The sequence below is a fragment of the Megalobrama amblycephala genome, linkage group LG2 (assembly GCF_018812025.1).
Source record: "Megalobrama amblycephala isolate DHTTF-2021 linkage group LG2, ASM1881202v1, whole genome shotgun sequence".
NCBI lineage: Eukaryota > Metazoa > Chordata > Actinopteri > Cypriniformes > Xenocyprididae > Megalobrama > Megalobrama amblycephala.
The window spans coordinates 820,040-880,987 of NC_063045.1; the positions used below are offsets into that span (position 1 = coordinate 820,040).

At 37.2% G+C, this 60,948-nt stretch overlaps 7 protein-coding genes across 8 annotated transcripts in view; 5 read left to right on the forward strand and 2 right to left on the reverse strand.

Annotated features, from left to right (window-relative positions):
- si:ch73-352p18.4 overlaps window positions 1-424 on the forward strand; it is a 14,031-nt gene extending 13,607 nt beyond the window's left edge. Inside the window, exon 13 of the mRNA XM_048181937.1 lies at window positions 1-424. This exon is cut by the window's left edge and continues 2,412 nt beyond it. The gene's annotated coding sequence lies outside the window, so the exon portion shown is untranslated.
- A 138-nt stretch (window positions 425-562) lies between these two features.
- camk1ga (calcium/calmodulin-dependent protein kinase IGa) lies at window positions 563-12,453 on the forward strand. The gene is made up of 13 exons (XM_048181934.1): window positions 563-792; window positions 1,960-2,072; window positions 5,539-5,664; window positions 7,559-7,633; window positions 7,731-7,869; window positions 7,983-8,106; window positions 8,195-8,270; window positions 8,356-8,468; window positions 8,609-8,687; window positions 9,439-9,526; window positions 9,632-9,966; window positions 11,716-11,819; window positions 11,907-12,453. The coding sequence occupies exons 2-12, from the start codon at window positions 1,987-1,989 to the stop codon at window positions 11,786-11,788; spliced, it is 1,314 nt and encodes a 437-aa protein (XP_048037891.1). The 5' UTR covers window positions 563-792; window positions 1,960-1,986; the 3' UTR covers window positions 11,789-11,819; window positions 11,907-12,453.
- A 193-nt stretch (window positions 12,454-12,646) lies between these two features.
- On the reverse strand, window positions 12,647-27,123 carry lamb3 (laminin subunit beta 3). Its single transcript, XM_048181922.1, has 23 exons — window positions 27,023-27,123; window positions 26,883-26,930; window positions 25,410-25,564; window positions 23,784-23,898; window positions 23,438-23,511; window positions 23,172-23,363; window positions 21,722-21,785; window positions 21,456-21,643; window positions 21,247-21,367; window positions 20,946-21,134; window positions 20,695-20,847; window positions 19,048-19,238; window positions 18,875-18,971; window positions 16,887-17,259; window positions 16,552-16,712; window positions 16,266-16,477; window positions 15,995-16,198; window positions 15,732-15,876; window positions 14,068-14,275; window positions 13,815-13,956; window positions 13,556-13,732; window positions 13,328-13,481; window positions 12,647-12,927 (listed from the first exon to the last, which is right to left on the reverse strand). The coding sequence occupies exons 1-23, from the start codon at window positions 27,075-27,077 to the stop codon at window positions 12,788-12,790; spliced, it is 3,558 nt and encodes a 1,185-aa protein (XP_048037879.1). The 5' UTR covers window positions 27,078-27,123; the 3' UTR covers window positions 12,647-12,787.
- Window positions 27,124-31,294: 4,171 nt separating this feature from the next.
- On the forward strand, window positions 31,295-31,983 carry LOC125263084 (G0/G1 switch protein 2-like). Its single transcript, XM_048181948.1, has 2 exons — window positions 31,295-31,438; window positions 31,514-31,983. The coding sequence occupies exons 1-2, from the start codon at window positions 31,314-31,316 to the stop codon at window positions 31,782-31,784; spliced, it is 396 nt and encodes a 131-aa protein (XP_048037905.1). The 5' UTR covers window positions 31,295-31,313; the 3' UTR covers window positions 31,785-31,983.
- Window positions 31,984-32,614: 631 nt separating this feature from the next.
- wdr77 (WD repeat domain 77) lies at window positions 32,615-37,105 on the forward strand. The gene is made up of 10 exons (XM_048181946.1): window positions 32,615-32,801; window positions 33,141-33,326; window positions 33,786-33,927; window positions 34,000-34,049; window positions 34,202-34,272; window positions 34,348-34,402; window positions 34,566-34,637; window positions 34,721-34,829; window positions 34,909-34,977; window positions 36,793-37,105. The coding sequence occupies exons 1-10, from the start codon at window positions 32,717-32,719 to the stop codon at window positions 36,926-36,928; spliced, it is 975 nt and encodes a 324-aa protein (XP_048037903.1). The 5' UTR covers window positions 32,615-32,716; the 3' UTR covers window positions 36,929-37,105.
- LOC125263080 (proline-rich protein 36) lies at window positions 37,091-47,347 on the reverse strand. Of its 2 annotated transcripts, none has more exons than XM_048181944.1 (5): window positions 46,994-47,347; window positions 45,740-45,828; window positions 43,182-43,269; window positions 40,758-43,017; window positions 37,091-37,952 (listed from the first exon to the last, which is right to left on the reverse strand). In XM_048181944.1, exons 1-5 carry the CDS (start codon window positions 47,070-47,072, stop codon window positions 37,853-37,855), a joined length of 2,616 nt encoding a protein of 871 aa, XP_048037901.1. In that variant the 5' UTR covers window positions 47,073-47,347; the 3' UTR covers window positions 37,091-37,852. The 2 variants fall into 2 exon arrangements, with proteins under 2 accessions (XP_048037901.1, XP_048037902.1); XM_048181945.1 differs by lacking the exon at window positions 46,994-47,347 and adding an exon at window positions 46,798-46,941.
- Window positions 47,348-54,144: 6,797 nt separating this feature from the next.
- Window positions 54,145-58,431, forward strand: LOC125263082 (guanylyl cyclase-activating protein 1-like). The gene is made up of 4 exons (XM_048181947.1): window positions 54,145-54,593; window positions 56,128-56,277; window positions 56,490-56,580; window positions 57,866-58,431. Exons 1-4 carry the CDS (start codon window positions 54,396-54,398, stop codon window positions 58,003-58,005), a joined length of 579 nt encoding a protein of 192 aa, XP_048037904.1. The 5' UTR covers window positions 54,145-54,395; the 3' UTR covers window positions 58,006-58,431.
- The last annotated feature ends 2,517 nt before the right edge of the window (window positions 58,432-60,948 follow it).

The window sequence follows — 60,948 nt, forward strand, 5'->3', positions numbered from 1 at the left end:
ATGAGCTGTCTGTAATCACTGTAACTGTATTATGATGTGATAATGTGAACGACAGACGCTGGAGCTCGTGTGAAATGATGTAATGTGGCGTAACGCTCCTCACAGACTGAACATGTGCAGCTGAGACTCGATCTGATTAAACTGCAGCTCATGGAGATTCATGTGCGTTCAGCTGCATGCTTCACTTTAGAGCACATACAGCTAATCATATTATCAACAGATATCATACATGTGATTATGCACACACACACATGGCGCTGGTAAACAGAATGAACTCGAGCATGATGCAAAACTATATTAGATTATAAAACGCTCAGTGAAATGATTCAGCGCGCACCTGTTCTCCCAGGTGAGTCCGCGCGCGCGCGCGTCACGCGTTAAGCTGCACACATAGCAATCACTTATGTTCTAAACCACAAACATGTAATAAAATCCCCCTGTTTTCATATCGTTTTAATGAAAATATATTGTTTTGTAAAACATATTATTGCTGTATACATCATTTCCCAGTTTTTCGCCACGTTACACAGAAATGAATAATGTTAATGTTAATGCTTTTCTTCATCGTTAATGCACAAGTTAGCATATTTATCTGTAATATTTGTAATGCAGTATTTGCAGGGGAAGGTTATTATGATCTGGCTCTCAGGTGACGGTGAATGACGTCACGCGCCTCGGCCCCGCCCACCGCGCGAGCTTCTGAAGCTGCAGCGAGCGCGTGAGAGTTCAGGTAGATGCTCAACATCTCCTCATCATCATCATCATCAGCATCTCTCCTCCTGTCCGCTCCGGGTAAGACTGACATCTTCATTCATCTGAACTAACATTTAAATACCAAAGATAAATGATAGCCTTTTACAAATGTTATATATAATGCAGAACAGATTTTTAGTTCTTCAGTCTTGAATATCAAAATATATGAATTACAGTTTAATTACTATTCTTAACTATTCAAATGCGTGTAAACCAACTATCTGGGCAACATTATAATGTTTGTTAATGTTATTAAGTGAAGTGCATGACACTTTATGAAGGGATATGAAGCATTATTAGGTGTTTTGAAGCGTTACAAAATGTTGCAAAGCTTTAAGAGGTGATGTAAGCTCCTATGACACTTTCTGAAGGTTCATGAGGTGTTATGAAGCTTTATGAAATGTTATAAACCAGTATGAGACACTATAAGATGTTAGAAAACTTTACTGAACTGTTAAATGAGAATTATAAAGTGGGCGAAAATGCAATGAAGCTTTAAGAGTCGATATACAGTAAGCTCTTTATGAAGAGTTATGAAGTATTATGAGATGTTATTAAGTATTATGAGGCACTATAAGATTTTAGAAAACTTTGTAAAGCTTTACTGAACTATTAAATTAGGCATTGTGACGTGTATTACTCTTAATTATTCGAATGCATGTTCACCAATTATCTGGGCAACATTATAATGTTTGTTAATGTTATTAAGTGAAATGAATGACACTTTACAATAAGATCTCATTTGTTAACATTAGTTAATGCGTTAGCTAAAAGGAATTAACAAACAGCATTTTTAGTCTTTGTTACTGTTAGTAAAATTGTTCAATTGTTGTTAAAATTGTAGTAAATGTTGAAATTAAGATTAGTTAAGATTAATAAACACTGTAGAAGCATTGTTAGTTCATACTGTAGCATTTTTGTATAGAAGTGAACTGGGATGATGATGATGATGATGATGATGATGAAGGTCTTTTGCTGCAGACATCAGTGTGAGAGTTAAATGCAGTAACCTACATAGAGAGAGATCAGAGGTCAGAGGTCAAAACACTTCTCAGAAATGCACTCAGATTCATTAGTGTGAGCGACTGTGAACTTGACGTTTATATAAGAGTGAAGGATTATGAACATGAACAGACACGCCTGTGATGGTTTATGTAAGTGCGATCATGAATTAACACGACAGCTGTGTGTTTATATTTTCTGCAGGAGTCAGTTTCTGAAACTTGAGCCGCGATGGGTCGGAAGGAGATCAACTGCAGCTGGAAGAAAATCACGGACAACATCAAGGATGTTTTTGACTTCAAGGAAGTTCTGGGATCGTAAGTATCAAAAATTCATTGTGATTTTCTGAGGAGACGTTGAACTTGTCTGCCGGTCAGAAATCAGTTCAGCGCTCATGAAGGTGTTTTTGCGATCTTGAGCACTATTACAGGATTAGCAGCTTTATTTCTCAGAGGAGACACATGCGTTAGACAGCAGCGGTAATCTGAGCCTGAGACACAGATTAACGGATTGAGGGCCAGGGGACATTTTTATCAATGAAGCCGTTCATCCTCTTGCTCCTGTTGAGAAACACCTGAAGGAACCGTTTAGCGCTGATACAGAATATTATTCACCGCTGTGAAGTGTTATGAAGCATTCTGTTATAAAGCTTTAAGAGGCACTATTATCTCCTATGGCACTTTATGAAGGGTTATGAAGTATTATGAGGTGCGATGAAGCTTTTTGAAGTGAAATCAGGTCAAGTCGGGTTATGAAGGGTTATGAAGGGTTATGAAGCTTCATGAAATATTATAAATCAGAATTGGACACTATGAGGTGTTAAGAAAATAAGGCTTTACTGAACCATTATGAATCATTGTAAAATGATAAGAAGCTTTATTAATCATCATGAGTTGTTATGAAGGGTTATAGAGTGGGCCAAAATTCTTTGAAGCTTTAAGAGTCAATATACATAAAGGACATAACGAACTATTATGAGGCACTGCAAAGTTTTATGAAGCTTTATGAACTATTACAGATTGTTTCAAAATGTTATAAAGCTTTAAGAGGCTTCACTTAATGAAGGTTTATGAAGCATTATGAGGTGCGATGAAGCTTTTTGAAGTGTTATGAGTTGTTATGAATCATTACAAAGTGTTCTGAAATGTTATGAAGCTTTAAGAGGTGCTTTAAGCTCTTAAAACAGTTTATGAAGGGTTATAAAGCATTATGAGGTGCTATGAAGCTTTATGAAATATTATAAATCAGAATAGGACACTGGAAGTGCCCTTATGAATCATTGTAAAGTGTTATGAAGCTTTACGAATCATCATGAGTTGTTATGAAGGGTTATGAACTGGGCCATGGAATGCTATGAAGCTTTAAGAGTCAATATACAGTATAGTAAGCTCTTACGACACTTTATGAAGGGGTATGAAGCATTATTAGGTGTTATGAAGCATTAAAAAGCATTACAAAATGTTTCAAAGCTTTAAGAGGTGCTATAAGCTCCTATGACACTTAATGAAGGGTCATGAAGCATTATGAGGTGTTATGAAGCTTTATGAAATGTTATAAATTTGATGTAATGTGACGTAACGCTCCTCACAGACTGAACGTGCTGCTGAGACTCGATATGATTAAACTGCAGCTTAATTCTTAATAATTATTCAGAACTTTGTAAAGCTTTACTGAGCTATTAAATCCATGTTATGAAGAATTATAAAGTGGGCAAAAGTGCAATGAAGCTTTAAGAGTCAATATACAGTAAGCTCTTACAACACTTTATGAAGAGTTATGAAGTATTATGAGATGTTATGAAGTAGCATGGGGCACTGCAAAATGTGAGGAAGCTTTGTAAGGCTGTACTGAGCTATTATAAAGCATTGTGAAGTAAAATGTGTTTATGGATGGTTATGAAGCATTATAAGATGTTGTGAGGCTTTATGGGGCACTATAAGGTGTTAGGAAGCTTTGTAAGGCATAACAAACCACTATGAGGCATTGAAACGTTTTATGAAGCTTTATGAACTATTACAAACTGTTCCAAAATGTTATGAGGTGCTATAAGCTCTTATGACACTTTTTGAAGATTCATGAAGCATTATGGGGTATTATAAAGCTTTATGAAATGTTATAAATCAGTATGAGACACTATAAGATGTTATGAAGGATTATAAAGTGGGCAAAAATGCTATGAAGCTTTAAGAGGCAATATGAGCCCCTTATGAAGCATTAACAGGGTTAATTATAATCATGTCGTTTCAGAGCATTCTGAAATGTTATGAAGCTTTCAGAGACACTCTTTAGGTTATGAAGTGTTATGAAGCTTTTTGAAGTGTTATAATGCTTTATGGGCCACTATAATGTGTAAGGATGCTTCATAAGGTATACTGAACCATTATGAGGCAGTGTAAATATCTTTATAAAGTGTTATGAAGCTTTATGAAATTGAATGAAGCAGAATGAAGCACAATGTCGTAAAGCATTCTGATGTGTTATGAAGATTTATGAACATTTGTGAGATGTTATGGAGCATCAGAAAGTGTTCCAAAATGTTATGAAGTTTTAATAGCCACTACAAACGCTCTATGAAGGGTTAGGAAACATTGTGAGGCGTTATGAAGGTTTTTGAAGTGTTGTGAAACATTATGGGAATCTATAAGGTGTTATGTAGCTTTGTGAATTGTACTGAGGTATTATGAAGTGTTATGACGATTTATAAGTTGCTATGAAGCATTTTGTAACACTGTGACACGTTATGACATATTATGAAATGTTGTGAAGCAGTATGAAGTGCTATGAGACGTTTTGTATAAGGTGTTTCAAAGCTTAGCAAGGCATACTGAGGAATAGAGAAGAATTAAGGGGTGAATCGGTGTGAAGTGTTATTCAGCTTTATGAGGTATTATTAGACATTTTTTAATATTTGTAAGTTGATATTCAGAAATGTTTGTCAGGAGTTTTTTGACCGTGTGAGCATTAGTGCGTTTTCTCTCTCTCTCTCTCTCTCTCTCTGAGAGAGAGTTTTGACACATGTCAATCTTCATCTGCAGGTGAATGAGCCACAGACATCAGAGAACATCCTGACACTAGTTAATTAAAGGATTACCGAGGCGGGTTTACTAAGCTATACCACCACCGGGATTTGTATCCAAAAGAGAACTAAATCTAACGAATCTTTGCTAATTGAGCTAAATTTTCTTGTTAATTATGGATGAATTATTCATAGTGTCTAGAACGAGTGTCATAATTGGCTGATGCACACATGTGGATTACAGCACATTTGGAGAATTGGCAAGATCTGATTGACTTCGAGTGATCATTCAATCATCAATGGGCAACAGCCAAACGGTGACTCAGACCGAAGTAACTCCTGGAGTAAAGATTATTATGTTCTCAATCTCAAATCTGCGATAATCAGATGGTTTGAGAACGTGCCAAGCATGGCGAGGACATGTTGCCAGGTGGTTGCAGTGTTGTTCTTGGTGGTGGCCAGGCATTGCTAGGTGATCGCTAGAGTGTTCTGGATTAAAGGCATTGTGGGTAATGAGTCGCAAGGGGCAGCACTGGGTCTGTTATGCAACGCACAGTAATCCTCCTTCTAGGACAGTTATTCATGGGAGAGGTGGACTCAAGATAGACCAGGTGGGTCTTTACTGGAACAAGCTGGACACACAACACGGCCTTGTGCTGATAGATTAGTGCTGATCTCCATGCACTAACTCGAACTCACTCGCTGGGCTTCAACATTCTGATTCTGTTGTGCTAAATTGTTTGTATACTTTTTAACTGTTTCTGCAGGGGCTCATTTTCTGAGGTCTACCTGGTGAGAGAGAGAAAGACAGGGAATTTCTATGCCCTGAAGTGTGTGAAGAAAAAACAGCTGCACCACTCGAACCTTGAGAACGAGATCAAGGTGCTGAAGAGGTACGAGAAAACAATGAGACACAATCACCGCAGATTAATATCACCAACACTGTAGAGCACTAAAACGAGCACGTCTGACTCCACATACAGACCACCAACCCCTAGACCTTAGCCGCAGGAACACATTTTATCAGGGGGGGCTTGATGTATCGGGACGAGGTCGCATGGGGGATTTTAAACAAAATCCTAATATTAAACAGAGCAAACAACACTTATAGATGGACATACAAATTAATGAGGACAGAGTTTTATGAGGACAAATACATATTTGTGCTATACTTTAGTTCAATAACATATTTTCTTTGTTTTTTTTTTTATGTTAAGGGGGATGTTACTAAATATTTACCTCTAAATTATGCACAGTTTATCATCTGCAATACCAGGGTGTAACCACTAGATGGCTGTATAGTCCTATATCTAATGACAGCCAATAATAGAGTGAGAACGTAAGACATAAGTATGAAGCAAAACGCAAGTACATTTACATTACTTGTATTAGGGTGTTCATTTGTAAATATTTTCAGACTACTATTCGTAAAAGTTGACATGTAAATGTTGGTTTGGAGTGTCAGTTATTGTAGGCAAATTTGGACACAGAAAACATTTTGTTACTCACACTAGCTACGTATAGCGTGATCAGACACACGAAAGTCATCAGAATAAATACTGGCTCAGTGTGACCAGGGCGATATTTTAAAATATAGCTGCAAGCAACGATGAGGGGCCCAAGCCCCGGTGCCTCCGCCATCCTGGTGGCTTACGGAAACCTGTAAATGATTTTACACGATATGAGACACTTCCTGTTTCCCATTTTTTGTCTTTACTTAAATCCCTTGCCATGGCAACACTGTTCAAGATATCCTATAATCGTTCGCAATTTAGCATCTTCAGTGTCTTTGTTTCATGTTGACCAAGTTTGGTGGCAATCGATTGCATGAATCTCCTACGAGGAGTACTTAAAAACTGATTATTCAAAAAATCCACATTCAAACCAAAATATCTGACTTCCTGTTGGTTGGAGCTAATGACTGTAAAATAGAAAGTTGTCCAGCTCGATGAGAACAATATATGTTCAGAGTTTGGTGACTATAGGTAAAACTAACCCACAACTTTAGACTGAAGATGGCGCTATAGAGGCCCTCCTCCACCCCAGTTGTCTTCTGGCTGGCAAGTATGATGTGTGTGCAGAGTTTCATGCAATTTGAAGCATGCTAAGTGCCTCAGAAACCCCCATAAAGAATATTAAAGTTTCATACGTTGCCATGACAACAGTATTCAAGATATCAAGAATCCTTTCACAGATGTGCATCTTCAGTGTCTTGACATTATTCTGACGAAGTCTGAAGCAAATTGGTTACAAATTAGAGGGAGCATTTTAAAAGTGACACACTTCCTGCTGCCAGTTGGTGGCGCTGTGACTTTGACTCACAATAGTCACATCCATGTGATTGGCCTCCTACAACGAACACAGCTGAAGTTTCATCCAAATCAGTTAATCTATGCAGTTATAACACACTTCCTGTTTCCCTTTTTTCACCATAAATTTGTTTCAACGCCACAGGCAAACTGTTTGAGAAATCAAAAATCCGCTTGCAATTTAGCATCCTCGATGTCTTGACTTCATGCTGACAGAGTTTTGTGGTCTATAGGAAGCGAATCAATGGCAGTGATTGACAGCGCTTTGATCCAATGACCAAATGCACTCTGATCCAAAAGTCACAAACCACATTCAATTCATTTTTATAGTATTTTTTTTAATATTAATTTTACTAGTAGTTCATTTTAATTTAAGTAATTTTATGAACAAAAGTGGAAAATTAAAAGCAAGTAGAAATTTTTTTATGCCGTGTCATCTTAAATTCCAACACAGTGAATCTCTCTCTCTCTCTTTCAGGATAAAGCATGATAATGTGGTGGGATTGGAAGATTTCTACGAAACGAGAACACACTATTACCTGGTCATGGAGCTGTACGTGTTTGATAATGCCTGAAATATACACTCAAACACAATCCTACACGCATCTTTTAGCATGTGTGTTAATTTGCACGTTTTCGTGTCTGTGAAGGGTGTCGGGCGGAGAGCTGTTTGACCGTATTCTGGATCGAGGTGTTTACACAGAAAAAGACGCCAGCCGTGTGATCAAACAGGTCCTGGAGGCCGTGTCCTACCTGCATCAGAACAGCATCGTCCACAGAGACCTGAAGGTTAGAGAGAGGTTGATCTTCTAATCCATCAAGCAGGAAAACCTGTTCTAGTAGAGCCAAAAAACATCATCAAGGGCATAAAATGTCATTAATGTGGTTCTTTGTGTCTGTAGCCTGAGAACCTGCTGTACTACAGTCCAGAAGAGAACGCCAAGATCATGATCAGTGACTTTGGTCTGTCGAAGATGGCCGATCACGGCGTGATGTCCACCGCCTGTGGAACACCAGGATATGTTGGTACGAACGGTTTTACACAACCAAACATCCGCTTTTGCTGAATGCCTGTGATGGTCATGATTCTCATTACTGTGATGATTCTCATCAGCTCCGGAGGTTCTGGCTCAGAAACCGTACAGTAAAGCTGTGGACTGCTGGTCTATCGGCGTCATAACGTACATCCTGTGAGTATGCCGTCATACAGACACTCTTGAGAGCCGATCAGTTGTGTTTTTCCTCAAACGCTGATCTCTTCGTGTGTTTGTTTAGGTTGAGCGGCTACCCACCGTTTTACGAGGAGAATGAAACGCGCCTTTTCTCCAAGATCATGAAGGCAGAATATGCGTTCCACTCGCCCTACTGGGACGAAATCTCTGAGTCAGGTGGGTTCTGATGAAGTGTCATTACTGCCACCTGTAGGCCATCAGCTGCACTACAACATAGGCATTATTCAATGTGAGCACTGCCCCTATTAAAAAAATATATATTTGTGAATAATTCTGGTTTGTCCTGATTTCTGCAGCGAAGGACTTTATCAGGCACATGCTGGAGAAGAACCCTTCAAAACGCTACACAACTGAACAAGCGCTCGCTCATCCATGGTGAGAAACACCTCTGAGAATCTCAGAAAACCTCTTATATGTGGACTGAAAATATGAATTAACATATTGAATCATGAAAAAACCTGAACCTGCAGAGCTAAAGAGAAATATACTAATTCATGATTAAATAATAAACATAATGATTCAATATATTGACTTATTAATAATCAAACATGCTGATTCATGAATAAACAGACAAATGTTTATGAACTACATGCATAAATAAACTAATGCATAAAAATATACTGATTCATGAATAAACATTAATTTTGAAATAAGCATGTTGATTCATGGATAAACACTGATTCATGAAAAAAAACATGTTTGATGAAGCATGTTTATTCATGAATAAACAAATGTATAAATAAATATGCAGATTCATAAATAAGTATACTGATTTATGAATAAAGTATTGCTGTCAAATCGATGAAACGCATCTAACATAAAAGTTTGTAAATGTATTTGTGTGCACTAGAATAAACATTAGTTTTAAAATAAGCACTGATTGATTGCACTGATGAATCAACATACTTATGCATGAATAAACAAGCTAATGCATAAAACATGCATATTCATAACTAAATATACTGATTCATGAATAAACATGAATTTTGCAACAAGTATGTTGTTTCATGAAAAAACATGATGAATAATCATTCTTATTCATGAAAAGTATAAATAAACATGCAGATAAATGTATGAATAAACATGTTGTTTCATGAATAATTGAGCTGCTGTTCTCTTTGTGCAGGATAATTGGAGACACGGCGCACAATGACAACATTATTAAGTCCGTCTGTGAGCAGATGCAGAAGAACTTTGCCAAATCCAAGTGGAAGGTGAGAGAGAGCGGATGAAGTATACACTCGTTCTGTGTCTCTGTGTAAATGACTCAGCGTCTGTATGACCGCGTGTGTGTGTGTGTGTGTGTGTGTGTGTTTCAGCGAGCCATCAATGTGACGATGGCGGTCAGTCACATGCGACGGCTGCAGCTCGCCCACGCTGACCCTGTGTCCCCGGCCAAGACCACGAGCCCGACCCCGCTGATCGAGGTGCTGGACGTCTCGTCTTCCAACCCGACCCCCGACGAGCTGGACACCAATGGGAACCCCTCATGCAGTCACATGAGCCTGTCTCCTCACGCTGATGGCAGCAGGGGGCGGGGCCCGCTCAAGGCGTGCTACAGCGAGCCGATGCACGCGCTGGTCATCTCTGAGACCGGTCAACACGCGTATCACTCAGAGTCTGACCTGTGCGCGCCGGAGTGCGCCGCCAACAGGTAATGTTAAAATCTGCAGCTACCTTCTCAGCCAGCATCATGTGCAAAATAGAGAGCTTTTAATACATTTGTGATTCACCATCCTGGGCCATTTCCACTGAACTCAGAGCAGTGCATTCTGGGATAGCACCGTTCATAAAGAATTCATGCAGTGCTGCTTTTGAATTTGACCCCCCAATCACAATTCCCAAAGATCATGTCTATTTCAAATCATAAATGAGAGTTTTATTCAAGTTGGTCAGTCCAATGTGTTCAACCTGAATTCCATCGAGTCAATTCACAACTCTGATTCAGTCGATTCCTAACGGATTCAAATAGTTGTTTCTTAAATTCAACCAAGTGAATCGACTCATTTGATTCACTGAATCGGTTTATTCGAATCACCGAATCGGTTTATTCGAATCACCGAATCGACTCGGTGATTCAATTGAATCGACTCACTGATCCAAATTACTTCATTCAGTGAACCAAATATGTCTATTCACTGATTCACAGCTCTGATTCAGTGACTCATTTGCATCATCACCCTAAATGTCTCTTGAAGTCTCCATGTGGCATTTCTCATGTTTAAATAAATAAACATTGCTGTTTATAATTGTTTGTGATTCATTTCCCACTCCGTCCGCCATCCTGGGCCGTTTTTACTGAACTCAGAGCAGTGCATTCTGGGATAGCACCGTTTATAAAGAATTCATGGAGTGCTGCTTTTGAATTTGACCCCCCAATCACAATTCCCAAAGATCATGTCTATTTCAAGTCATAAATGAGAGTTTTATTCAAGTTGGTCAGTCCAATGTGTTCAACCTAAATTCCATCGAGTCAATTCACAACTCTGATTCAGTCGATTCCTAATGGATTCAACCAAGTGAATCGACTCATTTGGTTCACTGAATCGATTTATTCGAATCACCGAATCGACTCGGTGATTCAATTGAATCGACTCACTGATCCAAATTACTTCATTCAGTGAACCAAATATGTCTATTCACTGATTCACAGCTCTGATTCAGTGACTCAATTGCATCATCACCCTAATGTCTCCTGAAGTCTCCATGTGGCATTTCTCATGTTTTTAAATAGTTTAATACAACAAGTGTTGATAAATATTGCTGTTTATAATTGTTTGTGATTCATTTCCCACTCCGTCTGCCATCCTGGGCCATTTTTACTGAACTCAGAGCAGTGCATTCTGGGATAACACCTTTCATAAAGAATTCATGCAGTGCTGCCTTTAAATTGGATCCCAAAAAAATCACAAGTTTCACAATTATTCCATGTTCAAATCACAAATGAGATGTCTTTATTAAAGTCGATCAGTCCAATTTGTTCAACTGAAATTTCAATGAGTCAATTCATAACTCTGATTCAGTGAATCGATTCCTAACAGATTCAAATAGTTATTTCAACTAAGTGAATCGACTAACTGAATCGAGTCAGTGACTCAAACGAATCGATTCACTGATCCAAATGAGCAGATTCAGTGAACCATATATGTCTACAGCTCTGATTCAGTGATTCATTTGCATCATCGCTCATCCTGAAGTCTCCATGTGGCGTTTCTCATGCTTTTAAACAGTTGAATGCAACAAGTGCTGATAAATATTGCAGTTTATCGCTTTTAAAATGTACATAAAAATATACATTCAAATGTTTAAAGCATGCTTTTGAGTAGAATTGTGCCGTTTTTTTGCTTATTGCATTGGCTAATTCATTAAATCCAAGCCCTCACGAGTTTCCTCTGTGTTTCAGATCGGACAAAATGATTCATGGCACAGATGGGCGTGGCCAGACCCTGCAGACCGGGGTTTGCTCTGTGATGTAATCGTCTGAATGACAGCTGTCAGTCAAATGAAGTGAGTATGCACTCTGGCCTCCGCTTTGACCGTCACGTGATCGTGAAAGTGTTTGACGTCTCTTCTCTCTCTCTCTCTCTCTCTCAGATCCTGTGTGTTTATCTGTGCGTCACAGACGAGTCACACGAGTGCCAACCGCACACATCCGCTTCTCAAACCTTCATCTCTGACTGGACAACGTGTCATTTTATGGAGGCTGGGAACGGCATTCCTCTCAGGGATTGAGCTGCGAGACCGTACGGTCCGTTTATCGTATTATTTCACCTACTGTCTGCATACTCATGTACAGTAGTCGTATTTACACCCGTGGTGAGCTGATCAGGGTGCATCATGGGAAGGACGCGTCACATGTGCCACTGTTCTACTGTGAACGGCTGCGTGTTTGAGTGTTTTTACTGTCAGAAATACTAAAGGACTGTGTTTAAATATTATTTTCTTATTTAAAACTCATCCTCGCAGTTATTCTCTCTCTGTTTGTGTTTTATATGTGCTTATAAGAGCATTTGATCTGTTTAAAGCTCAGTTTAGGGGCTTATTAAGTGTGTGTCATGATCACAGACCCCTGCTGAAATCTATAAATATGCTGCTGTATGTCTGTATTAAAAAACATAAAATAAAACTGTTTACACACCAACACCATGTCCTGGAGAATGAATGAATCATGCAACACTTGAATGTGGAGGAATCTGAGAAAATCATGTTTTCAACATCAGCAGTGCTTCAGTCGCTTGTTTCTGCTGCTGCTTCACCTGTGTTTTGATCAGGAGATTCTGCACTCTTTCAGAAGATCGTATACTGTATAACAGTGAAAACGCTAATGCCGGGGAAAGAGTTAATAGTTTTATTGATCACAACATACTCATTTTAGTATGCATTCTACAGTGTGCACTGTGTAGTATGCTGTAAATATAACACACTCACAATCCTCTCAGTGTTCATGTTGTTTATTGTGTGTTATTTGTGCGTCATCAGCCCTGACAAATGCTCAGTCTGGTGACTTTATTGCGAATATCATCTCTGAGCATCTCCACCTGAGCGTCCAGACCGGACAGTCGCGCGCCGTTCTCCTCAATCACTGCCGCTTGCTGCCGGATGGACGCCTCCTTATCTGAGAGACACAAACAACACGAGCGGTTACCACGGGTAACGTGTGTGTGCTCGTCATAATGGGATGGATGTTTTGATTTTATTATAAAATGCATTTAAAATTGAACCTTCAGTCGCAAAAACAGTGTTTGAGTTGGTCAGTTCAGTTCGTTCGACCAACTCTGATTCAGTGGATCAATTCTTAATGTATTCAAATAGTGAATCATGGAATTGATTCATTTGATTCACTGAAGCAATCAAATCAACTTACTGAAGCTATAGAATCAACTCAATGATTCAAATGATCAGATTCAGTGAACTGAGTCTATTTACAATGATCACAAAAGTCTCACAATCATTCATAAACCATATGAGCGGTAATGTGTGTGCATGATATTAAGGGATGGATTTGTGGGCGTTACCTTTCAAAGCATTCATGATGTCGGAGGTGTCCGTCATCAGAGACTCCGCCTCCTCCTGCAGTTTTAGTAGACGGGCGCCGTCTTCGCCAGCCTGTGTGTTTTCCTCCGCGGCCCGTTTCATCCTCTCTAACTCTTCTTTTAACGCCTCCAGGTCCTACAAACACATGCTGGGTTACTAACCGAACCATCACTAACTAGAGCAGGTGAGCGTTGGGTGCGTTTGGGTACCTGTGCGGCCTCGTCGGCCTCGTCTTGAGCCGAATCTGCCTGATCTTGAGCTTCGTTCGCTAGCGCTTTTCCTGTCGTCACGTCATTCTTCAACTCATCCAGCAGGGGGCGAATCTCACCCAGCAGCCCTGAGATACCCACAATCCCCTGCTCGGCAGGAACCAGCGCGTCCTCTATCTGAGAGAGACAGGAGATAAACCATGTTAATTTGAGTTTTGACGTCGTTTCTGTTGTTTCCGCACACATGAATCGAACTGACCTGCTTGACGTCCTTCTTGACGTTGTTAGCGATGTCGACGCTCTGCTGGATTTTGTTCTCCAGGTCGTCTAAAATGGCCTCGTTCTCTTCCATCGCCTTCAGAAGGCTCTCGCCGTCCTGCTGGATGCCAAACGCAGCATCTCTGCAGATCACAGTTTCACATCAGCCAAAAAAATCTGAACAAAATAATCAATAGGAATTCTGCATGAACTTCAGAGCTACGTTCTAAACGTCGGAAACGCTGTTGGTGTACCGTGTGTCGCGGGCCGCGTCCAGCAGGCGTCTGGCGTCTTCCAGCTGCGGGCCGGTGGCCGTCAGGACGCTGCTGCTGTCGGGCAGAGAGGACGTCAGATCCTGCAGCTCCTTCAGCTTCTGCTTCAGCTGCTCCACGGTCAGGGGGAACCGCGCCTCCAGAACCGCCTCGCACACCCGCTGGACCTGATCCGGGTCTGAGTGAGGCTCTGAGACGGGTGAGACACACAGATCTTTACACCACGCACTACATACTACAGCGATTTACAACAACACACTACATATTACAGCACTGCACTGCACACTACATACTACTGCACTTTACCAAACACTACATACAACAGCACTTTACAACACTACACTAAATGCTACTGTGCTTTACTGCACATTAAATACTAAGGCGTTGCACTGCACACTACATACTACAGAACTTTACAACACTACACTAAATGCTACTGTGCTTTACTGCACACTACATTCTACTGCACTTTACAATGCTACACTACATACTACAGTACTATACTGCACACTACATACTACAAAACTTTACAATGCTACACTACATACTACTGTGCTGTACTGCACACTACATACTACAAAACTTTACAATGCTACACTACATACTACAGTGCTGTACTGCACACTAAATACTAAAGCGTTGCACTGCACACTACATACTACAACACTTTACAATGCTACACTACATACTACTGTGCTGTACTGCACACTACATACTACAAAACTTTACAATGCTACACTACATACTACAGCGTTGCACTGCACACTACATACTACAGAACTTTACAATGCTACACTAAATACTACAGTGCTGTACTGCACACTAAATACTAAAGCGTTGCACTGCACACTTCATACTACAGCACTTTACAATGCTACACTACATACTACTGTGCTGTACTGAATAATACATACTAAAGCGTTGCACTGCACACTACATACTACAGAACTTTACAACGCTACACTAAATACTACAGTTCTGTACTCACACTACATACTAAAGCGTTGCACTGCACACTTCATACTACAGCACTTTACAATGCTACACTACATACTACTGTGCTGTACTGCACACTACATACTACAAAACTTTACAATGCTACACTACATACTAAAGCGTTGCACTGCACACTTCATACTACAGCACTTTACAATGCTACACTACATACTACTGTGCTGTACTGCACACTAAATACTAAAGCGTTGCACTGCACACTTCATACTACAGCACTTTACAATGCTACACTACATACTACTGTGCTGTACTGAATAATACATACTAAAGCGTTGCACTGCACACTACATACTACAGAACTTTACAACGCTACACTAAATACTACAGTTCTGTACTCACACTACATACTAAAGCGTTGCACTGCACACTACAACACTTTACAACGCTACACTACATACTACAGTGTTGTACAGCACACACACTACATGCTACAGCACTTAACTGCACACTACATAGAACTGCTTTACTGAACACTACATACTACAGCGCTGAACTGCACACTGCAAACTACAGCGCTGTACTGCAGCTGCTCAACGCCTGTTCAACTTATGAATAAATTCACAGTATATACTTCACAGTGTGCAGCATGTCAAAATAAAGTTAAAGCAGTGACACGTGAGTGTGTTACTGACCTGACAGGAAGTCCTTCAGTGTGTTGATGAAGTCTTTGGTGTCCTTCAGGTCTCCGTCCACGTTGGCTCGCACCTGCTTGATCTGATTGGCCAGCTCGTCAGTGGACGTTCGTACCTTATTGACCGAATCTTCAGCGTCCTGTATCTGTATTTCAGAGAACCAATGTCAATGTAAGTCAATGTAAATTCAAAACGGACTAGACTTATTAGTCTTGCTAGCTGGTCTTGTGCGGTCAGAGTGAAAGTGTGTTGTGTGTTGGTACCTGCGCTGCTGCTAGTGTGATTTTGTTGTTGAGCTCCTGTAGTTTGGCCTTGACCTCGTCGGCGTCCTGAAAGGCCTTGTTAGCGTTTGGCAGTGCTCCTGTGCAGGCTTCCTCCGCTCCACACGGGGGCGCTCCGTCAGGAGGACACAGGTCACCTCTGCAGCTCTCTGGAGTGCAGGGCTCCACGCGATCACCACCGCACACCTGTCAAATACACCTTTACTGACCCGTTCAGCTATAAACAAACTCTTTCCGTTAGCGAATATCTCACCTTGGTGGCGACAGGCGTCAGATTGGGCCGTGTTGCCATATCCTTCTTCAGCTTCTGCAGGTCTTTAGTGTTTCCTGGCTGCACGGCGTTCAGGTCGCTCAGGGCGTTTTCTCTCATGCCCTCGGACTTCTTCAGGGAGTCTATGGTGGTGTTGGCTCTCTTGAGGGCGTCAGTCGATGTCTCATACGACTTCTGAATGGCGTGGAAGGCACCTGAGAGCGAGAAGGTTTACATTAGCAATCAAGCTACAGAATCAGACGCTATAGATGGAGAGCTGGATACGCACTGGCATTGGTGGATCCGGCGCTATTGGTGAAGGCGTCTCTCCGGGTGAAGTAGTCCAGACGCAGGGACGACAGTAGCGTCTGCAGCTCGTCCAGACTTCGCTCCAGCTCTCGGTCCTGTGGCTGCAATGGCAGAACGTCACTCAAGCCATTCATTTGAGACCTGGAAAGAGCAGAGGGATGTTAGGATGACTTCATGTTTAAATTAACTCTGATGGAGCTTCAGTTTGAAAAACTGTCAAACTCTGTCGTCATTTATAGATGCCCATTTACACCACCTGTTGATTTTTTTATTGTACCTTTATATCCCACAAAAAGAGCATGTGTGTGTGTGTACCGGAGTGCGTCGAGTCTCTGCAGGGCTTGGGTCAGTGCGCGGCTAGATTGCAGCGGGACGGACACAGACTCCTGGATCAGTATGAGTGAGTCACGGAGTGCCTGGATCCTGCGGCTCGCGTCGCTGGACGTCGGCCGGCCGCTGGAGGACAGCAGGGTGTTGGAGAGACGCTCCAGGCCGAGCGTGAGCTCCTGCAGGCGGGTGTTCATGCTGAAGAAGCAGGACGGGCATGCCGGGCATTCTGGGAAACTGGCACAGTGGCCGCGGGCGCAGACGTCACAGCGGGCGCCGGTAATGCCTGGTTTACAGAGGCACGCACCCGTGCGTTTATCGCAGCCACCCAACACGGTGCCTGAACGCTCGCAGTCACACGCTGACACACAGAACAAAAATTTCAGTGTTACATTGTATTAAACACAACAAATACATTAAATAAAAACATATTTAAAAAAAACAACAGATAAATATTAATATTAAATTGGATTGAAAAAAATAATTAATGCATATTAAGTACATATTAAATTTAGTATAACATAATCATATTATAATATTAATATAATATTAAATAAATGATAAATGATAATTATATTTTACATATAAACTAAAAAATAATACAAATCAAATTGAATTACATTACATTGTTAAAAATTATTTGTTAAATTAAACGAAATAAATATTAATTTGAGCTAAATCATTAAATATTAAATAAACTACCATTAAATTGCATATTAAAACATAAATTAAATGCTAAAATGTTCAATTAAATGAAATGTATTTTGTATTCTCTGTCTCTAGGTTGTTGATGTCTGTAGCCAAAAACAAATTTCCACCTTGGTGACAATAAAACTAACTAACTTACTAATTTACTAATGTACTAATTTGCTGACTAACTAAATAACTTACTAACTTACTAATTTACTAACTTACTAACTTACTAATTTACTAACTTACTAACTAGCTATCTTACTAACCAACTTACTAACTAACTAGCTAACTTACTAATTAACATAACTATCTAACTGACTTAGTATCTATCTAACTAACTTAATAACTAATTATACTAACTAACTTACTAATTAACTTGCTAACTTACTAACTTACCTATTAATTTACTAACTTACTAATTTACTAACTTACTAACTAACTTACTAATTAACTTGCTAAATTACTAACTAATTTACTAACTTACCAACTAGCTAACTTACTAATTAACTTAACTATCTAACTAAATTACTAACTTACTATATAAATAACTTACTAATTAACTTGCAAATTTACTAACTTACTAACTAACAAACTATCTTACTAACTAATTTACTAACGTACTAACTAACGTACTAACATACCTACTAACTTATTATCTAACTTAAGCTGCGTTCACGTCACCTCGTATTTACCGGAATCTTGAAATGACAACACGTGACGTTATATTCGGAGCTGTTCACGTCCTTTTGGTCCTTGAACTGGGAATTATGCGTTTCCATGGCAGCACTGTCAATGCCTAAATGAATCTACAGCTGTCAGGTGGTACAGCGCGGCCACGTGGTATATCTGGGAGCTTTCAGAAAACTCCCAGCTTACAAGCTGTAATTACGAGCTCTACGAGGACATGAACGCTTTTTACAAGCTAGAATCTCGTAACTACAGGAATTACGAGGCCACGTGAACGCACCTTTACTATCTAACTTACCATCTAACTAACTTACTAATTGACTTGCTAAAGTACTAACTTACTAACTAATTTACTAACCTACTAACTATTGTACTAACTAGCTAACTAATTAACTTACTAACTAATTTACTAACCTACTAACTAACATACTAACTAGCTAACTTACTAACTAACTAATTAACTTACTAACATACTAAGTTAATAATTTACTAACTTACTAACATACTAACTAACTATTTAGCTAGCTAACTATATAGTGAGCTGTTGACGTGTGAAAGGAATGAATGTCGTGTCTGTGTCGGCAGGAAACACTCACGTCTGCAGCCAATCTGTGGATTTCCATATGTGTTGTCAGGACAACCGCTGCAAGTCCGGCCCCCGATGCCAGGACGACAGGGACACTGACCAGTGCGCTAAACCACGAAGAAACACACGTAAGAACCTCCTGTGTGTAAGTGTGTGTGTGATGATGTGTGTGACTGTACATACCTGGTCACAGGTGGCGCTGCGGGCGTTGATGGGGTCACAGTCACATGGTTGGCAGCCGTTGGGCGATGACGGGTTCCAGTAACCCGCAGCACAGCGGTCACATGCTAAACCCTCCACGTTAGGGCGACACACACACTGACCCGTCAGCTGGTTACACACACTGCTGACCGACCCGACAGAACAGGAGCACTCTGAACACACACACACACACACACACTCATTAAACACATTCAAACACATTCAGACTCACTGGAGCAGCCGAGAGGATAACATAACATATTAAAACATAAATTAAATGCTAAAATGTTAAATGAAATGAAATGTATTTTGTATTCTCTGTCTCTAGGTTGTTGATGTCTGTAGCCAAAAACAAATTTCCACCTTGGTGACAATAAAACTAACTAACTTACTAATTTACTAATGTACTAATTTGCTAACTAACTAAATAACTTACTAAATTACTAACTTATGAACTAACTTATTAATTTACTAACTTACTAAATAGCTAACTTACTAACTAACTTACTAATTTACTAACTTACTAACCAACTTACTACCTTGCTAACTTACTGACTAGCTAACTAACTAAGTTACTAATTTACTTACTTACTAACTAGCTAACTTACTAACTAACTTACTAATTTACTAACTTATGAACTAACTTACTAATTTACTAACTCTAGAACTTACTAATTTACTAACTTACTAACCAAATTACTACCTAGCTAACTTACTAACTAACTAACTTACTAATTTACTAACTTATGAACTAACTTACTAATTTACTAACTTACTAACTAGCTAACTTACTAATTTACTAACTTATGAACTAACTTACAAATTTACTAACTTACTAACTACCTAATTTACTAACTTACTAATTTACTAACTTACTAACTACCTAATTTACTAACTTACTAATTTACTAACTTATAAACTAATTTACTAATTTACTAACTTATGAACTAACTTACTAATGTACTAACTTACTAACTAGCTAACTTACTAACTTACTAATTTACTAACTTATAAACTAACTTACTAATTTACTAACTTACTAACTAGCTAACTTACTAATTTACTAACTTATGAACTAACTTACTAATTTACTAACTTACTAACTACCTAATTTACTAACTTACTAATTTACTAACTTATAAACTAATTTACTAATTTACTAACTTACGAACTAACTTACTAATGTACTAACTTACTAACTAGCTAACTTACTAACTTACTAATTTACTAACTTATAAACTAACTTACTAATTTACTAACTTATTAACTAGCTAACTTACTAACTAACTTACTAATTTACTAACTTATAAACTAACTTACTAATTTACTAACTTACTAACTAGCTAACTTACTAATTCGCTAACTTAAGAACTAACTTTCTAATTTACTAACTTACAAACTAAATAACTAATTTACTAACTTACTAACTAGCTAACTTACAAACTAACTTACTAATTTACTAATTTTTAAACTAACTTACTAATTTATTAACTTACAAACTAACTTACTACCTAGCTAACTTACTAACTAGCTAACTAACTAACTTACTAACTAGCTATTATTTTGTGTGAATGTAATATGAATCGATCCTTGTTTTATATGGATATTGAATATGTGTCGGATACTCACTGGAGCAGCCGAGAGGATTGTTGGCGTTGAGGTTGTAGTATCCGGCTTTACAGCGGTCGCAGCGTTCGCCCTCCACGTTAGCTTTACACACACATACTCCCATCCGGTCACACTGACCTCCGTTCTCAGAGCCCGCGGGGTCACACAGACAACCTGAGGACAGACCTTCATCATCAGCATCATCATCCTCATGTGTAGTGTGTGTGTGTGTGAGTGTGTGTGTATGTGAGTGTGAGTGTGTGTATCCTCACGCAGGCAGGCGTCGGGGCTCCTCATGTCGCTAAGAGGGTTTGGGTAGTAGTTTTGGATGCAGCGCTCACAGTTGGGTCCTGTGGTGTGATGTGAACAGCCGTCACACACTCCTCCGCTGCGGCGGCCCGTCGCCTCGTACCGCGCCAGGTCAAAGTGACAGCGATTGGCGTGATTATTACAGTCACAACCTGCACAAAACACACCAACATAATACTTCTGGCCTTTCTTTGAAGTGATTTCAGCTGTGATTTCTTTCTCTCTTTCTTTGTGCAGTGAATATTTATTCAATATCTGACGTACGTTTGCAGGTGTGTGTGTTTCCGCTCTCCGCTGGTCTCCAGGGAAGGTCGTTATGGAAGTCGTCACATCGCTCACAGTTCACACCAGCCGTGTTGTGCTGACAGTCACACACGCTTCCCACCTGCAGAACACAAACACACATGCATGAGCTGTGTGAGCTTTACAGCGTGTGTGTGTAGTGTGTGTGTGTGTGTGTGTGTGTGTTTGACCTGTGCGTTGGGCAGGCGGTTGCTGCTGGTGTCGTGGAGGCAGCGGTCGGCGTGTCCGTGGCAGAAGCAGGAGCCGATGACCTTCATCTCGCGCAGGGCGTAAAACTGACTCAGACTGCGGCCCGGCATACTGGGCACCGAACCCAACTGGGTCAGATTGACCCGCAGAGCCGTGAACCCGGACGCCACTGAGGGTCAAAGCAGCCGTCAATCATCCGATCGGGTAGATAATAATCAGTCAATCTCATAAAGTCAAAACATCTCACCTTCAATCTTGTATTCGTTCGGTAGATCGACGTTTGTGAACTGACGGAGAGGATAAAAGTGAACCTGGGGAGAGGATGGAGCCAGTTTATTAAAAACACAAAATCATGCTTTGGTAAATCATAACTATAATATAAAAAGTTATAATTATGACATATGTCAAAATTATGAAATAAAAAGTTATAATAATGAGTCATAATTTCGATGACTTTAATAATTATGACTTTTTATGTCATAATTTGAACTTGTATGTCAAAATTATTACTTTTTATGTCAAAACTTAAACTTTTTGACATATTTATGACTTAGAATGTCATGATTTCAATTTTTTCTTATTATGAATTAATATGTCATAGTTTTGACTTTTTTTGTCAATTTTTTGATCATAACTGACTTTTTATGTAATAATTTCAACTTTTTGTCATAATTGTAACTTTTTATGTCATAATTATGAATTTTATGCCACAATTTTGACTTTTTGTCATAATTTTGACTTTTTATGTCAAAACCTAAACTTTTTGACATATTTATGACTTAGAATGTCATGATTTCAATTTTTTCTTATTATGAATTAATATGTCATAGTTTTGACTTTTTTTGTCAATTTTTTGATCATAACTGACTTTTTATGTAATAATTTCGACTTTTTGACATAATTTCAGTTTTTTGTCATAATTTTAACTTTTTATGTCATAATTATGACTTTTATGCCACAAGTTTAACTTTTTGTCATAATTTTGACTTTTTATGTCAAAACTTAAACTTTTTGACATATTCATGACATTTATGATTTATGAATGTCACAAATCGTTTTATTATCATTATGAATTAGTGTGTAATAATTTTGGCTTTTCTTCTCATGACTTAGTATGTTATAATTTTGACTTTTTATGTCCTAATTTTGAATATTTGTCTTAATTATAACTTTTTAAGATATAATTTTGACTTTCCATCTCATAATTATGACAGTGTGTCATAATTTCGACTTTTTGTCATAACTTACTTTTTATGTCATAATTTTGACTTTGTGTCATAATTTAATAATATTTCATAATTTTCATAAATTTCTTAATTTTTTGACATACTTTTTGTTATAATTATGACTTTTAAGCCACAAGTTTGACTTTTTGTCATAATTTTGACTTTTTATGTCAAAACTTTTTAAATATATTTTAGAATGTCATGATTTCCACTTTTTGTTACCATTATGAATCAGAATGTCATAGTTTTGATTTTGAATGAACTTTGACCTTTTTTGTCATAATTTGAAATTTCTAACATGATTTTCTTTTTAAGTCATAATTTTGACTTTATAAATATGACTGTCATAATTTTGACTTTGTGTCCTAATTTTACTTAAGAATGTCATAATTTTGACTTTTCATCTCATAAATATGAGTAAGTATGTAATAATTTTGACATTTTATGTCATGTTTCTGATGATTTTCATACCTTCTGGTCCCTGTAGGGATCGTCGGCGGTGGAGGGCAGTGTGTAGCAGTAAGTGTCCTGGAGGCTGCGAGGGAACGACGTGCCCACCTGAGGAAAGGTGGACGGACAGTCGGTGGCCATGTACAGGACGGGCTGCCAAGAGCGCCCGAAATCCTTCGACCTCTCGATGATCAGCGCGTCAGGCCTCGGGCCCTACGGATGAGAAAACCAGCCGTTAGAAAGCAGCACTTTCACATAAAATAAAGACAATGAGACGAATCAGATACCTTAAAAGACAGTAAGACGGATTCCAGGTGATACATTCCATTTAAATCCAGCTGCAGCGTCACGGGACTCACATCTGGAGTAAACACACAATCACATTAACACTGGAAAACCTTTAAACACTTTTTTTCCCATGCAAGTTTCCATCAAACTGTATTGTAAATAAATAAATTGCAAATAAATCTAAGTATTTAATTAAAATGAAGTAGGCTACAAACTACTACAGTTTGGTAGTGTAAATAGCCTTTAAATAGCCTACATACGTCAGCCAAACTTGCACGTACAAACACCTGACACATATAAAGAGATGTTTGAGTAAATCTCTCTTACAGAATGTTGTTTTTATACCTTTCTTGGACTGCCACCATCGGTTGGGCCCGACGCTGGAGATCACGTTCTGGATCCTGTGAGCGTTATACGCCGCGGGGTTCCGAGAGTCACACGGACAACATTTCATCTTCCACTGGGACACAGACAGCTCGCTTTAGACATTTGACTTTAGACATTTGAGTGTTACTGTGTCACGATTTAAAGCAGTTCTCAGATATGTTTTTGGAGGACATTTTCACCACATAAGAAAAAAGCTTGTAAATCATCTTAATGACATAAAAAGTCATTACCATGACAAAAAGTCGAAATTGTGGGCATACTAAGTAATAATTTTGAATTTTATGTCATTATTATGACATTGAAAGTCGAAATGACAAACAAAATGACATACAAAGTCAAAATATTTATGTTATATGGCATAATTTTGACTTTTATGACATAATTATGACATTAAAAGTCGAAATTATCACTTAGATTAATAATGACAATTATGACATTAAAACGACTTTCAGTCATAATTATGACTTTTAAGTCAGAATTTCAAATTTTGTCATAATTTTTTACTTTTTAATGTAATAAATTGACTTTTGAAGTTGTAATTTCATTAGTATGTAATTATTTAAATTTTGACTTTTTATGCTGTAACAATGACTTTAAGTTATAATTTCAACGTAGTATTAATTCTTTTGATTTCAACTTTTTATGCCATAATTATGAATTTATAAGCAATATTTTCAACTTTTCATCTCATAATTATGACTTAGTATGTTATAATTTAGACTTTTTATCATAATAATGACATTTGAAGTAGAAATTGTGACATACTAAGTCATGACTAGTGATAATAATATGACTTATAGTTTTCATAAGTATGAGATTATAAAATCAAAGTTAAAAAGCAGAATTTCAATTTTTGTCTTAATTATGATGTTTTTTTCTTATGTTGGGAAAAATACATCCATACATTTGAGTATCAACGTTGTCTCAGATGTTTCTCCTCAAATAAACACAGGCATAAATGAGCCATCCAGTCAGATCACAGAGCTAAAATATGTTGAATTATCATGAAAATGAAGCGTAAAACACGTCATTTCTCTGTATGATGAGCGTCGCCTCAGGCTGATGAATCTGAGTGTGTTAATTATTACGTCTCATCATGTCTTAATGAGAGCAGAATGCCTGTGTGCAGATTTCATTTCACAAACCATCAGCAATAACCTGAATAAACATGTTCAACTCGAAATCAATCAGCCTCAAAAACTGCTGCTGGCGAAGCATGAAAACCAGAAATGAGGGAATGTCACGGAAACTCTCGAGTTATATTTCACCTTCATGACAATTAAACACATTTACCTCTTACTTTCTCATTACTGTAATGTAAAATTAATATTAAATGATCTATATATTGATATATTTAAGTAGTATATTATAACATTTCCGCTCATTGAAGATTCAGATCTATAGGGTGATTATGTACAGTTGGCAGGTTAAGGAGAAACATCTGGTACTCAAATGAACCATCACAAAGATCTCATCTGAACATGTTCCTCTGGGTGTGGTTTCTTGGCACTCAACAATAGCAGAACCAAACCAAACCCCAGATATGCGTCTGACTGAAAGAGCCGTGTGTTTTCCGGCACTCACCTGTCCGTGTGGAGTGCAGACCACCTCAGACCCCATCAGACCGCAGGTGGAGGAGGCGTGCAGGCTCTGCTCTCGGCCCAGCAGCAGGTCGCCCATCACAGGGTAACACGCGCCGCGGCCGCAGTCCTGCTGCGCCCAACACACCGCAGACAGAGCTGCAGACCAGCACAACATGTGTTAAAACTGCACTTTACCAGGGAAAAATCATGACATATGCCACTGTGCTGAATTATTAGCACAATAAATGAAGAATATCATTAATTTACTATAATACATATCCAAAAAAACATGATATTAATATAATACATGCCCAAAACCATCATGATTAACCCTTATAGGGTCTTTTTAGACTCCAAACGACATTTACTAAAATAAAATAAAAAAAATTCTCTTTGTCCAAATGACATGAAACTTTGTACAGTTGTTAACACTTTCTAGATCTACAAATAATATAAAACATTGGAGTGATATCTTGTTTTTATATTAGTGTAGAAAAAAAAGTCACACTCAGGGTCTTTGGGGTCTCTAGAGACCCCGGACAACAAAATATAATTTTGTAACAAAATAATTGTTTTTTAAAAAACAAATGTAATTTTACTCTGTTTATTAATGTTTTTACTTCATGTGTGTGTAGTTTTTGTGAGGATTTATCATATCTTTTAAATTTATATAAATAAATAAAAAAATATTTTTTTATACAAAAACAGCTTTTTATGTAAAATTCACTTTATAAAGACCCACATTTCTAAATTTTATTAATGGGGATAACATGGATAATTTGACATGGTTTAGTGTGAGATTTTTGCCCATCTTTTGGAAAATGCAGTTATAAAAGTAAAAAAAATGATCACTTTATCCAATAGATGCTCCAGAGCTCCACTATTTACATCTTTTCACAAGTATTTTCAGTTGATTCATATCTAAATATTATGAAATCACAATTATGACAATAAAAATTACCTTTTTGTCAAACTTTTGCATTTTTTTTGTACTGAAAAAAAAAAAAAGTTTTTCAAAAATGTTGATTTTGAGGATGAATTTTGTCCATTTTGTAAGCATGGTCTCATCATAATATAACAATATTGAAAAACTGATTTTTTTTTTTCATTAAATACTAAAAAATACTAAACTTTGACAAAAAGTAGCTTTTATTGTCATAATTGTGATTTTAGCAAACACACTAAACCATGTCAAATTATCCATGTTATCCCCATGAATGAAAGTTATAAAGTGAATTTTACAGAAAAAGCTGTTTTTGTATAAAAACCTATTTAAAAAAATCATTTTTAATTTATTTATATAAATTTAAAAAAATATGATAAATCCTCCAAAAACTACGCATATATGAAGTAAAAACATTAATAAACAGAGTAAAATTATTTTGTTACAAAATTACATTTTGTTTCCCGGGGTCTGTGGAGACCCCAAAGAGTGTGCTTCCCAAACGAAGTTAAAAGCTTGATCACAACAAACCTGCTAATGAAAGAAAAATCCACGTCTTCATCCAGACAATATATCGATCTAAACGGATAAAACACAACTTTAGCTGAACTTTCTTTCAAACAGACACTTAAAATCACGATTAATTTACCATGTTAAAATGAAGAACTCACCGGTTTGTGTGTGAAAGTAGTTCTTCTCTATGTGTGAAGTGCTCAAATGCAGCATGTGCCGCTTGTGTTCGGCTTTTATTTCAGGAGCTGCTCACCTGTGTGTGTGTGTGTGTGTGTGTGTGTGTGTTATGCCCTTCGTCACACCCTTCATAACGTGAATCAACACGCACACACACACTCACACACACACACACTCACATCCTCACAGTAACAGAGATGGAATTTAATGGTGATTCATTGTTATGATACATGAGATGGACACAGACTGATAAACACTGTGTTCATGTCCTGCGGCGGTTCAGGGCGCTAACAGCAGTCTGAGAGGAGTTTGAGTTGATTAAAGTGAGTGTGATGTTCAGATTTATACAGTCTCTGAATGAGATCCAAGTTCATAAACACACAGTCCGGCGTTTCCTGTGTGTTTGCTGAGCAGTGAGTGTGTGTGATGAAGAGTGAGTGTGTGTGTGTGTTGTAAAACTCTCCGCCTGCAGGCACTGATTTCAGCTCTGTGTGTGTCGGGTGTGTCCCGTCTGAGGTGAGACGGTGACTCAGCACACGCAGACGGAGGAGCCACACCTGAGCGCCGCTGCCAGAGGGGGGGGTACGTGTGTGTTTTATTATACGTACACACAAAGCAACACACATATAGATATTCATAAATAAATGCTCACATACTGTGACAGGAAACCAGACAGAGATCTGTGAACCAGACAGGTGATTTACTGCACAGAATGATGTTGTAGATGATGGCAGGTAATAAACTGAGTCTTTTCTCTTTTACCAGGTAGTTTGAGAGATGATCTATAGGATGCAATAATTGCAGAAGAGGGATCGGTGGATTCCAGGAGCTGGGGACAGGTGAGGATTTTAACAGGCTTACAGGAGACAAAGGTGGATCGCAGGTAAAGAGTTCCTGAGGGCCAAAGACCCTGACGTCGATGAAGGCCGGCCTCGACTGTGAAGTGATGGACATTGTGGATGTGAGGAATACTGAGAGAAGGGCAGGATCTAAGATGTCCTCCCTGAGGACCTAAGACTAGGGCTGGGTATTGAGACAATTTTCACAATTTAATTTGATTACTATTCACATGCTTTCGATTTGATTCGATTCGATGTAGTATTTCAGTTTCAGTTCATGGCAAATTTTCTAGAGGAAAAAATCTCTCAACTAATGCTGTAAACTACACATGAGAGTCAGCTGGTGCTACTGTAATAATACTGAAGGTTAAATTAACTTATTTATACACAAACACTCAAATTACACTCAATGATGTTTTTATTTTAAATAAAGTTTAGAATTACATAATCATATTTCTAATCCAATTCGTTTTTTTTTTTAAATATAAACATTTAAATTGCGCCTGATTTATTCAAACATGCATTAAATGTTGAAGAACATTAAAGATTATAATGAATATGTAACAGTGCATAGCTATATTTATCAGAATGCTGCTTTCTAGAGCATTTTTCTACCTGACTAATGAGTTTATGGTCACTGAATATGTTTTCCTGAGGTAAATGTGACGTCACGTGACATTGAAGCTGTTTTATTGAGTCTTTCCGAGGTTGAAGCACTGATTGAGCGATTACACGAGACATGATACGGATTTCAGTAAGTTGTACTGTATATTTTAACATACCTTCAGATGTTCATGTTTATTTCGCTGTAACTGGTATTAAAGCGGAGGAGAGGATGATCACATGCTTCTCTTTAACTGAGGTGCTAAAGCGATCTGTCACGCCACATTAAACAGCGCCAAAACGCTATTTATTTTCTGAATCTCATAATAAGATGGACGTCATTTGAAATCTGAGACTTTGCTTCATATCAAAAGTAACAAAGATTATTGTGATTTATTGGATGGGAGGCGCTACATATTCTGCTCATTCATCAACTGAAAACAGACTAGACTAATCGATTCTTGGGATTTAAGAATCAATATCGGTTCGTAAAAATGAGAATCGATTAAAGTCGAGAAATCAATATTTTTTACCCAGCCCGACCTAAGACCTCTCCTCCGGCCCGTAGACCAGGTATTCCAAGCAGCCACCCGGGATCTCCTTCACCGAATATACTGTTCCATCATCCAGTACAGTATGAAAACCATTATGTGTATGAGAGTCCCCACAAGGATAGTAAAACAAACGTGTGTGTGTGTGTGTGTAGAAGATGTTCCTGTTCTGAATAAGTGTGTGTTGTGTGGCAGGACATTCAGACCTTCTGCTCTTCTGCTCCTGAAGTGCTGCATGTTCACACACGTCTGAAATATCACAGCCGCTCATCAAACTGATTTATGCAATATATCTCTAATCGGGTTTATTTTTACCAGATTCATGTGTTTGGTTCAGCTGGGCATGTAATAGATAATTATGTAACCAATCACAATAACACTACTGACTTGAATACAGATTTGCAGTGAAAGGCAGGAAACTCCCTCTTCAGAATCACTAGAACAGCTTGTTTTCCTCTTCTTCTGGATCTAATCCGATTAATGTCGCCATTCACTCTGGAATTTCCAGCCACTCGCACTCACATGCTCCGAGCGTCACCATAATATTCATGAGTTCAGACAGAAGCTCTATTCTGAACATCTGAACTCATAATCACACCACACATGCTCATTAAGACTATCGTTTCTCACCAGTGTGAGAAAAACAAACGCCACGCACACAATAACACATGTGGATAGATCAGACTCTGAATTGTGATTGGACATGCTAATGTTCAGGGTGGTTGCCGGGGCATTGCTATGTTGTTCTGAGTGCTTCTTAATATGTTACTATATGGTTGCTAGGGTATTCTGGGTGGTTGGCAGGGCATTTCTAGGGTATTATGAGTGGTTGCTAGAGTGTTCTATGTTCTTTAATATTGCTGTTCTACTCAGAATAGAATAGAATAGAATAGAATATGTGACCCAGTGATCTCATTAAACTAAAGTGATCTGGGTGGTTGCCAGGGCGTTTCTAGGGTATTATGAGTGATTGCTAGGGTGTTCTATGTGGTTACTAAAGTGTTCTGGGTGGTTGCCAGGGCACTGCTAGGGTATTATAGGTGGTTGGTAGAGAATTGAGGGTGGTTGCCAGGGTGTTGCTAGGGTGTTTTATGGATTACTAAAGTGTTCTGGGTGGTTGCAAGGGCATTTCTAGGGTATTATGAGTGGTTGCTAGAGTGTTCTATGTTCTTTAATATTGCTGTTCTACTCAATAGAATAGAATAGAATAGAATAGAATAGAATAGAATATGTGACCCAGTGGTCATTAAACTAAAGTGATCTGGGTGGTTGCCAGGCATTTCTAGGGCGTTTCTAGGGTATTATGAGTGGTTGCTGTGGGGTTGTGAGTAGTTGCTAGGGTGTTCAATGTGGTTACTAAAGTGTTTTGGTTGGTTGCCAGGGCATTTGTTTCTAGGGTATGATGAGTGGCTGCTAAGGTGTTCTATGTGAGTACTAAGGTGTTCTGGGTGGTTGTCAGGGCGTTTCTAGGGTATTATGTTTAGGTGCTAGGGTATTATAGGTAGTTGCTAGGGTATTATGGAATGTTACTTTCCCTTCTTTGAAGAAAATAAGATAGAATAGAATAGAATAGAATAGAATAGAATAGAATAGAATAGAATATGTGACCCAGTGGTCTCATTAAACGAAAGTGATCTGGGTGGTTGCCAGGGCGTTTCTAGGGCGTTTTCTACGGTATTATGAGTGGTTGAAGTGGGGTTGTGAGTGGTTGCTAGGGTGTTCAATGTGGTTACTAAAGTGTTTTGGTTGGTTGCCAGGGCATTTGTTTCTAGGGTATGATGAGTGGTTGCTAAGGTGTTCTATGTGAGTACTAAGGTGTTCTGGGTGGTTGTCAGGGCGTTTCTAGGGTATTATGTTTTTGGTGCTAGGGTATTATGGAATGTTACTTTCCCTTCTTTGAAGCAAATGATATAGAATAGAATAGAATAGAATAGAATAGAACAGAATAGACTAGAATAGAATAGAATAGAATATGTGACCCAGTGGTTTCATTAAACTAAAGTGATCTGGGTGCCAGGGCGTTTCTAGGGTATTATGAGTGGTTGCTAGGGTGTTCTATGTGGTAACTAAAGTGTTTTGGGTGGTTGCCAGGGTGTTTCTAGGGTTTTATGGATAGGTGCTAGAATATTATAGATGGTTGCTAGGGTATTATGGGATGTTACCTTTCCTTCTTTAATATTGCTCAACCAAGACTAGAATAGAATAGAGCTGAATACGTGACCCAGTGGTCCCATTGAATCAAATAAAGCAGTCTTGTCCCAAACACAGTGAACGTGTGGATGTGTGTGTGGTCAGCTGATTGTGTTCCTCACGTCTCTGTGGGCGGACTCTGTCTGGATCGGCTGTATAAAGGACGGATAACAGAGTTCCAGTCTCATTCAGCCGAGCGCAGAGACTTCAGCAGGTGAGCAAACACTCATATTGATCAGCAGATGTTTCATGTGCTCTGATGGAGAACTGAACTGTGTTCTCTGAACAGATCGGATCTGGACATCATGGAGACTGTGAGGGAACTTGTTCCTTTCATCAGAGAGATGTTCAGCCAGAAGCCAAGCCGTGGTTTGCTGAAGGTCTATCTGGTGGGGTCAGTCCTGGCTGTCCTGGGGTCAATTTTATGGCTGTTGGATCTGATTTTTCAAACCTTCACCTCTGACGATCTGGAGCTGAGCTCTCTGATGACCCGACAGGACAAACTCAAACTCTCTGGAGTCACGCTCAGAAGCTCTGCTAACCGGATACACGCCTCCTAAAGACCCTGCGCACCCGTCCTGCAGGAGGAATGATCACCAAAGACCAGGTCTGAGAGGGTCTGGTCCATCGAATGGATGTTTCAGAGCATCTGTGATTACATAACATACAAAATGTGGACTTAAACACCTCTGGAATGTATTTAGAAATGCACAATGACTTGCAGTGTTTTATAATTGAATAAAGTCTATTTTCATAGTGTTTGTGATGTTTTATTGACTTAAAGGATGTGCTGAAACCCAGGAAGGACTTTGAACATGAACCATGAGCACATAGATTTATTTTGTAATAAGCCTAGTTCATTATTGACATAGTGTCTAATATGTTGCGAAATGAAAACTACATAAATACATCTAAATTAGGTTTAAGGAAAAATTATATTTCAAAGAGTATTGCGTATTCCGTTCGCAAAAGCACTGAAATAGATTTTCCTCCCACCTCATTTTAGTTTTGCGAGCGAACGCAACGTTTCTCCGGTGAACGCAAACGTTTTTTGAAGGAATGCAAAACTTTTGAGAGCGACCGCATGTACACAAAGCACTAAAATACATATTTTCCTCACATCTCATTTTTTTTTTCTATCAAGGTGAGTCTTAAAGGTTAAAACTGGCGCTAGTGCGACATCTAGAGGAGAAAGATGAGAGTAGAAAACATTTGATATTTTATTTTTCGTATTTTGTAAGTCATAAACATATGATAAAAATTACATATAGTCTTTTATATAGTATATTTTTATTACCACATCTCACAAAGTGGTTTGAATTTCATTTCTTTTCGCGGCTCTTATTTTGAAGTTTGTTTTATTTTTCTCAGCTTTTATTTTGAAGTGTCCGGCGCTGGAAGCGGAAGTGCTGCACACACGCGCGTGTCGTTTTCATTCATTGCGGGAGATCGCAGGAGTTCAGTGTGAAATTAACAATAATTAGAGATCATAATGATTAAAGAGAACCGCTGGAATATCCCGGTAAACGCTCCGGCGTGTATGGAGAGACACCTGGACGCGGCGGATTACAGAACAGGTCAGATGAGAAACCATCGAAATAAACCCATGTGCATGAAATGCTTTCAATACAGGAATATAAATAGAGCAATCTAATGCAAATATATACATTTATTCTTAATTACTTTTATTATTGCTGAACTGCAACGGCGATTATTTTATTTTGCTGCAACAAATGTCTTCAGTATATTTAATTACACTGCTAATATATATTTAAATGTATCAATAATGTGTATTTAGTGTGTATTGCATATTTATTTTTTATTATTTTGGATATATTTATTATTATTACATTTATTTTGCTTCTGCTCATGCACGTTGCAGGTCATGTGATTATATTTACTGTTGTTGTTGTCAGACGGCGCGCTGCTGCTGGGCGCGTCCAGTCTGTCGGGTCGCAGCTGGCAGGGCTCCGTGTGGGTGTACAGTGACCCCAAACTGGCCCCCAGCGAGGGCTTCTGTAAGGCGGGCGTTCAGACTGAAGCTGGAGTCACGGACGCGCGATGGATCTCGGAGCGCGCGCTGCTGCTGGCGTCAGACGCGGGTAAACACATACTTTATCTCGGTATTACTGTGTTTGTGGACGGGTAGCGGGTGGTAATACCATGGTACAAACAGTCTTTATATGGTTCTGACTTTTTAAAATATGGTACCATGGTAATATCATGTTTTTTGGAGATGGATGGCTCCATCTTGTGTTGCTTTTTAGATCTACCATAGTAATATTGTGCTTTTTGACATGTGTCATGGTAATAATACTATGTTTATCAGATTTTACCATGGTATTAATATGTTTTTGGGCATTTACTGGGGTTTTATCTTAGTTTTTGGACTTGTACCATGGTAATACCATGTTTTTTTTTTTGTTTTTTAGAGATCTACTGTAGTAATATTGTGTTCTTTGACAGATAAATCATGTTTCTGACCGTCTTCCAAGGTTTGTTGATAGTTTTTGAACATGTGATCATGTGATGTTTGAAAGTAATGTGTGTTTGTGCCGCAGGTTCGGTGGAATTCTGGGAGCTGGCGGAGGACGAGCGTCTGCTGGTGAACCGCTTCAGTGCGCACGAGCACGATGATGCGGTGACGGGCGTGAGTGTGTGCGCGGGCGCGCGTCACGCCGTCAGCTGCGGTGCGGACTGCAGGTGAGTCTGTGTTCACGGACCGTTGTCATGACGACTGTCAATCACTCTCTGACTCTCCATCTCTGATTTCAGGATCAAAGTGTGGGATCTGAACCAGGAGAGTGTCATCAGCTCCTATACAGGTGAGCAAACAGGAAGTGACATAACGTATCGCTTGTTACATAGCACTTTATATTACATCGGGGAATTACATAGTAATATATATATACATTTATTTAAAGTAAAAGTCGAACTCGTGTGTCTGATGATGATCTGATGATCTCTCTTCTCTCAGCTCACTCTCTGCCGGTCAGCGGTGTGTCGTGTTCTCCTGCAGACGAGTCTCTCTTCCTGTCATGTGCTCAGGTCAGTGTCAGCACACACACACACACACACACACTTGTGTGTGTTTGAGTGTGTAACTCTCACACTCTCCTGCAGGACGGACGACTGCTGTTGTGGGACCGACGGAAAGACAAACCTGCCTCTCGCCTCGGTAAACACACACACACACACACACACACACACACACACACACACACACACACACACACACATACCGGAGTGTGTTTGATCAGCTTGTCTCTCATAACACTGACTGTAAAGAGAGATTCTGCTGTCACTTCCTGTCAGAGTGTGTCACTTCCTGTGTGTTTCAGACGTGGTCTCTCCCAGCTGCTCTCCCACCGCCGTGGTCTGGCACCCTCATCAGAGCAGCACTATCGCATACGGTACAGCTTGATTTCCCAGCGTGCACTGCTCTGTCTGTCCCATGATGCCGCGGTGTTGATATCGCTGATGTTTGTGCCGTCAGGTGATGAGCTGGGCCGTGTGACTCTGAGAGATCTGCAGACGTCAGACGCCGTACGGACGACACACGCTCACAGCCGCAGGGTCTCCAGACTGGCCTTCTCCTCAGACAGGTGCGTCACATGACACACACACACTGCCGTGAGACGAGAGGATCTAGTGTGACGTGATTATTATGGGCTGTGTTTGCAGTGCACCTCTCCTGGCCTCTATCAGTGATGATTGCTCCGTTGCCGTGGTTACTGCAGAGCTCAGAGAAATGTAAGTATTGACACACACCTCTCTCCTCATTGGCTGTCCTGGATCGGCCAATGAGAGGACAGGAAATCCACACACCCCAAAGAACATGAAACTGACACTTTTGTTGGTTTAAACATCAAATAATTAAATAATAATGCATACAATTTGCATATAAATATTTATTTTATTGAATGTACTGATAAAATGTTTAATATGAAATTAATTTATATTATTTAATAATCTTATATGTATGTGTGTATGAATTCAAATATCAATTTATATATTATATACAGTATCAATATAATAAATATTAAATATGTATTTTAGGTAATTATAATATTAATTATAATTACTTGTGTATGTATAATATAATTGGATATAAATATAAATGTATTTAATTTATAATTTTTATATAATATTAATATTATTAATTGAATGTTGTAATAAAATAATTAATATGAAATTAATTTATATTATTTTATATATATATATATATATATATATATATTGATTATTAGATCATTTAAAATAATGAAAAATATATACATAGTATAAATTTGTATTTATTATATTATAATTATATATACATATATACAATATCATATATATATAAATTCTTGTTTGAAGTTAAAATGATTTTATATAATAAAATAATATAATATAATTATATATAACATATTTTGATATAATATAAATTTATTGATAACATAAATATATTTTTAAATATTATTGCTTAAATTGTAATAAAATAATGAATATGAGATTAATTTAAATGTACATATTTATATTTATATAATTCATTTGAATAATAATATAATTATATATAATATAATATATATATATAAAAATTAATAATATATAGTGATATATGAATTTACATTTATGTATATATTACATAATGATTATATTATATACAGCATCAATATAATAAATACTAATTATTTGTTATTTATTATATTATTTTAATTACATGTGTATATATACTATAATTTGATATAAATGTATTAGTATAAATATATTTGAATATTATTGATTGAATGTTGTAATAAAATATGAAATTAATTTATATTATTTAATAATTACACACACATATATGTAAAATTAGATTGTTTAAATAAATGAAAAATATACATATCTAAATTGATATTTATAATAATTACAATATATACACTGTCATATAATTATTTTATTTATTGTAATTTTATTATATATAAGTATTATAATTCTATATAATATATTTTGATATAATATAAATTCATTGATAATATAAATATATATTAAAATATATATATAGTAAGATTAAAATAAATAATATACACCAGATTTACATATATTTATATAATTGATTTAAATAATTTACATTTGTGTGTGTGTGTGTGTGTATATATATATATATATATATATATATATATATATATATATATATATATATATATATATATATATATATATATATATATATTACTGAATTATATACATAATAATACATGTAATATTATTAATGAATGTAGTTGTACAATTTAAAAAAAAAAAAAACAATATCATCGTTCACATGATCTCCGTGGTATAACTTTAATGTTGCCTTCATGTGCTATCAGAAATTTGATAATTCCCAATTCTGAAGTCGTGATGTGAGCTCATCGCATTCAAGTTTCCAAATAGGAGGGCGTTCATGTGCAATTTTTACCTAGGAAACTCGTATTTACGATAACGAGAGCACGTGAAGGCATCATAAAACACGACATGAATCAAAACACGAGAACATGACATCACCATGCTGCACATCTGTACCGCGGTACTGTGTGTTTATGAGTGTGACTCTGAGTCTGTGTTCAGTTTCAGGGACCGGCGGCACCAGGACTTCGTGCGCGGCGTGTGTTGGGTCCCGGGCGGCTCGGCCGTGTTGACCACCGTGGGCTGGGACCATCAGGTGCTGCACCACAGCGCGGGCCGACAGACGCCTGCGCCCTAGAGCATCATGGGAAACCACTCCCATCTCTGTTGTGTGTCTCCATCACATACGCTCATGATTCATGAGTTTCCGTAGCAGAACATGTTATTAATAACAGAATGACTGTTTTGATTATGCTGTTTTTTCACACCTTCAGAAAAACACTTTCACGGTTCAATAAAGTTTCTGTCATCTGTTTTTGCTCTCGCATGTTTTTATTAAAGCATATTGCGGTTATATTTTTCCCTTCAGGCGTAACAAATTGTTAAATGTCCATAATTAATAAAGCACAATTATTGACCTTTGAAACATGTGTGAGATTTCCCAAAAAATGTCTTATTTACACAAGCTTATTTTCGTCCAGTATCTTCATACAAAAACGAAGTGCTTCATTTTTCCTTTGATTCTTGCGTCAGATTCAGAGAATCTCCGCTGAGAAAGGCATCGGTAATGAGTTCAAGGCATTATCTATAGCATTTACATTTAAGGCTTAGTTTATACCTTCAGAAAATAGTTTACAAAATACATCATGTTTTGACCTGGAAAATGATCCAGCACCACTGGAGGAAGCTCTCGAGTCGAGAACTAGAGAGAGATTTTGTACATTAATGATTATTAAAGACACAATTAAGAGCTGGTGTTCTTCATCTTAGCATGAGAAGAAATGTCCAGTGATAAAAACAACGATTAGGAAAGCAAATGATTTGAATGGATTCAATTAAAAATTGTCATTAAAATGGTGAGTCTGTGTTCACGTCGCGTACACAGGCACAGGTGCTCGTGTGAGGGATCTCAGCAGCTCTAGGAAGTCCGTGATGGAGCTGCGGTCGAAACACTGTAGAAAGTTACAGTAATACTTCGGCAGCAGCGGAAATAAAGCTTCAGACGGGGAGAGTACAGGTGAGGCACGGCTCTGGAGGAACTCTAGTGATGATGTTCTCCGGATCAGGGCGAACCATCTTTGATCACGGGTGTGATTGGCTGTTTGGTTCCTGGTCTCACGGTGAACGTCATTCCAAACTGCTGCTTAGCTGCTGCTCCGTTACTGAAGGATAAAGAAGAGTGCCGTTATTCTTCAGTTAGCATGTTTAACACATCTCAGAAACACCATGAATTCAGCTCTTATCTCTTTATATGGGGAAACATCAAATTCTCCAAAGCTGTTTGCCATAAATTTCATATTTGAAATCACCAGTGAAATCTGACAGCAACCGTCTCTTAAATTTTGTTTCTAAACACTCGAATCATGACAAAAAACTATTTTTCAGGCTGGATCAAGCTAATGCGCAGTCCTAAGTGCACATCTGACTGTTTCTATAGGAACCGGAGCTTCTAACGGCCGCTGCAGTGACGCGATGACTTTACCAATTGGCGACTAGCTCTTATTTAGAAGGCGGGATTTATTCCGCCATATCCCATTCAAAACAATACGAGTAACGTGGCTTGTTATTCTATAGTCTTTGCACATAGCAAGCATGAATTAGCATGTTGCTAACACAATTTAATATGTTGTAAGCATGTTAACGTGTTGCTAGCACAAATTAACATGTTGCTAATGCTAACATGTTTTAGTATTTGTTGCTAGCATGAATTGGCATTTTGTTAATGCTAACATGTTTTAACATTTGTTGCTAGCATGGATTAGCATGTTAGTATGATTTAAGATGTTAGCATGAATTAGCATGTTGTTAATGCTAACATGTTTTAGCATTTGTTGTTAGCACGAAAAAGCATGTTGCTAATGCTAACATGTTTTAGCATTTGTGCTAACACGAATTAACATGTTGTTAGCATGATTTAAGATGTTAGCATGTTGTTAACACGATTTAATATGTTGTAAGCATGTTAATGTGTTTGCTAACACAAATTAACATGTTGGTAATGCTAACATGTTCTAGCATTTGTTGCTAGCAGTAATTAGCATGTTTGCTAATGCTAACATGTTTTAACATTTGTTGCTAGCATGGATTAGCATGTTAGTATGATTTAAGATGTTAGCATGAATTAGCATGTTGTTAATGCTAACATGTTTTAGCATTTTTGCTAACACGAATTAACATGTTGTTAGCATGATTTAAGATGTTAGCATGAATTAGCATGTTGTTAACGATTTAATATGTTGTAAGCATGATAACGTGTTGGTAACACAAATTAACATGTTGCTAATGCTAACATGTTTTAGCATTTGTTGTTAGCATGAATTAGCTTTTTGCTAATGCTAACATGTTTTAACATTTGTTGCTAGCATGGATTAGCATGTTAGTATTGTTTAAGATGTTAGCATGAATTAGCATGTTGTTAATGCTAACATGTTTTAGCATTTGTTGTTAGCACGAAAAAGCATGTTTTGCTAATGCTAACACGAATTAACATGTTGTTAACATGATTTAAGATGTTAACATGAATTAACATGTTTGCTAATGCTAACATGTTTTAACATTTGTTGCTAGCATGAATTAGCATGTTTTAGCATTTGTCGCTAGCACGATTTAACATTTTGTTAGCATGTTTTAACGTGTTGCTACCATGAATTAGCATGTTGCTAATGCTCACATTTCAGCATTTGTTGCTAGCACGATTTAGCATGTTGTTAGCATGATTTAAGATGTTAGCATGAATTAGCATGGTGCTTGCATTATTTAGCATGGTATTAGCTTGTTTTAACACAGCATGTTTTAACGTTGTTAGTAGAGATGTACTGATACCGATAGCCGATTATTCGGGGTTCTGCCTTTTATACCTTTTTTTTAATTGATAATTTCATGTACAAGTAATAATTAATCATTATATTTTTAATTATTATATTTTGAAATAAATAAAAACTTTGCAAATAAAAACTTTACTCTCTCCATTTCGTAAACTTGTTTCAGAGTAACTGGTATCAGTTATAAACACATATTACTCAAATTACTAAATTTTGAAGATTAAATTAATATTTTTTTACTTTCTGAATGTTATTAATTCATATAATTACTATTAATATTAAACATCAAACTGATTTCTTAGCATTTTCTTTACACAGCACAAATTCAGTGTATTTTCTTTTGATTGACAGGATATATTGACCCTGACTAACCAGGCCCCGCCCCTTTATTCTGCACATTAATTATTAAAATGAGGAATATTGTGAAGAAAACTAAAGATGGAGGTATTTCAGGGAGTTCAGAAACACTGACACTGATTTAGAGAAGAACTCCTGCTGGAGGGACTTTTTCATGCACTTAAAGAAAGACGAACATGGACAAAGAGCATAATAGAACCCCTTTCAAGTATTTGAACTTCAAGTAATTGTCTTTGCCTTTTGATTCTACTTTGACCAGTAATTTCTCAATATTACTAAAGAATGGAAACAATTGTTGAATGTTGTTTTAGTATCAGTGAGAATATTTGAGCAGTCTGTTTATCTTTCAGGTGAACACACACACATATCATAGACATCTCAGCTATGTGCACGTGCTATCAGGGAGGTGTGAACTGTGACTGAACCATTGTGCATGTTTTTCCAAAGAAAAAAATGTTACGTAATCTTTCTGAACGTAATCTGACAGGAATCTCCTATGGAAGCCTGTTTCCGCCTCAGAGTAAAAAAGGTAACTGCCACTTTATTTCTTGTAAATGCAACTTAATTTCTCCCAGTTGTGACTTTAATCCTTACGGTGCGAATTCTTTTGTTTCACTGCAGTGGAAACGGACATCATTATCCCTCTTATTTTTCAATCACCTGTCATATTGAGACACTTAACTATCCAATCTTTTCCTGCCTGACATTTTTTCCTCTCTTAATGTCATGTTTCACTCAAAAAAATGTCATAACAGAAGTAAAATGGGTTGCAACATTGACTTTGTTTACCTGTTCTTGGCTTTAGCTGAAGTGGCTAAATCTTGAGCTTTTTTGGCTGCTTTGCTTTCCAGCTCCTTCATGTCCAGACCATGTGATTGTGCTGGCAGGGTTGCACTTCGGGTTTTCATATTGGGTGCGGCAGGTGGCGACGTGGCCTCGTCATCAGACAGTGGAGAGTTCCAGTCATCTCCGTTGGACTCCACCTCCTTGACAGCTGAGAACTTGGGGTCCATCTCCAGCATCTTCTTCTGCAAGATACTGAGAAGCGTTGCCTGGCTAGCAGAGACGGATGGAGGTGCCTGTGCTGGGGGTTGGGTGGGTTTTGTTTGAACTGGTTTGGATTGTTGCTGGAGGTTTGGTGGCGGGCCTGGGGCCTTAGGAGGACAGGTGGGTGGTTTAGGTTTGGGAGAAACAAGGGGGCCGTTGGTTACAGGAGGAGGTGTAGCAGGTGGGGAGGGTTTGGCAGGTGCAGAGTGACTTGGTGGGGCGCTGTTTAATATCGGAGCAGGTACGAAGTGTTTAACAGGTGGAGGAGCAGTTTTCACAGGGGTAGCAGGAGCGGGGTGACTTGGCGGGGGGCAGTTGGTTATCTGAGTAGATAAGAAGGGTTTACTAGGAGGAGAAGCAGTTTTTACTGGGGCAGCAGGAGCGGGGTGACTTGGCGGGGGGCAGTTAGATATTGGAGCAGGTACGAAGGGTTTGGCAGGTGGAGGGGCAGGAGCAGGGTGGCTTGGCGGGGAGCACTTAATGATTGGAGCAGGTGTTGCAGGTAAGGTTTTAGAAGGTTGAGAGGCAGTTTTCACAGGGGGAGCAGGAGCGGGGTGACTTGGTGGGGGAATGGGAGGTTCATCCTCAGAGTCAGAGTTGGCAAATTCAGGAGGTGGTGGAATGAAGGTCAAGTCTTCTCCGCTTTCCACATCTCTAACAGGGACACTCAGACCGCCAATGGAGCTGTTCATTGGTCTGCTTTGTTGAGGAGTTGAGCTTAGCTCTTGCTTTGAGTAGGACACTTCTGCTTTGGTGAGTGGTTGAATGTTTGTGGTTGACTTTAGTTGTGCATTGGGACTGTCTGGTGTTTGCTCTCGAGGAGTGACAGTAAAGGAGTTTGGTTTTTCTACACTAGGTTGGATCACAGAATTGACTGGCTCTGTGGAGTTGCTGTTCTGTTGGGATAGAGCAGTTCTCTGCTTTTCTCTTTCCTTTGCAGCCATCAACAGGGCGAATGGTGATGTATCTTTCTTCACTGCGCCATCTGCTACCCGTGTGTTGAGCTGTCGGTGGTTCATGACCGGGCTGTACCTGCGAGACCTGCCAGGGGACTCCTGCATCACCTGCCTAACATCAGGTATTTTCTTCTCTATTTTGGGTGAGAATCTGTTGGGAGTTGGAATCTCAGTAGGGATGTTTTGTACCATGACAGGCTCAGGATGGATTTTGGCCTCGACCTTGGCTGGTTCACTAGGCACTTGTGCCATGTCTGGCTGGTCATCCTTTAGCTGAGTGGCGGAGCTGTTCCGACGGGCTGGTTTGGTTGGAGGCACCCCTGATTGGGCTGGTTGGAGAGATCCACCATTTTTCCCACTAGTCCCATTGACAACACCAACCGTGTTTCCAGCAGAATCTTCCAGCAGTAGAATGGACTGACCTCCCTTTTCCTTGTCCATCTGTCCACCAAGTAATGTGCTCTTCTGTATGCTGTAGAGTTTGGCTGTGTTCTGGGGATTGAAGCTAGATGGTGTTGGGTTAGAAGCAACAGGTGGCACTGGCATTTGGGACTGGATCTCCAGGTTTGACATGGAGGACAAGCGGACGGGTTTTGGAGGCGCCGCTTTCGAAGATTTAGCAAGAACAGGTGACGCTTTCACCCCAGGGGGTGGCGGTGGGGTGAATTTAGGGCATTCTGGGATTTCTTGGACCTCCAGGCTGTAGAGGGAACCTTTGAAGCTGGATGTTTCAGATGGAGGTTTTGGAGGAGCCATTGGAGGAGGTTTGAGGGAGGCAAGGTCCAAATCTGAACTGTACTCAGACCCGGTAAGTGATGGAGGTTTTGGGGGCGCCATTGGAGGGGGCTGCAGGCTTGCATGGTTTACAGAAGGGTCCGTTTCACCAAAGAACTGTGGTGGGGGAGGGATGAATGATGGAGGAGGTGGGGCTGAAGAGGACGGAGGGGGTGGAGGTGCGGAGCTGGGTGGAGGAGGTACAAGTATTTCTCCCTCAATTATATCGGGGACGGAAAGCATTCTTCCATTCGGGAGGTTTGTGGAACTTCCTGCAAAAAGACAAGTTGATTCGTTCATTAAAACAACTCAAGTATGTTGAAAAAAATATTAACTTGCTCCTATTCCCATCTTAATGTTCAAGTGTTCTCTGATCACTTAACCAAGAAGTCAACTATTCCTGGTCATCATGTTTGTTGAGTTCTGTGTATCTCACCTGCACCATTTATCTTGGGCTCGTTGATGGGTGGAAGAATCGGCACCTTGGGAGTTGGTACCGCAAAGCTGTGCACACTCTCAGATGACTGGGATTTAAAGAAAAACATTTGTCAGAGACATCCTGTCTGAAGGAGACTGTTAGAAGTTAAGGGAGTCTATTGCAGAAACACACCTTTCATTGTAGGAGCCACTGAGTCAGTTTGAATTTATAGGCACTAAACCAACCAGTTTCCCATTAACTAAACTATTCAAAGAGCTTATGACGTTGAAGGACATGGATCCTTTCTCTTGACTTGGCTCTTTCTTTCTCATGCATAAACAGTTGAGAAACTGCAGAACCCATCCCGATTTCATACTCACACTCTGGGTGAGATAATGCTCCAGATTCTTGGACACTCCTAACCAACACCCCATAATGTGAATGACTGTTATGAAAACATTGGTTGCTAAACTGAGAGCACCTAATGTGATTTCTGTATAAAATGGAACTGTATCCGAAAATGTAATTCAGAAATAGCTTGATAGTCTTTCTCTACGGACACCTTCAGATGGATAACTATAGAAATAACTTTCATTCTTGTTCCTTCAGTTCATTGACATACAAAAAGGGACACACCTCTTAAACATGTATGTTTTTGTTTCAGGTTTTGCTGTCTTTATGGGAGAATCACATAAACAAAAAAACAAACAAAAAAAACCAAACCAAAATGACTAAGGCTTCAAATCAATCATCTAAAGCAACTTGCATGAAAAATGCAGGACGATGCATGCACTGAACTTGACTACTTAATATCTGAGATTTGTTCATAAAGTATGAGCCATAATAAAAGTTACGCTTGCAATGGAAAATGCTCCTAGTTGCTGTAACTTGTGTGAATTTGTGTGTACGTCTGCCAGATCTCTGCTGAACACAAACAAAATGTGTGTATTCAAAACAGCACCTGCAGGTTTGGAAAACTCGGCCGGCTAAAACCCACATTGGCACAAGAAACTGACACGAGAGTGTCGGAACAGCTGAATCATCAGGATTCTGATCTCATGAAGTGAATGAGCGAATCGCTCGAGTCCCTACACGCTCAGATGATCAATTACTGACACAATCTGAGCATGTTTACTGTGATTTAATCATCACCAGGGTGATACAAACACACAACTGCCATGTGTGTTCGCTGTCAGAGTGAAAGTGTGCGTATTTGCTGAAGGGTGTGTTTGTCCTGAAGCTCAAGGTGTGTCTTTAGCAATGTGTGTACTTCAGAACATTTCTCTCAATGAAAGCGAATCATACGCAATAATATTGCTATAGTGGTGATGTACCAAAACACATTCAGATTGCATGTTAGTGATTGATTTATACCCACAGTATATTTGATTACCATAGAATTTACATGGTACTTTAAAAATACCATGTTATTACCACAGTACATTTAAAAAAAATTCCACTACCATTCTACATGTACAAAAACATCGTAATACCATGGTACCATGCAAATCCACGATATGACTATCGTACCATGTGCAAAAACATGGGATTACCATAGTAAATGTAAAAAAAAAAGTAGTAGTACTATTTTGCAAGTGACCCCAATGCTACAAATTTGCTTACAATTGTACTATGGTACAGTGGTACTTTACAAAAGTGTACCCTGTTTTTTAGACACATACCATCATTTTACCCTGTTTTTGGACATATACCATCATTTTACCATGTCTTTTGGACACATACTATTGTTTTACCCAATTTTTCAGACATGTACTGTTGTTTTACCAATTTCTTTGGACATGTACCATGGTTTTACCCTTGTTTTCTGGACATGTACCATTGTTTTACCCTGTTTTTTAGACACGTACCATCATTTTACCCTGTTTTTTGGACATATACCATCATTTTACCCTGTTTTTTAGACACATACCATCATTTTACCCTGTTTTTGGACATATACCATCATTTTACCATGTCTTTTGGACACATACTATTGTTTTACCCAATTTTTCAGACATGTACTGTTGTTTTACCAATTTCTTTGGACATGTACCATGGTTTTACCCTGTTTTTTGGACATGTACCATTGTTTTACCCTGTTTTTGGACATATACCATCATTTTACACTGTTTTTTGGACATGTACTATTGTTTTACCCAATTTTTTTTGGACATGTACCATGGTTTAGCCTGTTTTTGGACATATACTATCATTTTACCCTGTTTTTTGGACATGTACCAAGTACATTGGAGACCATGGTATTACCATAGTGCATGTCAAAAAGACCTGGTAATACTATTTTGTATGTGATCTCAACTCTAAAAATGCAATTGAGTAAAAGTACTGTGGTGGTACTACAAAAGTGTAACATGATTTTACAGTTTTTTGGACCAAGTACCTTGGTGTTACCATAGTACATGTCCAAAAAACCCCCCAAAAAAACATGGTAATACTATAATACTTTTTGTAAGTGACCCTAAAAACTGGTTCAATTCAATTTGTCTTTTCTTTGATGCTAAAATAAAATTGTGTCAGGATAGAGAATGATCGTGTGATTTGCATGTTTTGGGACGTACCGTGAAGTGTTTGACGGTCGGACGCGAGCGCACTTTGGCGGTTCCAGACTCCGGGATGACAGCCGACTCCAACACCAGCTCCACGTTAGCTGCAAAACAAAGACACGTTAGTTAAACCAGGTATTTTAACCAGGTAAATAACAGCCTGTGTGGTTCAAAGTCACTGCTCAAGACCATGTGACCACCAAAATAGCAGAAGTAGTTCATATGCATGGCTTCAATCATGACAGGTCAAAGGTCAGTGTTTGGTTCTTCATTTCACACATTCTTGAAAAGCCATAACAACTTTTACTCTCATCATTGTTATAAATCAAAACAAACACTGGTAAATATCACTTTCCCAAGAAGGAGTTATTGTGCGTCCGTCGGATCAGGATTCGAACCCGAGAACTTTGTTTCTGCAATATGATCAGTTTACAGTCTGTTATCTGTGTTTGCTCATTAATGACTTTAAAAGTGTTAATGATGCAATTACCAGAGATTCTGCTGTCCTGCCTGACGTCAATCATTACAAACAGGAAGTTTGACCTGCTTTACGCCAGCAGACTTCTGTGTTTCTAAGATATCTGATCTTCCTTCTTTGAAACAAATGTGCCGTGACAAATGAGTCATTTATATAATCAAATGTTAACAAAGAATAAAAATGCATGTTTGTGCATTGAGACTGATTTAAAATAATAAGAAACTAAAGTGTGTTTCTTATGTTAGTTACAAAAAAGACAGTAATACTATGGTACTTTGAAATATTCACTACTGGTTTTCACAGGATAGTCCATAAACTACCAAAACACAATGGTAATAGCATTTTTTGGAGGTATAAACATGATATTACCATCCTACATATCCAAATCTACTATAGTACAAGGTTACATATAGCATATATACACAAAAACAGGGTAAACTCATGGTAGTATTATGTTACATGTCCAAAAACACAGTAATAATTTCTGTCAGTGTAATCGGACGCGTATTTGTCAGGTCACAGACCTCGGAAAAAACAAAACACAGTATTTGAATGTGGTTGTTCTGTCAGAATAAAATGCGTGTTTACTACTTACTTCGTTTTCTCCCCAAACTGAACTAACCCAGCGCTGTTTGAACAGTTTTTCGTGTCTTTAGGAAACTGTTTTGGGAACGATTGCGCAGTGACGTGCTCGCGCGCGCGCTCCGTGACAGGTGCAAAGGTCGCGTGAAGAGCACTTTAAACTGATATCAGATCTATTAATAATTTAGATGAGTGTGAATCTGTCTTACCCATGTCCTTGAACTCCACATTGGTGCTGTATAGAGATTGATTCTTCCGACCCAGGAAATGGAGCGGTCCTTTCTTCATGACTGTAATGAGAGTGATTTCATCCGCAGTGATTTAGATCAGCGTGATTTCATGATTTCATGATTTCAGTGTTTCAGCAGCAGCTGACTGTGAGTTTGAGTCCGATCACTGATTCTGAGGCTCTGACGAGAAGAAAATGGCCACGCAGCTGAATGGCCCCGTCACCCCGCCCACTGGAGACAGGTAAACACACACACACACACTTAAAACTTCTGCGAACACACACCCTCAGCATTACTCAGTGCTTTATTCTGTCCGTTAAGATGAATGAAACCCAAATATTTGTTGTCATGGAGAATTCGGTCTGTGTTCTGTTTCCTCATGTGTGGAGGACCATTTCAGACACATAACAACAACATGCTTTGGAAAATATTAATTATGATATAATTATGACAAAAAAATAAAAGTGCATCAGTGCAAAATGTAGAAATTATCATAATTATTACATACTAAGTCTTTTACATTATAAGTATGAGATAAACGTTGAAATTATGAAGCACCTGCAGGACACAACTACAAGACAAGAGTTCAGTCAGGACAAACAGTCGAAATCAAACAAAAACTAAAGACATATTTGAAAAATTGATATTGACTTTTTTATGTTATAATTATGACAAAAAAAAAAATCGAAAATGAAAAAATGTCATTATTATTATTGTCTTTTACATAGCCTATTTTTGTCATAATTATGAGATAGTCGAAATTATCACTGTCATAATTGAAAAATCTAAATGATAACTTTCCATGTCGTAATTATGACACAAATGTGAAAATATGACATAAAATGTCATAGTTATTACATACTGTCATAATTATGACTTTTTTTTTTGTCATAATTAAGAAATAAAAAGTTGAAATTATGAGATAGTCAATATCACCAACTCAGGTTATAATCGGAAAAAAGCTTGTCATAATTATTACATAAAACATCAAAAATATGACATAAAATGTCATTACATACTAAGTCTTTTACATAATATTATGACATAAAAGCCAAAATTATGAGATAAAGTCAAAATCAAACGAAAACGAAATAGTCATAATCGAAAAATTGATATTGATTTTCCATGTTATAATTGACACAAAAAGTCGAAAATGTCATAATTATTACTGTCTTTTACATACTTTTGTCATAATTATGAGATAAAAGTTAAAATGATCACAAACTAAGTCATAATCGAAAAATCTAAATTATGACTTTCCATGTCATGATTATGACAGAAATTTTAAAATGACATAAAATGTCATAATTATTACATACTAAATCATAATTATGACTTTTTTTGTCTTTTACATAATATGACTTAAAGTCAAAATTATGGGATAAAGTCAAAATTCTAACGAATTGAAAATCGAAAAATTGATATTGACTTCCCATGTTATAATTGTGACACAAAAAGTAAAAAATGACATAAAATGTCATAATAATTACTGTCTTTTACATATTTTTGTCATAATTATGAGATAACAGTTGAAATTAAAAATCTAATTTTGACATAATTATGACAGAAATTTTAAGATGACATAAAATGTCATAATTATTACATAAGTCATAATTATGAGATAATTATCAAAATTATGAGATAGTATAAATTACCACTGTCATAATTGAAAAATCTAAATGATAACTTTCCATGTCATAATTATGACACAAATGTGAAAATATGACATCAAATGTCATAGTTATTACATACTGTCATAATTATGACTTTTTTTTTTTTGTCATAATTAAGAAATAAAAAGTTGAAATTATGAGATAGTCAATATCACCAACTCAGGTTATAATTGGAAAAAAGCTTGTCATAATTATTACATAAAACATCAAAAATATGACATAAAATGTCATTACATACTAAGTCTTTTACATAATATTATGACATAAAAGCCAAAATTATGAGATAAAGTCAAAATCAAACGAAAACGAAATAGTCATAATCGAAAAATTGATATTGATTTTCCATGTTATAATTGACACAAAAAGTCGAAAATGTCATAATTATTACTGTCTTTTACATACTTTTGTCATAATTATGAGATAAAAGTTAAAATGATCACAAACTAAGTCATAATCGAAAAATCTAAATTATGACTTTCCATGTCATAATTATGACAGAAATGACTAAAATTATAATTATTACATACTAAATCATAATTATGTTTTTTTGTCTTTTATAATATGACATGACAAAATTCTAAAATTGAAAATGAAAAATGAATTGACTTCCCATGTTATGACACAAAAAGTAAAATGACATAAAATTATAATAATTACTGTCTTTTACATATTTTTGTCATAATTATGAGATAAAGTTGAAATTAAAAATCTAATTTTGACATAATTATGAAAAATTTTAAGAGACATAAAATGTCAATATTACATAAGTCATAATTATGAGATAATTATCAAAATTATGGAAAAAATTACCACTGTCATATTGAAAAATCTAAATGATGACTTTACATGTCATAATCATGACATAAAAATGTGAAAATATGACTTTCCATGTCATAATTATTACGTAAAACATCAAAAATATGACATAAAATGTCATAATTATTACATAATAAGTCTTTTACATAAAATTATGACATAAAAGTCAAAATTATGAGATAAAGTCGAAATTATCACGCGCTGTCATAATTGGAAAAAACATCGAAATTGACTTTCCATGTTATAATTATGACTTTATTTCATAATTATAACTTATGCATGCAAATGTGTGCGATCTGTAAAGCTTTTTTTTCTATTTAATGTTATGTTATTATCCATGTACAAATATTAAATTGTATATTTTTGTAAATTATGAAGCTTTATATTACTGAAAAAGATGTAATTAAGATGTAATTGTTGTTTATACTGATAGATTGGTGTTTAGTATGTGAATGTGCCGCATTAATGAGTTAATGAGTTTAGTTTAATTGATCAGGTCAGTGTGACAGGCGGGTCGGAGTGAGATCAGCGGTTAAATGAGGATTGCTTCGGTTTAAGAGGGTCAGAGGTCACATCAGGACACGAACTGAGCAGAAGGGGAAACAGATAACAGTAGATCTTTTCATGCAGAAATGACATTTGCAAATGACTTGTTGCTGATAGAGTAAATCTGAAACGAATAAAGATTATCATATTGCAGAGATGATACTGCATTACACTGTTGACTTGAAACAGTCATGATTGTTCTAAATGTGTCATCTTGATCTCAGTGTCTAATTATAGAGCGATTAAACGAGTCTGAGAATAGACACAGAGTCCGTTAAAGGCAGCTAATGTCTGTCAGAATAGCCTGACGGAGATCAGGATACTAATGACATGAGTGACAGCTGGAGAATAAAAATGGATGAATCTGTGAATGATTGATTCCAGTTAGAATGATGGGAAATAAATCTCCGGATCAAAGAGGAACAGAGAGTGGGGCGTGTCCCGTCATTCCCACTCGGCATGGGAACAGAACTCAAACTGGTCGGTCCTGTTCCTCGAGCGGTTGTCATGCCGATCTCAGTTCAGAGAATGTTCAGAATGTGTCGAACGCACTCAGAATTCCTGTGATTCCCAGTGATTCACGCGTGCGTCACATGATCAGTGAAACCCTGAGAGACTCTGTTCCCATGATTCCTCACGGCCTGAAGACTGAAACATCATCACTATCTAGATAGATAGATAGATAGAAAGAACAAATCAAAGAAAGAACGATAGAACGATAGAAAGAAAGAAAAATAGATAGATAGATAGATAGATAGACAGATGAAAGAAAGAAAGAACGATTGATAGATGGAAAGAAAGAGAAAAAAGAATGATAAATAGATAGATAGACAGATAGATAGATTGAAGAAAGAATGATAGAACGGTAGATAGATAGATAGATAGATAGATAGATAGATAGAAAAAAGAAAGAAAAACAATAGATATATAGATGAAAGAAAGAAAGAAAGAAGAATGGATGGATGGATGGATGGAAAGAGAAAAAAGAAAGATAGATAGATAGATAGAAAGAACGATAGATGGATGGATGGAAAGAAAGAAAAGAGACTGATAGAATGATAAAATGGTAGATATATGATGGAAAGAGAAAAAAGATAGATAGATAGATAGATAGATAGATAGAGAAAAAATAAAGAAAAACAATAGATATATAGATGAAAGAAGGAAAGAAAGAAAGAAAGAAAGAAAGAAAGAAAAAAGAATGGATGGATGGATGGATGGAAAGAGAAAAAAGAAAGATAGATAGATAGATAGATAGATAGATAGATTGATAGATAGATAGATAGATAGAAAGAATGATAGATGAATGGACGGAAAGAAAGAAAAGAGAAAGACTGATAGAATGATAAAATGGTATATGATGGAAAGAAAAAAGATAGACAGATAGATAGATAGATAGACAGACAGACAGACAGACAGACAGATAGATAGATAGATAGATAGATAGACAGACAGACAGATAGATAGATAGATAGATAGATAGATAGATAGATAGATAGATAGATAGAATGATAGATGAATGGATGGAAAGAAAGAAAAGAGAAAGACTGATAGAATGATAAAATGGTATATGATGGAAAGAAAAAAGATAGATAGATAGATAGATAGATAGATAGACAGATAGATAGATAGATAGATAGATAGATAGACAGATAGATAGATAGATAGATAGATAGATAGACAGACAGACAGACAGACAGACAGATAGATAGATAGATAGATAGACAGACAGACAGATAGATAGATAGATAGATAGATAGATAGATAGACAGATAGACAGACATACAGACAGACAGACAGACAGACAGATAGATAGATAGAAAGAATGATAGATGAATGGATGGAAAGAAAGAAAAGAGAAAGACTGATAGAATGATAAAATGGTATATGATGGAAAGAAAAAAGATAGATAGATAGATAGATAGATAGACAGACAGATAGATAGATAGATAGACAGATAGATAGATAGATAGACAGACAGACAGACAGACAGACAGACAGATAGATAGATAGATAGACAGACAGACAGACAGACAGACAGACAGATAGACAGACAGATAGATAGATAGATAGATAGATAGATAGAAAGAATGATAGATGAATGGATGGAAAGAAAGAAAAGAGAAAGACTGATAGAATGATAAAATGGTATATGATGGAAAGAAAAAAGATAGATAGATAGATAGATAGACAGACAGACAGACAGACAGACAGACAGACAGACAGACAGACAGATAGATAGACAGACAGACAGACAGACAGACAGACAGACAGACAGATAGATAGATAGATAGATAGATAGATAGATAGATAGAAAGAATGATAGATGAATGGATGGAAAGAAAGAAAAGAGAAAGACTGATAGAATGATAAAATGGTATATGATGGAAAGAAAAAAGATAGATAGATAGATAGACAGATAGATAGATAGATAGATAGATAGATAGATAGATAGATAGATAGAAAGAATGATAGATGAATGGATGGAAAGAAAGAAAAGAGAAAGACTGATAGAATGATAAAATGGTATATGATGGAAAGAAAAAAGATAGATAGATAGATAGATAGATAGACAGACAGATAGATAGATAGATAGACAGATAGATAGATAGATAGACAGACAGACAGACAGACAGACAGATAGATAGATAGATAGATAGACAGACAGACAGACAGACAGACAGACAGATAGACAGACAGATAGATAGATAGATAGATAGATAGATAGATAGATAGATAGATAGATAGATAGAAAGAATGATAGATGAATGGATGGAAAGAAAGAAAAGAGAAAGACTGATAGAATGATAAAATGGTATATGATGGAAAGAAAAAAGATAGATAGATAGATAGACAGATAGATAGATAGATAGATAGATAGATAGATAGATAGATAGATAGACAGACAGATAGATAGATAGATAGATAGATAGATAGATAGATAGATAGATAGATAGAAAGAATGATAGATGAATGAATGGAAAGAAAGAAAAGAGAAAGACTGATAGAATGATAAAATGGTATATGATGGAAAGAAAAAGATAGATAGATAGATAGATAGATAGATAGACAGACAGACAGACAGACAGACAGACAGACAGACAGACAGACAGATAGATAGATAGATAGATAGACAGACAGACAGACAGACAGACAGACAGACAGATAGATAGATAGATAGATAGACAGACAGACAGACAGACAGACAGATAGATAGATAGATAGATAGATAGATAGATAGAAAGAATGATAGATGAATGGATGGAAAGAAAGAAAAGAGAAAGACTGATAGAATGATAAAATGGTATATGATGGAAAGAAAAAAGATATATAGATAGATAGACAGATAGATAGATAGATAGATAGATAGATAGACAGACAGACAGATAGATAGATAGATAGATAGATAGATAGATAGATAGAAAGAATGATAGATGAATGAATGGAAAGAAAGAAAAGAGAAAGACTGATAGAATGATAAAATGGTATATGATGGAAAGAAAAAAGATAGATAGATAGATAGATAGATAGATAGACAGACAGATAGATAGACAGACAGACAGACAGACAGACAGATAGATAGATAGATAGATAGATAGATAGATAGATAGATAGATAGATAGATAGATAGATAGATAGATAGATCTACAGTAATGGAATGTTGAATCATGGTGATTGTAGAACGCATGTGTTGTCATGGTGATGATGTCTCAGTGATGTCATAACTGACACTGCAGAAGATCATCTCAGACTCACTGAAGAGACTGAAGCTCAGAGATCATGGAGTCACAGACTGAAGCGCAGCAGACTCAGGTAACAGACCCGCATTCACACTCATTCACACTCATCACTCTTTCTGATCTTATCGAGTTCTTCACTCTCCTCTGTTCACACGTGACCAGGAGACGCGGGAGCCCCTGGGATCTCGTCAGGACAGCAGCGGGAACTCCCTCAGACCCTTCAGCACCGCCCAGAAGCCCTCGTGCGGCTTCCGCTTCTCGCAGGACACGGACCACCGGCGCAAACACAACGACCTGCGCGCCTGCGACCCCAACAAGTGGAGGAGCGCCATGAAACCGCAATAAAGCGCTCGATCATCACTCTGTGTCTCTTTCTCTTCAGATATATCATATAGAGGATAGCTGTGATTCCCTGAGATCAGCTGACCGCTAATTCGCGCTAATTCTCTAAAAACAACAGCCAGGAGAGTGACGTCAGCGGTGATCCCGCGCCAATCGCGCGGTGATTGGTCGAGACGCGCTCACCCTGTCCCGCGCGCTGCGCTCGCGCTTCAGTTGTGTTCGTGAGGGACCGAGGCGCGAGCTCTCCTCCGGTACAGCGGCAGCATGGGGAACGCGCCCGGTACATCTCTGGAGGAGCTGAGCGCGTGCGAATCTCACCAGTGGTACCGGAAGTTCATGACCGAGTGTCCGTCCGGTCAGCTCACCTTCTACGAGTTCAAGAAGTTCTTCGGTCTGAAGAATCTGTCGGAGTCCTCAAACGAGTACGTGACGACCATGTTCAAGACCTTCGACATGAACGACGTAAGAAACGCATTTATTATCATTAATATGATATTTTTCAATCCTATTATAAATGTCCGTAAGTATTTATATATCATTCCATTCGTTTATATGTATCCTCGCTCAAAATAATAATAATAATTAATGACAATAATAATTATTTTTGATTATTGAGAGATTTAAAACGTTATTGATGTTTTGTTTTCAGAAAATTAATTATATTTATAGCAGACTTTTCAATTGAAAAAAGTTTGTTTATAATATATTATAATATAATACAATATAACAACGCTTTAGAAATGATAAACAGTTTAGAAATAAAACTCACTTTATTAAAAACTACATAACATGTGGCATGAATATATTTTCACATATATACACGTTTACACATCAATTTAAGCTTATGTTTTATGCATTTTAAAATATTTTTTTATTATATTTAACAGTATATGTGAATATATTACATTTCTGTATGGGTTGTAAGTGAATAATAATAATAATTAATGACAATAATAATAATTTTTGGTTATTAAGAGATTTAAAACGTTAATGATAATAGTTTTGTTTTCAGAAAATTAATTATATTTATAGCAGACTTTTCAATTGAGAAAAGTTTCAGTTTATAATAGGCTATAATATAATATAATATAATATAATATAATATAAAGCTTTAGAAATGATAAACAGTGTAGAAATAAAAGTACATATTGCAAAAACTCACTTAAAAATTAAATAAAAAATTAAAAACCAGCTTTATGTTCTATGCATTTTTAAAATATATTTTCAAAATATATTTTTCATTATATTTAACAGTATATGTGTATATATCACATTTCTGTGTGGGTTGTAAGTGTAAATTCAGTTTATTTGTGTCGAGTGTTATCAGGGTAAAGTTTTTCTTGCAGATATACAGACGTGAGGTTAAACGAGCTCGTTGCCTCACACGTCCCTTCTGCTTCGGTTCAGCTGAGGATTGTGGGTAACAAGATCTATGCGTTAATACAGTAAAGTCCAATAAACTGCAGCGCTGCACAGGTCACAGGTCATGAAGGAATCCCATCAGAGCCTGTAATCTAGTTAACAGAGGGGTTTGTGTCCTCAGAGATGATGATTTATTTCTGAACACGGCTTTCATTCGTGTCACCAGATCTTACCTGAAAAAACACAAGAATATTTTATATTCAATGCATTTATTTTATGTTGAAAATTAAGTGCACTGTATAGAATTATAGAATTATAATTACTTAATTTAAAGAATGAATGAATCTAAAATATTTAAAAATCATACACTGGTATATTAATAACTATTATTAGGCAGTCAGAAGAATTGCCTAAGGTGTTGAGGTTAATATGGTTGTATTTATAGTTATTGTTACTCAAAATCCTCTAATCTCTGCTGCTCTATTTCTGTAAACTGGATTTGAGAGGATCAGCTTCATGGAAACAAACAAACAAAAATAAATAAACAAACAAATAATATCAGTTGAGCACATGCTATGAACTATATCCAGATACAGCAGCATTATATGTTAATCGTGTGTGTTGATGTTGTCAGGACGGCTGTATAGACTTCATGGAGTACGTCGCGGCTCTGAGTTTGGTCCTGAAGGGCGGCGTTCAGCAGAAGCTGCGCTGGTACTTCAAGCTCTACGACGTGGACGGCAGCGGATGCATCGACCGAGACGAGCTGCTGCTGATCTTCAAGGTGTGGTGTTTAATTCAGTCAGTGTGATGTTGTGATTCTCTTCAGCGCCATCTGCTGGAGACACCGCGCAGATTAAACCATTAACAGCCTCCATCTGCTGACAGTGTGTGTTGAACATATTGCTGAAAATCATCTTATTCTTTGAGTCTGTGTAAGAGGATCTTGACGTGTGCATTAACCTACTTTCATCTGTTATTGTTTTTCTGCTTCAGGCCATTCGAGCGATCAACGGCACAGAACAGGAGGTTTCAGCAGAAGAGTTCACCGACATGGTGTTTGACAAGATTGACCTGAATGGAGACGGTATCTATATATCTATCTATAATAAGTTAAAAAAAATATGACCAGAGGTAAAATATAAAATATAAATAATAGCGGACCCAACACTGAGCCCTGTGGGACACCATAATTAACTGAGACTGAGCAATCTTAATCTGTACAAACTGTTTTCTATCATTTAAATGGGATGAAAACCAAAGAAGTGCGTTATAATCGACCCAAATACAAGCCAATCGATCTAATAACACTGAATGATGAATGGAGTTACTAATATCTAGAAGAATAAAGATAGACAGAAGGCCAGAGTCCGCTGCAAGAACAGTGCTTCCCACACATAGACTTTACTTGGGCGGGCCGCCCACATATAATAACGGCCGCCCAAGTATATTTGGAGACACATTTTTGCATTTATTATTTTTATCCTCTAATACTTTTATATCCGCGCAAGATAATGAAACCATCGTTATGTGTGCGTCAGAACTGTTTACTCCCACTAACATTCAAACGGGCGCTGCATTTTGCAAAGTCACAAGGGGGCGCTGTTGCGCGTTCTACAAGCTCACGCAACAGCGCTTCAGACTGCTTCAAAGTGATTCTCAATCAATGAAAAGTGCAGATTTATGCCAAGCGATTGGTAATGAACTCAAATTGATGAATTATTACAATGTCTACTTTATGGCCTTTATATAAAATGTTTTAGACGATTGTAAGAATCTGAAGGATCAGCCTGCAATAGTACAGACATTTCAAAATAAGAGTCCCAGTGTATTTCGGGCTTGTTTATAATTAAAAGTCACACGCTAAGTTTTTTCTTTTTCTTTTGGGCATTATTGGTATTTTGGTTACACAATAAATTGTATTTAATTTGATTTCCAATTAATTCATAGTAAATTATTGTAGTCTCCCCCACAGGAAGAAAACACCAAGAACATTTGACACATATATTACTCATTTTATAAATTTTACTAGTAAAATCTGTGTCTCATTCACTGAGAGAGACACTGTATGACAGCAAGGAGAACATAGGAAAATGTAAACCATTTAAATGCTGTAATTTTGCATAATTTACAATGCATAATATTAGTATGTAATTAAAATTAATTTCAATAAATAAAAATACTGTTAAAAATCACACATTATTTGTTTGTCACATGTAGTAGACCATTTTTGTGCCGTGGGTAATAGGAGGATTTTTCGCCCGGCTACCACCGCATGTATATTTCAAACCTGTGGGAAGCACTGAAGAAGATCATCAACAGTAGCAGTAAATAATGACAAATATACTATAGCTGTCTGTCTGTGTGTTTAGGTGTGTTGTCTCTGGACGAGTTCATGGATGGCATCCAGGCGGACGAGGTGCTCTTGAACATGTTGACGCAGACTTTAGATCTGACTCATATCGTCAAAAAAATCTACAGCGAGATCAACTCTGAGCAGCAGGTCACCTGACCCCAGACCAGCCCGAGATCAGGTGCTAAACATGATGAAGATGACGGTAGTGCTGGTTCTGGACGGGTCGGCTTGCGGCTGCGGCTGTTTCTCACGTTAAAAGCTGAACTGAAGAGGATTGAACCCTCGACCCTTCAGATGTTATCAGTGTTCATCAACGGCTGATTATTCTCTTACAGAAGATCATTAGTGACCGACTAACGTTACTGAAGCTAGAGCAAACACTTTAAGTGCACTTATATACGTTTATTTTGACTTTAAACCTTGAATCATTGCTGTGAAATACATTTCTTCAGTCCTGTGATGTGTATCAAGGAAATCACACGTTATTTATGTTAAAAAAAACCTTGCAGTATTATATTTTGCAGGTACATTTATAATGTTATTACACTTGGATTCCCTCTTCAAAATAAAACATGAAATGTGTTTTTGCATGCATAATAATAAGTATAAATAGACTGAAAATATGATATATTGAACTGACAATCAATGCCATTTTGTATTTATGTCCCACATATTTGTAATAAAATTATAACTTCATGTAAAATAACACTAATAATCAGTGTTATTTATATACTATTAAAATATAATACTTCAATAGTATAATAGCTTTTATTTTTATATTTTCAATTTTTAGTTTTAGTAACTTTTTGTGCTTTTGTCAATAATAATAGTAATAATTTATTTTTTAGTTTTAGTTTTTTTAATTAATTCCCACTTTTTTCCAATTATTTTCCATGTCAACATTTCTCTTTTTTTAAAGTTTTCATCTATTTTTTTAAAATATTTTTTTCTGCTTTATTTTAATTAGTTAGTTTTAATCTTAGTTGCTAATAATAAATGTCGTGTAAGCACTTTTTTACAGTGATTTTTAAAAAAAAATGAAAGCATTTCTGAACATGTTTTACGTTTTACAGGTAGAGTTTGATTCAGTCTCATTATAGAAATCGATGTCATTTATTTGAGTAAACTCTTGATGAACACAATAATCATGAATATGAATGAAGATATTAATACACTGAATTATCCATCATTTGATTAAAACCCCGAGTTTGTGCTGATCCACCGATCCTGAAGGAAAATGAAGAAGCCAAATAAATGAGGGTGAGTAATTTATGATAAATTTCATTTTGGGGTGAACTTACCCTTTAATAAAGACACAGTTCCAGTTATTGAACATTTTCAAAAGCTGAAGTGATTTCCTTGTTTTGTTTATTAGTTAGAATGGGTATGCTAGATAACTCAATATTTTAACTAATTGCAAAAGCTGAATAATTGATCAAAGCCTGTGAAATAATCGAAGATTAGTTGATCAATCACTGATAATCAGATGAATCTTGAAATGTTTCTGTCTGCAGGTGTGTCATATGAGCGCTTCTTTCAACACTTCTCTTTGGATTTTCATCAAATCCAACCCGTAATCTTTTTCTGCATTAAACCAGGCTTTTAAAGTAGTTGAGATAATGTTTCCGAATTTCTGATGGAGACTTCTTGAGCCTGTACCAGTAAAGGGCAGATCTTGAAGCAGAACACAGTCAGCTTCAATACTCCTCCAAGGTACTTTGGAGTGAGTGTCCACCCAGACACGCATGACCCTAATTTGAAAGGCAAGGTGCTAAAGCATTAAGTTAGGAAGAGCAAGACCGCCGTTCGATTTTGCACGCTGCAATACTGAAAAACTGACTCTAGGATGCTTACCACCCCAGATAAATTTGGAGATTAAGAAAATAAAAAGCATGGAAAATAAAAAGTTTACTCTAGGTAAAATGTTCATTTTAACAGTACTAATTCTAGCTTGCATTGACATTTTTAAGTTATCCCACTTTTGTATATCCTGCTTAATTTTCTGACCGATTTCATAAAAATTCGTCTGAGCAGTCCTAGACAGAGAATCAACAATTTTGATACCAAGATAAGTACATGAATTAGCAAAGGTAAGATCATTCAGAAGAGAAATTGCTTTAGTAATACTATTAAGTGCCATTGAGAATGACTTATTCCAATTAATTTTATATACAGACATGCTGAAGGTATTAAATAATTGCAAAACCTCTGGTAGGGAAGTACTTAAAGGTGCCCTAGAATTAAAAATTGAATTTATCTTGGCATAGTTGAATAACAAGAGTTCAGTACATGGAAATGACATACAGTGAGTCTCAAACTCCATTGTTTCCTCCTTCTTATATAAATCTCATTTGTTTAAAAGACCTCCGAAGAACAGGCGAATCTCAACATAACACCGACTGTTACATAACAGTCGGGATCATTAATATGTACGCCCCCAATATTTGCATATTCCAGCTCATGTTCAAGGCATTACACAAGGGCAGCCAGTATTAACGTCTGGATCTGTGCACAGCTGAATCATCAGACTAGGTAAGCAAGCAAGAACAACAGCGAAAAATGGCAGATTGAGTGATAATAACTGACATGATCCATGATAACATGATATTTTTAGTGATATTTGTGAATTGTCTTTCTAAATGTTTCGTTAGCATGTTGCTAATGTACTGTTAAATGTGGTTAAAGTTACCATCGTTTCTTACTGTATTCACGGAGACAAGAGCCGTCGCTATTTTCATTATTAAACACTTGCAGTCTGTATAATTCATAAACACAACTTCATTCTTTATAAATCTCTCCAACAGTGTGTAATGTTAGCTTTAGCCACAGAGCACTATCAAACTCATTCAGAATCAAATGTAAACATCCAAATAAATACTATACTTACATGATTAGACATGCTGCATGACGAACACTTTGTAAAGATCCATTTTGAGGGTTATATTAGCTGTGTGAACTGTGTTTATGCTGTTAAAGGCAAGCGCGAGCTCCGGGGGAGGAGAGCACGAGATTTAAAGGGGCCGCAGCCTGAATCGGTGCATATTTAATGATGCCCCAAAATAGGCAGTTAAAAAAATGAATTTAAAAAAATCTATGGGG

What these genes read in the sequence shown, in the direction of transcription:
- lamb3 (XM_048181922.1), bottom strand. Translation starts at nt 27,077, where the DNA reads ATGCTGCATTTGAGCACTTCACACATAGAGAAGAACTACTTTCACACA. An exon ending in ACCGCCTGCCCAACGCACAG is followed by an intron (nt 21,368 to 21,455) that starts GTCAAACACACA and finishes TGTGTTCTGCAG; the next exon opens with GTGGGAAGCGTGTGTGACTG. An exon ending in TGACGCCTGTCGCCACCAAG is followed by an intron (nt 16,199 to 16,265) that starts GTGAGATATTCG and finishes TGTATTTGACAG; the next exon opens with GTGTGCGGTGGTGATCGCGT.
- LOC125263084 (XM_048181948.1), top strand. Translation starts at nt 31,314, where the DNA reads ATGTGTGTGTGGTCAGCTGATTGTGTTCCTCACGTCTCTGTGGGCGGA. An exon ending in GAGCGCAGAGACTTCAGCAG is followed by an intron (nt 31,439 to 31,513) that starts GTGAGCAAACAC and finishes TTCTCTGAACAG; the next exon opens with ATCGGATCTGGACATCATGG.
- wdr77 (XM_048181946.1), top strand. Translation starts at nt 32,717, where the DNA reads ATGATTAAAGAGAACCGCTGGAATATCCCGGTAAACGCTCCGGCGTGT. An exon ending in GCTGCTGGCGTCAGACGCGG is followed by an intron (nt 33,327 to 33,785) that starts GTAAACACATAC and finishes TTTGTGCCGCAG; the next exon opens with GTTCGGTGGAATTCTGGGAG. An exon ending in GAGCAGCACTATCGCATACG is followed by an intron (nt 34,638 to 34,720) that starts GTACAGCTTGAT and finishes TTGTGCCGTCAG; the next exon opens with GTGATGAGCTGGGCCGTGTG.
- LOC125263082 (XM_048181947.1), top strand. Translation starts at nt 54,396, where the DNA reads ATGGGGAACGCGCCCGGTACATCTCTGGAGGAGCTGAGCGCGTGCGAA. An exon ending in AGACCTTCGACATGAACGAC is followed by an intron (nt 54,594 to 56,127) that starts GTAAGAAACGCA and finishes TGATGTTGTCAG; the next exon opens with GACGGCTGTATAGACTTCAT. An exon ending in GATTGACCTGAATGGAGACG is followed by an intron (nt 56,581 to 57,865) that starts GTATCTATATAT and finishes CTGTGTGTTTAG; the next exon opens with GTGTGTTGTCTCTGGACGAG.
- camk1ga (XM_048181934.1), top strand. Translation starts at nt 1,987, where the DNA reads ATGGGTCGGAAGGAGATCAACTGCAGCTGGAAGAAAATCACGGACAAC. An exon ending in GGCGTCATAACGTACATCCT is followed by an intron (nt 8,271 to 8,355) that starts GTGAGTATGCCG and finishes GTGTTTGTTTAG; the next exon opens with GTTGAGCGGCTACCCACCGT. An exon ending in CAAGCGCTCGCTCATCCATG is followed by an intron (nt 8,688 to 9,438) that starts GTGAGAAACACC and finishes CTCTTTGTGCAG; the next exon opens with GATAATTGGAGACACGGCGC.
- LOC125263080 (XM_048181944.1), bottom strand. Translation starts at nt 47,072, where the DNA reads ATGAAGAAAGGACCGCTCCATTTCCTGGGTCGGAAGAATCAATCTCTA. An exon ending in TGTGGAGTTCAAGGACATGG is followed by an intron (nt 45,829 to 46,993) that starts GTAAGACAGATT and finishes TTTGTTTTGCAG; the next exon opens with CTAACGTGGAGCTGGTGTTG. An exon ending in CGACCGTCAAACACTTCACG is followed by an intron (nt 43,270 to 45,739) that starts GTACGTCCCAAA and finishes TTTAAATCCCAG; the next exon opens with TCATCTGAGAGTGTGCACAG.